Source organism: Pseudophryne corroboree, chromosome 2 (assembly GCF_028390025.1).
Source record: "Pseudophryne corroboree isolate aPseCor3 chromosome 2, aPseCor3.hap2, whole genome shotgun sequence".
Taxonomy (NCBI): domain Eukaryota; kingdom Metazoa; phylum Chordata; class Amphibia; order Anura; family Myobatrachidae; genus Pseudophryne; species Pseudophryne corroboree.
Window position 1 is genome coordinate 756789419 of NC_086445.1, and position 72089 is coordinate 756861507.

At 42.9% G+C, this 72089-nt stretch overlaps 1 pseudogene; it reads left to right on the plus strand.

Moving 5' to 3' along the window:
- Window positions 1–32277: 32277 nt before the first annotated feature.
- On the plus strand, window positions 32278–32395 carry LOC135052103 (5S ribosomal RNA; annotated as a pseudogene).
- The last annotated feature ends 39694 nt before the right edge of the window (window positions 32396–72089 follow it).

The following is a 72089-nucleotide window of genomic DNA, read 5'->3' on the forward strand; positions in this document are numbered from 1 at the left end:
AATATAGTCCTCCAAGGATAGCCACAACTCATGCACTAGTGGGCACGCCCACAGACAATGTATAAGGTCAGCATCCGGGGATCTACATTTGTAACAGTTTGCCGTAGGGGCCTCTTCTATAAGAAATTTAAGTTTAGGGGTAAAATAAGCCCTATTTAAAAAATGTTGATGCATTTCTGTATAGGACGCTGAAACAAGGCACTTATTTAGATGGATATATGCTTGCCATATTTTTTCCATAGTAATCTCAGGAAAATCACGTCGCCATTTCAACAATCCCACAGCACCAGTGTCAATGTGAAGGTGTGAGTGACAATGAGCATAAATGTCAGATGTACCTTAACCTAGGCCCTCATTCCGAGTTGTTCGCTCGGTAAATTTCATCGCATCGCAGCGATTTTCCGCTTAGTGCGCATGCGCAATGTCCGCACTGCGACTGCGCCAAGTAAATTTGCTATGAAGATAGGATTTTTACTCACGGCTTTTTCTTCGCTCCGGCGATCGTAGTGTGATTGACAGGAAATGGGTGTTACTGGGCGGAAACACGGCGTTTTATGGGCGTGTGGATAAAAACGCTACCGTTTCCGGAAAAAACGCGGGAGTGGCTGTAGAAACGGAGGAGTGTCTGGGCGAACGCTGGGTGTGTTTGTGACGTAAAACCAGGAACGACAAGCACTGAACTGATCGCAGATGCCGAGTAAGTCTGAAGCTACTCTGAAACTGCTACGAGGTGTGTAATCGCAATATTGCGAATACATCGTTCGCAATTTTAAGAAGCTAAGATTCACTCCCAGTAGGCGGCGGCTTAGCGTGTGCAATACTGCTAAAATCGCCTTGCGAGCGAACAACTCGGAATGAGGGCCCTAGTACGTAACATCTTGTCTGAAACACACCCCTTATCATTGTCACTAAGACCATGTACCAACTCTTGCATGTAACTTATGGCCTGCAGATATACAAATAATGATATTTGAAGACAGGGAAATTTCCTTTGTAAATCTGAATGGGCAAGTGGCATTAAAGAATTATGGGGAAGAAGTTGAGATACACATTGAAGCCCACCCCTATACCATGTTTTGAAAATCAAGGACGTTCTACCGGGCTGAAAAACTGGCTTACCTCAAAATGGGGCAAAAAGAGAAACTGTGCTGGATACTTTTAAACTACAATGGACTATTCTCCAAGCCAAACATGTGGAGCTTAACAGAAAATTGGTCCTCACTGAGTCTGGTAGGGAATGTGGGGCTGTATGTAATATCGAAACTAAGTTTTGCTCCAGTACAAAATCTTGTTCAATATGTCTTACAGTAAATACATCAGCGCCATTTATCCAATCTATTGCTACTCTGTAATTATCTGCAATGGCATAAGTTCTGATAGAGGGTAAATTAACCCCACCTAATTCCTTTTTTTTTGCTGCATCTTGAATAGAGACACTCTAGGGCTTTTGCCAGCCAAAATAAATTTAGTCAATTTCTTATTCAGTTTCATTATATCCTTTTTTAAGGGAAGCATAGGTAACATTTGAAGCACATATAAAAACCTCGGAAACAGATCATCTTATAAAGATGACATCTACTATAATAAGACAAAGGTAAGTGAGTCCATTTTACAAAGTCTAAAAACGTCCTGTAGAATAAAGGGTCAAAATTCAATATATACAATTGAGAAGGATGAGTAGGTATTTTGATTCCTAAATACATGATATAATCAAGGTGGGGGGGGGGGGGGGGGGGCATTTAAAGGGGAAATGAGGCACCCCAGCCAAGTTTCGCTTCTAATAAAAAGGCCAAAGCCTCAGATTTAGTATAATTTATTGTAAACCCAGCTATCCTCTCAAAGACCTCAAAAATTTGAAGCAAGGCCAGGATTGCCATCTTAGGGTTTGCTATGTACAATAACAAGTAATCCGCAAAAGCAGGAAACTTGACTCCTGAATGCGCCATTTGAATTCCTCCCCGGCATGTTTGTCACAGAAAATGCTTAAGGAGTGGGTCTAAAGCTATATTAAATAATAAAGGGAAAAGCGGACAACCCTGCCTGGTGCCATGAGACAGACCAAAAACACGGGTATTATAATTATTGATTGTGAAAAAGGCCATGGGTAAATGATACAAAGTGGTAAATACATTAATATAATCATCGGCAAAACCCTGTAGATGGAACAAATTAAGCAAATGTGACCAAGAAACTCGGTTAAATGCTTTATCAGCATCACAGCTAATCAGAATGGGGTTTTTATTACTGTTTTGGTGTATCTTCATCGTAACTGACAGCAATATCCTAACATTATTTACCTAATGCCTATTTTTAATGAAGCCAGTTTGTGCTGGGTGTAAAAGGGTTGGTAAAACTGTTTGAATTCTTGCCACTAATAGTTTAGTAAAAAAGTGTAAATCCTGGATAAGAAGGGAAATTGGCCTGTAAGATGACACTAAAGTTGGATCCTTACTAGGTTTTGGCAACACTATTATTTTCACTCTTGTAAAATCAGACGGTGCAGCATGACCTAAAAGAATAGAATTATTAAAATTAAAATTATTAGTAAAAGATGTGGGGTCAGTAGTGGCAATAATTCAGGTTTTACCCGAAGGTAATGAATTAATAACCTGATGTAATCTAATTTGGTGACTGGGGAAGTAAGGAAATCCCTATCAGTTAGTGATAACGTCGGCAACCCGGCCTGTCATAAAAAATCAATGGTTTCAGAAGGGGAATCCAGAGGGGCCTGATACAGAGATTCAAAATAAGACAAAAATGCATCAGCAATGTCAGTAGTAGCATTAACAGCCACGTCATTATCAATATTAATCGAAGGAATTAACTTATGGCCCAAATATGATTTAACTAAATTGGCCAACAATTTGCCAGGGCCATTGCCCCATCTAAAAAACGTGTATTTTTGAAACTAAAGAGACAACTGTGCCCATTCAGATTCAATGGTGTCATATGCCATTTTGGCATCTTTATACAATGATCTATTAACCTCTGTGGGATCTTCTAATAATGAGAAATATGCTACAGATACTGCCTGAGCTGCAGGAAGCAGTTTCTGATATCATTATTTCTTCTAAGAGCACGCAAAAGCTATCACATAACCCCATTAGAACTGGTTTGGATGCTTGCCAAAATATATTAATATCTGCAGCATGAACCCCATTGGTTTGTATATTAATATCTACAGCATGAACCTCATATAGTTGTGAAAAGATTGGGATAGGTATTTTTGAAAGTCCTCAGAAGAAGCTAAGTAGTTGTGAAAGAGTCAGTTACAGTAAAGGAGGCGATCCTAGGAGTGTTTAATTTCAGATGTAGTTTTTAGGGGCGTGATCAGAAACCAAGATGTCAGCAATATCAGCGCTTACTATTCTGTGAAGTAGAAAAACCGAGGACAGCCAGTAATCCAACCTAGAAAAAGAGGGAGAAGAACAAATTTTTTCTTGCCACTGGGTGCAAATGTCTCCAGGGATCTATCAATTGGAGAGAATCAACAAGCAGGGGAAGTGTAGATGGCGTACCCCAGGCATACCTCTGTTGCCTAGGACCCCCAGACACATTTAGTGAAGTATCTTACACAAAATTCAAGTCACCACCTAGAAGCTATGAACCCTTAGCCCGGTGTTGTAGTTTATCATAAATGTCAGAAAAATACACAGCATTAGAGCCATTCAGGGCATATAAACAGGTGAATGTAAAAGGTTCATTTTCAATTAACACCTTAAAAAAAGAATCTCCCTTCTGGATCAGCCCAGTCAGCAGTTATTGTATAATTTAACAATTTGTTAAAGAGTATTAAAACCCCCCATATTTCGGTTGAATAAGAAGCACTACGATATTCTTGTATCCTTACATCCCTCAGTGTATTAGGATCAGACTGTCTCCAGTGCATTTCCTGTAAGAAGTCGGGCCGAATTTTTTCTTTGAGGTGACTTAAAACCTTCTTTCTTTTAATAAGAGTGTTCAACCCCTCCACGTTCCATGATATTAGGGTAAGAGTAGATTTCACGGAAGTGAACTGCTGTGTACCTGAACCTGAAGTGGGAGTCAACCTACGCCCGTCTTAAGAGAATTACCCATAAAACAACTAATTCCAGAAGTCCCAAACCCATCCCAGCAAGCAGATGAGAGACAAATAAAAACATCCCACAAAAAAAACATACCTGTCCCATTAAACCTTTGCATCCCAGAGAGATCATACAAACCAACAAATATAAAAAGCAAAAACCTGCCAGAGTTTAAACATTTTAACTGAAACCAGTAAGTCGACCCAACATGTCGGTCTAATATGATTAACAAAATGATAAGAGAGGATAACATAAGAGGAAAGGCTTCCCCTTGTGAAAACCCTCAACTTGGCTGGGTAGAGAAGAGGAAAACAAACATTCCAATCAAAGAGTTCCTTGCAGATCGGCGAGAATTCCTGCCGTTTTGTGGAAACTTCAAAAGAAAAATCTTGAAAGAGCAGGAGATGAGAGCCCTCATAGCAAAGGGAAATGGATTTTCTTTAGGCCTCCAACAATTTCACTTTATCCAAGTAATTTAGTAGCTTGAAAACAACCGGTCTAGGGCATTGATGAGTGTTTTGACGGTCAGGACCAATCCGGTGTGCTCATTCCACTAAGATGGGGGTGGTGGATTTCAGGTTGCTGACTGTCGGGATCCAGGCGCATAGTATACCAGCACCGGAATCCGGACAGCTGGCATACCGACACTTTTTCTCCCTCTTGGGGGTCCACGACCCCCCTGGAGGGAGAATAGATAGAATGGAGGGAGAATAGATAAGGGGCTCATTTGCACTCACCACGCTGTTGGTATGCCGGCGGTCGGGATCCCGGCACCGGTATGCTGGTCGCCGGGAGCCCGGCCGCCGGCATACCATACTACACCCAGATGGGGGTGGCAGAACAAACTCCCAAAGCATCCGGCAGCCACGTAGTGCCAGTGATAAAAGCTCTTTAGGCCGAATTGTTAGGGTCTCCTGCTCTGTGCTGCCACGTCGTCATGGCAACCGGGAGACAAGTGCTAGCGGAGTAACCTGAGCGTAGCTGATACTCCGGTTCGGGTCTTTTGCTGTGCAGTGGTTACAGGCTCTGTGCACGGCAGGGTATCCGGTGCTGGTTTTTGTGCTCACAGTCTGTGAGGTCTGAGTGGGGCGTGGACAGCACCTGCTATATAACCCTCTTCTCAGGTTAGGCAGATGCTGCTGAATCTTTGCTGGTTAGTCAGTTCCTGAAAGCTAGCTAGTACTGTGTAAACTTTGTATTTGTTTGTTGCTTACTGCAAATAGGCCTTGGGATTTGGTATTACACTCTGCCAATCCAGACCTAGCAGTAAGACTGGAGTCAGTCGTTTAACCTGCTGGGGTTCTTTTGCTACTCTGTGAACCTAGCAAGTTTGCAGCTGTATTCTCAGACTTGCCTGCCAAAATCCTTTCTCACTGTGCAAGGTGTTCAGGTGTCAGTTTAGTGGCAGTAAGCTGAACCAGTGCACTGCAAGTGAGGACTAGGATTGTGGAGACTCTCCTTGTGTCTATTATTCCATCTCTGACCAAGGAGTTTACTGCCACACCCGTTGGTAACCCTTTAGGGTTTTGCTGTTGCCCTTAGCAACAGCATTTCGGGTTCTCTACGTATTAAATCACAACATCTCGCTTCTTTCCATCTGAGCATTCCTAATACTAGGGAGACACCCAGTTTCTTAGCCTTTGGGCTTCTCTGTTCACTTTGTGGTTATTTTGTTACCCTATCACCTTCTATGTATGTAATGTCATATTCCCCAGTCTGTCTGTGAGTTCATTTGTTTTGCATCCCTCTCCATTTAGACACCAGTACATTCCTGCTGGCACTGGTGTGCATAACATATTCAGCAGCCTAATACTCCTGTTGAAATTTTGTGGGAATATGGAGCATACCCCTCAAAATACTTTGCAACAGGTGGTCGGTCAGGTGCATGTCCTGACTCGACAATTTAATGATTTGTCCATTAAAATGCACACCTCGCAGGCCGCTGGCGGAGCTCCCGCAGCAGCAGTGCCTTCAGGGGTTAAGGAGCCAAAAGTAAATCTCCCTGATCGTTTTTCTGGAGATCGCTCGCAGTTCTTTTGTTTCAAGGAGAGCTGCAAGCTGTATTTCCAGCTTAGGCCTCAGTCTTCTGGGTCGGAGATTCAGTGGGTGGGCATAGTGATTTCCTTGCTACAAGGAGACCCACAGGTCTGGGCATATGGGTTGCAGCCTGACTGTCCGTCGCTTAAAAGTGTTGATGCTTTTTTTACGGCACTGGGCATGTTGTATGATGACCCTGACAAGACGGCCTCAGCCGAGGCTCAGATTTCGATCCTTAAGCAAGGGCGAAGGCCAGTTGAGGTTTATTGTACAGAGTTTCGGAGGTTGGCCCATGATACCCAGTGGAATGACCCAGCCCTGAGACACCAGTACCGAAGAGGTCTTTCTAACCAGTTAAAAGACCAACTGGTACAATATCCCTTGCCTGATAGCTTGGACCAGCTCATGCAGTTATCCATTCGGGTGGATAGACGGCTGAGAGAGCGCAGGCTTGAAAGGGAGACCGAGGTTTCCTTCTTTCCCAAGGGAACCTCAGACTCTGAGGAATTTTCCGAGGAGCCTATGCAGATTGGGGCTACACGCCTCTCCTCGCTTGAGAAGACGCGGAGGAGACAGCAGGGGTTATGTTTGTACTGTGGGAATAAAGGTCATGTGGTAGTATCATGCCCAGAAAAGCCGGAAAACTTCAGGGCCTGAGGGTGATGGGAAATATCCTGTCAGGCCAGAAGTCACAATTTCCCAAGAAGACTTTTATCATTCCGGTGACCTTGAAGATCCTCGGTCAAACTGTCAAGACTGAGGCCTTTGTGGACAGTGGGGCCGACGGGGTTTTTATGGACCGCCAATTCGCCCTGAGACACTCTGTTCCCTTAGTACCCTTGGCATCGGAAATTGAGATTTGTGGGTTAAACGGGGAACCATTATCCCAGGGTAAAATTACCTCTTGCACTAGCCAGATTTCTTTGTTTATTGGAGCCACACACTCTGAAAAATTGTCCTTTTATGGGACTGTCTGTACTTTTGCCCCATTGGTGTTGGGGTTACCCTGGTTAAGGGCCCACAATCCTCAATTTGACTGGGTCTCTGGGGAGATTCCTAGTTGGGGTACTGATTGTTTCAGGAGTTGCTTGAGCCTTCCAGTCAGGCTTTCGCAGCTAAGTTTGCCAGGATTGCCAGGATGTTATGCAGATTTTGCGGACGTGTTCTCCAAAAGAGTTGCAGAGGTACTACCTCCCCATCGCCCCTATGACTGTGCCATTGATTTGTTGCCGAATGCTAAGCTTCCCAAGAGCAGGTTGTACTCCCTGTCACGTCCTGAGACTCAGGATATGGCAGAGTACATTCAGGAGAACTTGGCTAAGGGATTTATCAGACCTTCACAGTCTCCAGTTGGGTCGGGGTTCTTCTTCGTGGGTAAAAAGGACGGTTCGTTGCGACCCTGCATCGACTTCAGGGAATTGAACCGTATCACGATTAAAAACTCATATCCACTGCCTCTCATTTCGGTCTTGTTTGACCAGCTTCGTACTGCCACCATTTTTTCTAAGATTGACCTACGCGGTGCGTACAATCTAATCCGAATAAGAGAGGGGGATGAATGGAAGACTGCCTTTAATACCCACTCAGGGCATTATGAATATTTGGTGATGCCTTTTGGGCTCTGTAATGCCCCGGCAGTCTTCCAGGACTTCATGAACGATGTGCTCAGGGAATATTTGGATAGATTCTTAGTTGTATACTTAGATGACATCCTAATCTTCTCCCATTCCCTGGAGGAACATCGGAAGCATGTACGCTTAGTCCTCCAGAAACTCAGAGACCACCGGCTTGGGGCGAAGCTGGAGAAGTGCGAATTTGAAGTTCAGCAAATCGCATTTCTAGGATATATTATCTCCCCAGAAGGTTTCCAAATGGAGGGTTCCAAGGTACAGGCAGTCCTGGATTGGGTGCAGCCCACTAGTTTGAAGGCGCTTCAGCGTTTTCTGGGCTTTGCAAATTTTTATAGACGATTTATCGCTGGATTTTCGTCTATAGTGGCGCCCTTGGTGGCACTCACTAAGAAAGGGGCGGATGTTGCTCACTGGTCTTGTGAGGCCAAAGCGGCTTTTGCCCGTCTCAAAAGGGCATTTGTCTCGGCCAAGGTGCTGCGACACCCAGATCCAGAGCGTCCTTTTGTGGTTGAGGTGGATGCCTCTTAGATGGGTATTGGGGCAGTGCTCTCTCAGATGGGGGTGTCTGATAATCGCCTTCATCCCTGTGCTTACTTTTCCCGTAAATTTTCGCCTGCCGAGATGAATTATGACGTGGGTAACCGGGAATTGTTGGCTATTAAGGATGCACTCGAGGAGTGGAGACACTGGCTTGAGGGGGCTAAGTTTGTGGTCTCAATTCTCACCGACCATAAGAATTTGGCATATTTAGAGTCAGCGAAGCGCCTCAATGCCAGGCAGGCACGATGGGCTTTGTTTTTTGCTCGCTTTAATTTTTTTGATAACATATCGCCCTGGGTCAAAAAACATCAAGGCTGATGCACTCTCGCGGAGTTTTGCTCCAATCCAGGAGACCACCGAGGAGCCATTGCCCATTGTATCCCCATCATGTATTAAAGTGGGCAATACCCAGGACCTCTTGTCATTAGTCCTTAGAGCACAGGAGCAGGCTCCTCCAGACCTTCCGGTAGGTCTTTTGTTTGTGCCTCCTAGGTTAAGACAGCGAGTGTTCCTGGAATTCCATGCCAAGAAGTCGGCAGGTCACCCGGGTATTGCCAGAACTCGGGAGTTGCTATCTAGGGCGGTGTGGTGGCCCTCGGTGGCTAGGGATGTGGATCAGTGGATTCGGGCATGTGACATCTGTGCCCGAAATAAGACTCCTAGAGGGGTTCCTGTTGGCCCATTACATCCACTCTCTATTCCATCTAAGCCATGGACCCACATTTCAATGGATTTTGTGGTGGACTTGCCCAAATCCTCGGGGATGACAGCCACCTGGGTTGTCGTTGACAGGTTTTCGAAGATGGCGCACTTCGTTCCATTGGTTGGGCTGCCATCGGCCAGACGCCTGTCTGAATTATTTATGCTGCATGTTGTGCACCTCCACGGGTTGCAACTTGATGTGGTCTCTGACCGCGGATCCCAGTTTGTGGCCAAATTCTGGAGGGCATTTTGTTCCGATCTCCAGATTTCTGTCAGCTTGTCGTCAGGCTACCATCCGCAGTCTAATGGGCAGACTGAAAGGGTGAACCAGTCCTTGGAGCAGTTCCTCAGGTGTTATGTCTCCAAGTGTCAGACTGACTGGGTTGCTCATCTGTCCATGGCGGAGTTTGCCTATAACAACACGGCTCACTCTGCTACAGGGATCTCTCCCTTCCTTTGTGTGTATGAGCATCATCCTAAGGCCAATTCTTTTGACCCCCAGGACTCCACGCCTGGTGGTTCCTCTGTGGTTTCGGTCCTTAGAGGTATTTGGAGGAAAGTGAAGAAAACCCTTGTGTCTGTGTCATTAGTGACCAAAAGGGTTTTTGATAAGCGGAAAAGACCCTGCAGCTTCAAATTAGGAGACTTCGTCTGGTTGTCTACCAAGAATTTGAAGTTGAGACAGCCATCTCATAAGTTAGGCCCCCGGTTCATCGGTCCTTATAAGATCACTAGGGTTATCAATCCGGTGGCATTTCAGTTAGATCTACCCCGTTCTTTGGGTATCAATAAAACATTTCATTGTTCCCTTTTAAAACGGGTGATTAGTAATCCTTCTTCCAGTGGAAGACCTTCCCCTCTTCTGATACGTGGCCAGAGGGAGTTTGTTGTTGAAAGGATTCTTGACTCTAAGATGGTTCGGGGTCGGCTGTCATTTTTGGTGCACTGGAAGGGGTATGGCCCGGAGGAGCGGTCGTGGGTGCGCAGTTGTGATCTTCATGCCCCCAGACTGTTACGCTCTTTCTTCTCGCAGTTCCCCGATAAACCCGGTGGTAGGGGTTCTTTGACCCCTCGTCAGAGGGGGGGTACTGTTAGGGTCTCCTGCTCTGTGCTGCCACGTCGTCATGGCAACCGGGAGACAAGTGCTAGCAGAGTAACCTGAGCATAGCTGATACTCCGGTTCGGGTCTTTTGCTGTGCAGTGGTTACAGGCTCTGTGCACGGCAGGGTATCCGGTGCTGGTTTTTGTGCTCACAGTCTGTGAGGTCTGAGTGGGGCGTGGACAGCACCTGCTATATAAACCCTCTTCTCAGGTTAGGCAGATGCTGCTGAATCTTTGTTGGTTAGTCAGTTCCTGAAAGCTAGCTAGTACTGTGTAAACTTTGTATTTGTTTGTTGCTTACTGCAAATAGGCATTGGGATTTGGTATTACACTCTGCCAATCCAGACCTAGCAGTAAGACTGGAGTCAGTCATTTAACCTGCTGGGGTTCTTTTGCTACTCTGTGAATCTAGCAAGTTTGCAGCTGTATTCTCAGACTTGCCTGCCAAAATCCTTTCTCACTGTGCAAGGTGTTCAGGTGTCAGTTTAGTGGCAGTAAGCTGAACCAGTGCACTGCAAGTGAAGACTAGGATTGTGGAGACTCTCCTTGTGTCTATTATTCTATCTCTGACCAAGGAGTTTACTGCCACACCCATTGGTAACCCTTTAGGGTTTTGCTGTTGCCCTTAGCAACAGCATTTCGGGTTCTCTACGTATTAAATCACAACATCTCGCTTCTTTCCATCTGAGCATTCCTAATACTAGGGAGACACCCAGTTTCTTAGCCTTTGGGCTTCTATGTTCACTTTGTGGTTATTTTGTTACCCTATCACCTTCTATGTATGTAATGTCATATTCCCCAGTCTGTCTGTGAGTTCATTTGTTTTGCATCCCTCTCCGTTCAGACACCAGTACATTCCTGCTGGCACTGGTGTGCATAACACGAACACGCTCCAGTAATCCAATAAGCCTCAAGTTATTTCTTCGATTTTCAAGGTCCTCCTACTTATCGTGGAGTGAAGTAATAATGGCTTTGCATGAGTGTAACAACGATTTGGCTTCATAAAGACAATCTTCTAAAGTAGAAATTCTATCTTAAGCCTCATCCAATCTCTTGGAATGTTGAGATAGTTGAGAGGTTGCATTGGTAATGGCCTCCATCAGAGGGGCCAGTTTAGCGTCTAGTAGCGGAGACAATATGTCAGATATCTCTTTGGCCCTCTGGGCCAAGGAAGCATGGTATTTATCTGAGTCAAGTGAGGCATCCTGTAACTCATGAAGTCCCGGAGAGGCAGGAGAAGATGGCATCTCAGACACAGAGGATCTGTCTTTAGATTTACTATTTTGGGTGTTCCTAAGAGGCCAAGGGGCCTTAGCCAAATACAGGATTTCTCCATCACAGAAGTGGGGTTTGAGGCAGAAAGTGGTGTGTAGTAGAAATTCCAGAACAATAAGGTCAGGGAAGTAATCTAAGTGGTACAAATAATATCAAAGCCAGGTCACGATGAGTAATGAAAAATGCTGTTATAACAAGATAGCTCCAGCAGCTTTGTATACAGGCAACAGACAGTACCAAAGCACCAGAGGAGATTCGCAGGATAAAAAGGGAGAGGGTGGTGCGATTGCAAAGCAGGGTCTGGATAGTCACAATCAAGGGGTGAAGTGTGGTCCCAAGAAGCAGGTGCAGAATTAAAAGCAGGGGGGCAATGTAGAAGGAGAAATAGGTACTGGCACCGGCTGTATCTCAAAACATATAAACATCTGGATCAACAGATAAAATATAAATGGTTAATTTTATTACACATTCATAAAAAAGTGGTCTTCCTATTCCTTATTTATAAAACCAAGCAATTGCTAATATCGCAAGTAAAAATGTAGGAAGACACAGATAACCCTTCCAAGTAAAATGTCCACAATCCCTGGCTAGGACACTAGTCCACAGTTGCTCACAAGTTCAGTTGGTGTAAGAATATTACCAGACTTGTTTCCGGAAAGAGTCCCCTAGGTATCTCATGCAGATAGAAACCAAATGGCAGGTGGGGATAGGTCCGGGTCTGTAGATGACTTGTGTCAGAATTGTATCCAGTGGATACAGGTGTGTCCAAATATCGCCAGGAGGTGGATAGGGGTACTGGTACTTGTAGTCCTACAAGTAAAACCCAACGCGTTTCACTGGACTGATGGGTGCCAGCTTCCTCAGGAGCATAAATTAAGTGTCCAACTGACAAACTATATATACCCTTAAGGCCTGTACACAGTGGTCGATTGTGAACGGCCGATATATCGCGGGACCATCGGCCAGTGTGTATGGCCAATACGTCTGTGAACTCCGTCGTTCACAGATGTATCGCGTCGGCAGCGCAGCACAGCCGATGGCCAATATATCTACCAATATATTGGCACGTCGCTGTGTGTGTACGGCGGTCAGCCGACCGCCCGTACACATGCTGCGGCGGCCGGCGGTGATTGACAGCTGAACTGGGCGGGCGTGTGTACACGCCTGCCCAGTTCATGACGTCAGTCCCCGACGGATCGGGCAGTGTGTATGCACAGCGCACTGCCCGATCCGTCCATAGATATATCTGCAGATATATCTATTAGTGTGTACCCACCTTTAGAATCAAGGGACGATGAGGAGAATCTGTTGATCCTGCTCACACTGATTAATAAACATTTCACAAATCTAATATTAAATAGCTGTAGAAGGCAATCTATCTAGGACTCAAAACCATAATTGTCTATCCTGGCGATATTTGGACACACCTATATCCACTGGAAACAATTCTGACACAAGTGATCTACAGACCCGGACCTATCCCCACCTGCCATTTGGTTTCTATCTGCATGAGATACCTAGGCTCTTTCCGGAAACAAGTCTGGTAATATTCTTAGACCAACTGAACTTGTGAGCAACTGTGGACTAGTGTCCTAGCCAGGGATTGTGGACATTTTACTTGGAAGGGTTATCTGTGTCTTCCTACATTTTTACTTGCGATATTAGCAATTGCTTGGTTTTATCAATAAGGAATAGGAAGACCTCTTTTTTATGAATGTGTAATAAAATTAACCGTTTATATTTTATCCTTTGATCCTGCTATTTATTATGTTTTGAGATACAGCCGGTGCCAGTACCTATTTCTCTTTCTTGTTTATATAATTAAGGGAATTGACCTTCCCTGTACAGGCTGCTGTTGACAGCGCACTCTATTCACACTTTATTTTTGGGCAATGTAGAAGGGTGGGGTGTCCTGCAGGCTAGTATGTAGATGTCACCACAGGGAAGCCTGTTCCAACAACCTGAAGTAGTGCAGCACAATTCCTGCTGCAGCTGCATGCAGAATTAGCTGGATCTAGCCACTCTTAATGCTGCCACCAAGAGAGATTTGCAAGCCTGTGCAGCATCAGTGGATCAGCAGCCGCACTCAGGAGCTGCTGCAGAGACATCTCCCAATCCTCCCAGCAGTCGAGGAAGGAGGAGGTAGTACGGTGAAGCCAGCAGCTGGAGGCATCAAGGCGGTCACAGTTTGTGCTCCTTCAGCTCAGAGCAGATATCCAATGCAGGGAGTGAGTCCGGGAGCTGTTTTTTTCACATAACTTTTGCTGTTGCCTATCCCGGTCTTAGCAGCGTGACTGGTGGGGTGTAGGTGTGATAACTCCACTAAGTTCACTCAGCACAGAGAGCGCAGCACAGGAGCTCTATAAAATACATCCCGCTTCGAAGCATGCCAACCGGATCTCTACTGCTAGAGGTTTAAGACCAGGCAGCATCTCAAGTACCAGTGAAAGCGTTCAGCTCTATGGTATCAGGAGCGACTGTTATTGGCAGAAGAACCTCTCACCAGCTCTAGGGGCCTCACACACACAGTGTTGGATTTCTTAACACACACACACAGTAGTACTTATTATACACAATGCTATACAATATCACTCCTTATACACATTACTCCACAAATTAGTGCTCCTTATACACATGATGCCTTACAGTAGTGCTACTTATATACGTAATGCCACACACAGTAGTACTCATTATACACAAAGCCACAAAGTAGAGAGCCTTATACACATTACATCACACTGTAGTACACCTTATACACCTAACAGACCCACAGTATGTGAGTGAACTATTTTTATAGATAGATAGTTGAATATATATGCACACGTGTGTTATTAGGTCCTGAGGAGCGCTGATTAATATTTACTTTTAGCATTATGTGCTTATAATTTTTTTTTTTAAACATTAGTTTTTATTGAAAATTTTTTACACGTATAAATCGGGGAAACAGAAAGAAGAAGCAGGGGAAACAGTAGGGGGGGGGGGGGGTTAGAATCAGATACCAAAAACTTGATTACATACTTTTGGTCCAGTATACAGTAGTTAACAATGGACTTCTAATGAATTCAGAAAAATAAAAGTAGAATAATATACAAAGTATACGGAGATACAGGAGGATATAAGACATACAACACTGACAAATCAATTAGCGGGGCAGCCACATATGGATGAGCTAGACCGGCATTATACGTGGACCATCTGGACCATTTCGTAAGAATAGAAGATGAAGAAGGTGAATATCTAGCTTCAGCTGTTTTGTAAACAAAATGCCTGTGAACTTTTTGTTGAATAACCGTCAGTGAGGGAACAGTATCTGTCTTCCATAATTGGGCAATAGCGGCTTTAGTAGCTACCAAGATATGTCCCAAGACATACCTGTCGCTTGGGGGGAGATGTTCTGTGTGCAAATGGAACAGCACTAAAGCAGAGTCAGGAGGAATATATGAACACAAGACTGTGTTAATCAGTTGAAAAACTTCATTCCATAAATGGCTGAGTAAAGGGCATTTCCAGAAAACATGAAAGATGTCTCCCGTAAATCCACACTTTCTCCAGCAAAATCTGGATTGTGAGGGCCAGATTCTGTGTTGTTTTTCTGGGGTGAAATAAGCCCTCTGAATAAGCTTAAAAAACATTTCAGAGTGGTTAATACATTTTGAAATCGTAAAGCAAGATCTAAATATATCATCCTATTCCTTATCTAAGAGGGTTTTGTTTAGGTCCCTTTCCCATAGGATCTGAGCTCTCAATTTACTCCATGTGGTATTTTCCAGCTGGAGTTTGTACCACCATGAGATCCCGCCCCTATACATTGGTGACGTCAGATGGAGCTTAATATAAGCTGGAGGGGAGGGTCTAGTGCCGTCAAATGTAGGGAATGAGTGTATCCAACTTTTCACCTGCAGGTATTTGAAAAAATCTTGAGGCCTTATTCCAAATAATTCCTGGAGTCGAGAAAAGGACATCAGGGAACCCGCTGCATATAAATCACTGAGAGAGGAGAGGCCTTTCCTCCTCCAATCGCTCAAATCAATATTAAAGATTATTGAAGAGAGGGAGTCGAGAGACAGAGAGGAGCACGGTAAAGTTATCACGTCTGAAGATGTTACCAGTTTGTGCCACGCTCCTAATGTGGTTTCAACAGATTTACAAGACCTCCCCCTAATTTGCGCAGCAGATAAAGGCATCCATAATAAATCAGGGAGCGCAACTGGTTGCATACAATGAAATTCTACCCTTACCCATGATTTCGGATTCTCAGCTTCAAACCAATCTCTGGCTTAACTTAAGATACAAGCCATGTGATACATCTCTATGTCAGGGAAAGCAACGCCACCAGCATGCTTGGGCAAAACCAGGGTCCTTTTAGCAACTCTTGGTCGTGAGCCCCTCCAAACATACCTGGTCATAATTTGATTGAATTTAATATATAGCAGTTTGGGGAGGGGCCTCGATATGGCACGGAACAAATACATTAGTTTTGGGAGGAGGACCATTTTAGCAGCGGCAATCCTACCTAGCCAAGAAACTTTGTGCATCATTTACTCCCCGGTCAGCACCGCAAAAGCTTTTAATAAAGGGTTAAAATGACAATCAATCAACTCATCCTCCCCAGCCAAATTAATTCCTAGGTACTTCAAGGAATGGGTCTGCCAGGCATATCTGTATAAATCTTTCATTCTAGAGATCATTTCTAAGGGAATATTAAACGGAAGGGCTTCCGTTTTAGAAGTGTTAAGCCTATAATAAGAGACTTCTGAGTAATGTTGGAGAGCCTTATGCAGAGTCAAGAGAGATTCCTCAGGGTTCGTTAAGCATAATAATGCATCATCTGCAAACAAACTTACTTTGTGTGCTACACCTCCGATGACTGGCCCCGTAATCAAATCTTGAGATCTAATCATAGCAGCCAGGGGTTCCACTGCCAGAACAAAGATAAGAGGGGATAGAGGGCACCCCTGTCGTGTGCCATTAGTGATATCAAAGCTCGGGGAGGTGCATCCATTTACAAAATCCCTTGCCGAGGGCAAGAAATATAGTGCTAGGATAGAGTCCATGATCCGTCCGGCAAAGCCAAACTTTTTTAGTGTCAACCTCATAAAATCCCAATGCAATCTGTCGAATGCCTTCTCGGCGTCCAATGAGAGAACTAGAAGAGGTTCTTTTTTTACTGAACATAATTCAATTATATCGATCACCCTCCGCGTGTTGTCCGGGGCTTGTCGGTTCGGCACAAAGCCAACCTGGTCAGGGCTAATAAGGGAAGGGAGAGAAGGGCTAATAGGATTGGCGACCATCTTAGCGTATATTTTAAGATCTGAGTTCAAGAGAGAAATTGGTCTGAAATTTTGTACTGAAGTAGGGGATTTCCCTGGCTTGGGAATGGCTACAATTTGAGCTTCCAACATTTCTTTGGGAAAGCTACCAATCTCTGAAGCTTCATTGAATACTAAGAGCAACACCGGGGCCAGACTGTCCTTGAAGGACTTATAAAAAGCTGAGGGGTATCCATCCGGGCCCGGTGTTTTATCTACAGGTAAAGAATCTATAGCTTCCTCTATCTCATTCAAGGTCCAGGGGGAACTAATAACCCTACACGACTCTGGAGAGAGCGAGGGGAGCTCGAAACTATCAAGAAAATCCCAAATATCACCTTCCGTGGGTTGAAAAGTAGAGCTATCATCCTTTAAGTTATAAAGTTTAGAATAATAATTCGCAAAGACTTTCGCAATCCCGTCAGGATCATGGACTCTTGTTCCGCTGTCCGAGTAGATAGTGTGTATCTTACTCCTAGCTTTCCTACCCCGTAGTTTGCTTGCCAGTATCCTGCTGGCTCGATTTCCATATACATAGAACTTTTGGTTTAACCTGTGTATATTACGGTGGACCTCTACTAAATAAAAATAATTTACCTCATCTTTAGCATCATGTAACGCTTTCAGAAGAGTTTTATTATGCGGGTCCCTCTTATGGGAGACCTCCAAAGAGGAAACCTTAAGTTCAGCGAAGACAATTTTTTTTTTGGTACTCCCTTTGGAGTTTCGCTGCTATTTGTATTGCAGTACCACGAACTACTGCTTTGAGGGCACACCAAGAATTAAACACTGACGTGTCCTGGGGAGAATTCTCAGAGAGGTAGTGGGTAATAGTAGATTGAATAGCTTGCTTAGTTTCTGGGTTTAGAAGACTCTGTTTAGCCAAACGCCAGGGACCCGGAGAGACTATCCTATTTGCTATATCCCACTTAATAAGTAATGGGGAATGATCGGACCATGATATGGGAAGGATAGATATCGCATTGATGGATTGAGAGGTCCATTTATCCGCTAAAGCAAAATCTATTCTTGAGTAGGTGGAGTGTACATGTGAATAATAAGTGTAATCCCTAACCATTGGATGTTTAACACGCCTGACGTCCAACAAGTCATATTCCGCCAGTAATTGGCGGAATCCCTGAGCGTTCCTACGGAGCTGGCCGGGGAGCGGGGTCTGTCTACGAGAGTTATCGACCTCTGGGTCCGCAGTGAGATTAAAATCGCCTAGCAGAAGCAACGTGCCTTTGGTCAGTTGTTGTACTTTAGCGCAGAGTTTCCTACAAAATGCCAGCTGTTTGGTGTTGGGGGCATAACAGGATACTAAAGTCACCTCCCTATTTTCTAGTGTACCTAGTACAATTAAAAACCTCCCCTCAGGATCACTGTATTGCGAGGTAAAAGAGAACGAACAGTGTTGAGAAATCAGTATTGCAACACCAGCCTTCTTTGCTGGTCCATTCGCAAGATAACAATGTGGGAATCCCTTATTGAAGAACTGCGGGGGCGCAGAATTAATAAAATGTGTCTCCTGAAGAGCAACTATGTGCACTTAAAGTTTGTGGAAGTAATTGAGAGCCAACCTCCTTTTATGTGTGGAGTTGAGCCCCTTCACATTCATAGATATAATATTAACCATTGCAGTGTAACATAGAAAGAGCTAAAGATTAATGTAACCAGGCCAAACAATACATATTTAACATTCTGATTCGGGAACCCAGAGGGACTATCTATCAGAGGGGAAGGGCAGAAAAGAAGAAAAGGAAGGCAAAACAGAAGAAAGAAAAAATTTGCCCCGCTCGGGGGCACATTTGGACGCCTAACCATGGCGACTTTAAACTAGACTAAGGGGGGTAGTGGCCTAACTGCCAACACCCTGAGAAAAGTAATCTAGAACGTAGCTCTACGGTACTCCACTCCCGCCCCCCCAGACGCCCCCCCCCCCAAGCTAAGAAACGCTCAGTGGGAGTAACAGGTTAATACATAAGGATAGGATTGAGGGCAACTGGAGCGGGCGGGAAAGGCACCCAGAATTCACCATGAAAACCGCAAAGCCTCCTGAACGATGTTATAACATAATCATAAAACGAAAGGATATCCCACGTTTAACATACCCAACTCCATAGAGCTACTAATAAGATTGTTACGATCCTGATGCTCAGGACAGGGGAGATCTTATGTAGTGAGTCCTGAGCACCAAGACGGAATGCTGGGATTGGGAAATGGGAAGGAAATAGCCCCTAGCACCCTACCTCCGTTGTCTTACCCGTGTTATCAATTCACGCCTGAACGACTATGGTTTCTTGGGCTCATGGCAACCGCGTTTGAAGGGCGGATTAGGTCTGCCCAACTCCGATGCCCCCTCAGGTCTTAAAGAGAGACAAGGCGTGAACTGAGACAGGGTAATAACAAGGGGACCTCTTACTGAAACAACCACGCTAGGGGCTATAAACTACCTAAAAACTAAACGTATGTGCGGCACGCCGCCAAAGGAAAAGAACTACAAAGAAACCACTGTCCACTCCCCTACACGGCACCGCCGAGTTCCGGGGAGGACAGTGAAAGCGGAAACCTCCGCAAATGCACCAATTCACAGTAAAGTAAACACTAAGCGGCATAGGCCGCAACACGCGGCAGAAGCCGCTACTTACGAAACCGGGCGAGAACCCCAGATGACAAACAGGTTCGCAAGGACTAGAAGGATTCCCAGGACCGGCTTCGGACCTCCAAAGTACCAAAGGACAGGGAGCAAGATCCACCAAACACGGCTGACAGGAACAGAGTTCTGCAAGGCAGGAACAGCATACAAGAAGCTATCACCGGCGGGGCTGCAGTGTGCTGGCTCACATAAAAAGGCCCTGCTGGCCAATAACAGGAGGGCCAGCAGGACTAGCCCCCAGACCCTAATTACTAGTTGCCGTGCAGCTGCCCTGCTGCACGAGCAACCTAATTAACTATTCTTAGCAACGGGGAACGCGGTCCACCTGTGGCGTCCCCGTTGCTATGCACCCGGCGGCCCTGCACGCACGGCGTCCTGCATTGCCAGGGACCCGGCGGCTATCGTGCACACGGCATCCTGGCGTTGCTAGGCGCCATGCGGGGGACAGGGAAGGAGAGAGGCGCGGCGGCCGTGACTGCTGCTCAGTCAGGGCACGGCCGAAGACCGCCGCGCCTAACAGTACCCCCCCCTTGAGGAGGGGTTAAAGAACCCGTAGAGCCAGGTTTCTGAGGAAACTCCTGAAAGAAAATCCTCTTCAGCTTGGGAGCATGTAAATCTTTATCCAACACCCAAGATCTTTCTTCAGGGCCATAACCTTTCCAGTGGACCAAAAAATAGAGCTGACCCCGAGAAAGCTTAGAATCTAAAACCTTCTCCACCAAAAACTCTTGTTGCCCCTGAACATCCACCGGAGATCTACCCTGGGAAGTCCTCCGAGGAAATCTCCTGGAAGAAAAATACTGTTTCAAAAGAGAACAGTGAAAAGTATTGCCAATTTTGAGAGATCTCGGCAAGCGTAGCCGAAAAGCAACTGGGTTGACCTTCTTAATGATAAGGAATGGTCCAATAAATTTGGGTCCCAGTCTAGCCGAAGGTTGTCGGAGCTTGATGTTGCGAGTTGACAACCATACCTTATCTCTCACCTTAAAAGTGCAAGGACGTCGGAGCCTATCAGAAAATTTCTTTTCTCGGAAGGCAGCTTTTCTCAAGGCAAGGTGCACCTTTCTCCAAATTGTTCTGAGATGGGAGGTTAAGGTCAACGAGGGGACTGGAGAATGAGGAAAAAAAGAGTTGGCTCTAGGATGAAAGCCAAAGACTGAAAAGAATGGGGACTCCTTGGTGGAAGAATGACAAGAGTAATTATAAGCAAATTCGGCTAACGGAAGAAATTCAGACCAATCATTCTGGAGTTTGGCCGAATACAACCGTAAATACTGTTTTAATGACTGGTTAACTCGTTCGGTTTGTCCGTTAGATTGTGGATGGTACCCAGATGTTAAAGAGAGTTTCATATTTAATGAGGCACAAAAACGTTTCCAGAAACGAGCAATGAATTGCGGACCCCGATCAGAGACAATATCGCTGGGCAACCCATGGAGCCTGAACACATGACGGAGAAACAAGACTGCCAACCCTTGAGCAGAGGGTAATCGGGGAAGAGCAATGAAATGAGCCATCTTACTAAAACGATCTACTACCACCCAAATGACTCGAAATCCGGCTGAAAGAGGAAGGTCCACCACGAAATCCATGGATATATGTGACCATGGCCTGAGAGGAACGGCTAAAGGTACGAGTTGCCCGATCGGCAATGAACGAGGAACCTTATGCCATGCACAAACCTGACAGGAATGGACTAATTCCCTTACATCTTTAGAAAGACTAGGCCACCACACCGAACGATACACTAACTCCAAGGTCTTAGTGATACCTGGATGACCAGAGACTTTGTTGTCATGAAACTCAGCTAAAACAGTGCCTCTCAGAAATTCAGGGACAAAGAGACGATCAGCAGGAGTCGGTTTAGGAGCCTGCTGTTGAAGCTGGACTAACTGAGTAAATAAATCCTGTGTGAGGCCTGCCCGGATGACAGATGATGGAACTATGGGGGTAGTAGCAGGAAGGTTATTGTGAACCGGAAGAAAACAACGTGACAGGGCATCAGCTTTAGTATTTTTGGAACCGGGCCTGAAAGTGATAATAAACCTGAAATGAGTAAAAAACAATGCCCAACGTGCCTGCCGAGCATTAAGCCGTTTAGCTGACTCAATATATTGCAGGTTCTTATGGTCAGTAAACACTGTAATAGTATGCCTAGCTCCCTCCAGCCAATGCCTCCACTCCTCGAAAGCCCATTTAACTGCCAGCAATTCTCAATTACCAACGTCATAGTTGGATTCTGCGGAGGAGAATTTCCTGGACATGAAGGCACAAGGGTGTAATTCCTGAGACTCCGGATTTCCTGAGATAGGATAGCCCCCACTCCAACCTCTGAGGCATCTACCTCGACTACAAAGGGGAGCTCCGGGTTAGGGTGCCTGAGAACAGGAGCCGAGACAAAGGCCTGCTTTAAGGCCCGAAAGGCAGACTCGGCTGCAGGCGACCAATTGGAAGGGTCCGCTCCTTTTTTAGTCAATGCTACTATAGGAGCGACCAAATCAGAAAAGGTATGAATGAACCGCCTATAATAGTTTGCAGACCATAAAAAGCGCTGAATTGCTTTTAAATTTGTGGGTTGCGCCCAATTAAGGATGGCCTGGAGTTTTTTCGGTTCCATGAAAAATCCCTGGGGAGAAATAATATACCCCAAGAAGGACACTTCCGTGATGTGAAAATCACATTTCTGTAGTTTTGCGTATAAATGATTCTCCCGTAGTTTTTGAAGAACCAGACGCACATGGGTAATATGTTGTTCCATAGACTCAGAATAAATCAATATGCCGTCTAAATAAATGACAACGAACTTTCCAAGAAAGTCACGAAGAACATCATTGATGAGGTCTTGAAATACCGCAGGAGCATTTGACAGCCCAAAGGGCATCACCAGGTATTCATAATGACCCGACTGTGTGCTGAAAGCCGTCTTCCACTCATCCCCAGATCTTATTCGGATGAGATTGTAAGCTCCTCTAAGATCGATTTTTGACAAGATAACGGCAGAGCGTAACTAATCAAAAAGTACTGAAATCAAAGGCAAAGGGTAGGTGTTTTTAACAGAAATTTTATTCAGAGCCCGAAAATCAATACATGGTCTGAGCGACCCATCTTTTTTCTCAACAAAAAAGAATCCTGCACTCAAAGGAGATTTCGAAGGCCTAATGAAGCCTTTTTTCAGGCTTTCCTGGATATAATTATCCATAGCCGTGGTTTCTGGCCCGGAGAGGGCATATAATCTCCCTTTAGGTAAAGTGGCCCCGGGAACTAAATCTATAGCGCAGTCATAGGACCGATGGGGAGGCAGAACGTCCGCATTTCCCTTGGAGAACACATCAGCAAAATCCTGATATTCCAGAGGAATAAGTTCTGTGGTAAGTGCCGCAACCCGGACAGGATGGGAAAAACACTCCTTAACACAAAAAGGACCCCATTGGGAAATCTCCCCAGACCGCCAATCTATGATGGGATTATGAAAGGCAAGCCAGGGGTGACCCAAAACTACTGGAACTGCGGACAATGTGTAAGGTAAAATTTTATTTCTTCTGCATGTAGGGCCCCCACTGTCAGCAATACTGGAGGTGTGCGGTGAGTAATAACCCCATTGGAAAGCGGACCCCCATCCAAGCCGTGCATGGTGATACGACTATCTAAGGGTATCAGTGGAACGCCTAAAGCCTTAGCCCAAGCTAAATCCATAAAATTTCCTGCTGCTCCACTGTCGACGAAGGCCGACACCAACGAACTGAGGCTGCCAAAGGAAATCTTTACCGGAACTAATAGAGAATTATTAGAGGAGATTAACTGCAGACCCAAGTGAACCCCCTCACAATTCACTTGGTCAGAGCGTTTCCCGGCTTGTTCGGGCAGTTACGTGCGATATGTCCCTTACCACCACAATACAAGCAAAGACCAGAACTTAACCTTCTGGTTCTTTCCTCTGGGGACAGCCGGGAGAGACCCATTTGCATGGGCTCCTCGACGTCCTCAGGAAAAGTATATACACATGGATTAGGCCTAAAAGTTGTTCCTCTTTCAGCCCTCCGCTCTCGGAGACGACGATCAATTTTAATAGCGAGCTCCATGAGTTTGTCTAGAGTCTCAGGAGCGGGGTACTGAAGGAGACTGTCTTTAATCACTTCCGACAGACCGAGGCGAAACTGATTGCGCAGGGCCGGGTCATTCCAGCCACAGTCGTTCGACCAACGGCGAAATTCGGTACAATACACCTCTGCTGGATTTTTGCCTTGCTTAAGGGCACGTAGGTGACTCTCAGCTGATGCTTCTCTATCTGGGTCGTCATATAAGAGGCCTAAGGATTTAAAAAAGGCGTCTACTGATAACAAAGCAGCATCATCCGCTCTTAGCCCAAACGCCCAGGTCTGTGGATCACCCTGAAGTAGAGATATCACAATCCCGACCCGCTGAGACTCAGTACCAGAGGAACGGGGCCTTAAACGAAAATAGAGTTTACAAGCTTCCTTAAAATTAAAAAAATATTTTCGGTGACCCGAAAAACGGTCAGGTAAATGCATCTTTGGTTCTGGAACCATACTCGGGGAGGCTCGCAAAAGATCTTCCTGCGATCTCACCCAAGAGTAAGGTCCTGAACCATCTGAGTTAATTCCTGTATTTGGTTAACCAAAAGCTGACTGGGGTTTGGCCCTAAACCTGACGGATTCATGAGGCCGAATTTCTAGGCCCACCAATACAACGGAAAAAATTAAACCCCCTTTTTTTTTTTTTTTTTGTGGGCCGGTGATAATGTTACGATCCTGATGCTCAGGACAGGGGAGATCTTATGTAGTGAGTCCTGAGCATCAAGATGGAATGCTGGGATTGGGAAATGGGAAGGAAATAGCCCCTAGCACCCTACCTCCGTTGTCTTACCCATGTTATCAATTCACGCCTGAACGACTATGGTTTCTTGGGCCCATGGCAGCCGCGTTTGAAGGGCGGATTAGGTCTACCCAACTCCGATGCCCCCTCAGGTCTTAAAGAGAGACAAGGCGTCAACTGAGACAGGGTAATAACAAGGGGACCTCTTACTGAAACAACCACGCTAGGGGCTATAAACTACCTAAAAACTAAACGTATGTGCGGCACGCCGCCAAAGGAAAAGAACTACATAGAAACCACTGTCCACTCCCCTACACGGCACCGCCGTGTTCCGGGGAGGACAGTGAAAGCGGAAACCTCCGCAAATGCACCAATTCACAGTAAAGTAAACACTAAGCGGCATAGGCCACAACACGCGGCAAAAGCCGCTACTCACGAAACCGGGCGAGAACCCCAGATGACAAACAGGTTCGCAAGGACTAGAAGGATTCCCAGGACCGGCTTCGGACCTCCAAAGTACCAAAGGGCAGGGAGCAAGATCCACCAAACACGGCTGACAGGAACAGAGTTCTGCAAGGCAGGAACAGCATACAAGAAGCTATCACCGGCGGGGCTGCAGTGTGCTGGCTCACATAAAAAGGCCCTGTTGGCCAATAACAGGAGGGCCAGCAGGACCAGCCCCCAGACCCTAATTATTAGTTGCCGTGCAGCTGCCCTGCTGCACGAGCAACCTAATTAACTATTCTTAGCAACGGGGAACGCGGTCCACCTGTGTCGTCCCCGTTGCTATGCACCCGGCGGCCCTGCACGCACGGCGGCCTGCGTTGCCAGGGACCCGGCGGCTATCGTGCGCACGGCGTCCTGGCGTTGCTAGGCGCCGTGCGGGGGACAGAGAAGGAGAGAGGCGCGGCGGCCGTGACCGCTGCTCAGTCAGGGCACGGCCAAAGACCGCCGCGCCTAACAAAGATATGACTAAATCAAACATGAACGAGAACAGTGCAAACATGAGATGGAAAGTATACTCAGATAATCGCCACTGACTAGGCCCAGTCCCGCTGAAGACCATGGTCAGGAGCTGCTTGTGGGGAAAAGCTTGCAATATTCCATTCCGCGAGGACCTTCTTACCGTCCTCGACATTCATAATTGCCACGGTGGAACCCTCTCGAGCAATCAGCAATTTTGTAGGGAAGCCCCATCTATATAGAATGTTCTCCTTACGCAAAATGGAGGTGATGGGGTGTAGAGAACGTCTCTTAGCCAAAGTATCTCGGGACAGGTCACCAAAAAACTGAAGTGAACCGAGGGTCACTGAAGACTCTTCCGAGGGCCTGGCAGCCTTTAGGAGGGCCTCCTTCACGTGAAAGTAGTGCATCCTCATGAGTACATCACGGGGAACTCCATCCGGAGTATTCCTGGCTTTGGGGAGCCTATGAATACGATCGATAAGGAAGTCCGCCTGTTTGTAGGAAGTAAGAAGCTTGCCGAAGAGTGACACCGCAAAATCGTTCAAAGCACTGTTAGAGACATTTTCCGGAACTCCACGTAGTTTCAAGTTATTACGTCTCGATCTGTCTTCCAATTTGTAAATTTTATCCCTAAGGGCCGCAACTTCGGTCTGTAACAACTCGTGCGAGGAAATAAGGTCGTTATGGGAGGCTACCACCTCACCCATTTTTGTTTCCAGATTGTCAGTGCGGCCCCCAATCTCATCTATAGACTTCTGGCAGTCTCTCATGGTAGCTCTAAATTCCGCAGCCACTTCATCTTTAAACTGCGCCAATAAACTTTTCATCGAGCCCACTGTAAGTGAATCAGTGTCCTCAAGGGAGCTAGCAGGTCTGCCAGCTACAGTAGGGGGGGGGCGTTTTTGAGGATGGTGAGGTCATTTGGCTGGGTTCCTTAGGGACCTTATTTTTCTCTTCCTTAGATTTAGTAGCGAGAGGGGACGGTCTAAAAAACACCACTTGGGTTACCGCCTTGTCGCCTTTATTGCGTTTGGGAGGCATGGCGGAGAGTATTTAGAGTAGAGATTATATATACAAATGGAGTTACGAAATGTATCAATCAGAGAGAGTTCCACGTGGAAGGCAACATATCATATCATGTCATAGAAACAGCGGGTGAGGCAGGAATGCAGTATGGAAATCACATAGTTATCTTGCACAGGCGTGTAGAGGAGAAAAAAGAAAAGAAAAGGGGGACGAGCTCACTTTAAACACACAGCTGCTTTATCAGGGAGGGACAGCAGCCAGGTCCTATTTTATTATTCCCAAAGGGTTAAATAATGGTGATCCCTCTATAAGCTGCTGCAAGGAGTGATGGATATAAGTAAAGTCAGAGGCAGCAGGAGGGAGAGTGTGCACTATTGAGAGTGTGTCTGTTATTGTGACAGAGTACACAGGCTGCAGCGTCTTGTGAGCTGCAGGAGCTCTCCAAGATGGCCGCCGGGCACTTTCCAGACCCTACGGGCTGCAGGCTTCTCTGACCGGCTCCCGCCTAGCAAGAGAGCCGAGCCAGCCACGGAGAGAGCAGTGGGCGGTCCGGCGGCTGCCGAGACGCAGGGGTGCAGAAGGAGCGGCTATCAGCCACGTGTAGGCTGCGCATGGTGCGCGTCGGCTCGGGCGCGAAATCGAGGTCCTGGCTCCAGAGGTCCAGACAGGCTGCAGTCTGTGGGAGCTCGGAAAGGGTGCTCCCCGTCTCCGCAGCCGGTGTCCGGTCCCCCAAGGAGGTGCAGCGGGGCCTGAGGCAGCAAGAGAGGCAGGTGAGGGGTCAGATGGGAAGAGGCAGCTGTAATTATTGGCCCGGGATAGCAGGAGCTCCAGCTAAATGTGGCCGGTCTCCTCAGTAGCCAGTCCACACCCCCATGTGCTTATAATTTTACTATACTGGATAAGAGGTAAATAAGTATTTCCCAAAAACGAATTATCTCTGAGGTACACCGAGTGAAGATGGTATACAGCAAAATTGAATAAAACATATTACTTATAAAATGTAACACACATAAAATAATTACAATCCATTTAAAATATTCACATTGAATCATAATCATGGTAAATCCTTTTCATGGATTTGAACCTTTTAATAGCCCCTTTCTGGGGAATTCAGTTAAACTTGAGTCACTCCAATAAGGATTAATGATAGTTTTGTCAATCACGACTTCTTTAGGGGTTTCCTAAACAAATAATACTGTATATACATAAACTATACTAACTGTTCTACCCGTTCTTTGCGCAGGAGTATCTGATTTTCCCGTTTGTGCCTATAAATGAGTGTTAAAAAATTGAGTAACTATATGGAGATGTAAATTTGAGATGTCTTAATGTAAGTAAATATTAATCCATGGTTCTTGGCTTTATCGGAGGAGCACCTATAGCAGATACGGCAAAAAGAGACAGCATCATTTTTGTAGTTTTTTCAATTATACACACTGGAGGTGCAATCCAAATTTTTATCCAATTGTCCATTTGGGCATTATTGTTCACGCAACCCAAGCCACACATCGGTAATGACATCATTATGTCAACCCCCTTTTCATACCCTTAAGGGAGGTTTATTCAAATTCTGAATACATAGTTTTCCTACTTCCCACCTGAAGAATGCTTTTGTTAAATTTCAGCTTCCTAACATATCAGAAAGTAAGAGCATTAGTGATGAGTCAGTCAGTCAGTCAGTGAGTAAGGGAATCCAATTATTTCTTTTAAAACATTTTTTCCGATGTTTCACCAAATTTTTTTACAGGCTATCCAGACGGATCGCCTGTAAAAAAAAACAACCCTTTCTCCTGAAAACACACAGGTTCAGTGAAATCTGTGTGTTTTCATGTGAAACACCCCCCGGTTTTGGACAAAAACGGGGCTGTTTCCAGGGATTCTGCTTCGCCTGCCGGAGGAAGGTGAAACAAAATCCCTGATAAACCGTGGCAAGCACCGGCTTATCGGGGCTTATTAGATAGTCCCCGGCGGGACAATTAGCCCCGGTAAAACACCGGGGGTTAATTGAATATCCACCTTACTGAGAGATACAGTAAAATGTGACATGACCACTTTTGAAGTTTATGAAATTCTACACACTGGAGGTGCAATCCAAATTTTGATCCAATTGTCTGTTTGGGCGTAATCATTCATGCAATGCAAGCCTCGCATTGATAATGACGTAATTATGTCAACCCCTTTTCATCTCCTATGGGGATGTCTATTAAAATGCTAATTACTAAGTTTTCCTATTTCCCACCTGAAGTGAAAGAATTAGTGATGAGTCAGTGAGTGAGTGAGTGAGGGTTTTCATATTTATATATACAGTATATATAGATAAGGTATCGTAATATGGCTAGTTGAGACACACGATCTGAACTAAAACACATGTACAGTATTACATAGAGAGCTTATTTCATAAAGGATAATTGAATATATATAAAAATACTATGCATCCTGTAATAGATTGATGTCTATACACTGATATGTCCATATGGTCATTATACACCCACATATCAATAATAAGTGGTCAACTGTATCACCCTTTAGTTGCTTAAAGTACTTTAGATCAAATTGTAGATGAAGGTGTATTTCTATTGCTAATGAGAATTCTCCTGTAGATACTGCAGTTAACTCTAGATTTGTTATTAAGTTCTCTATTTAAGATGCTTAATAGTAGATTTAAATGGCCTGGATGTTGATATGGACCAATCAAATAAATTAGTCTTTCAAATGTAAATTTATATATGTAGAATTTCATTAATTTGGGAGCTTTAATACTTAATACTTACAAAGATCACTTTGTCAGTATTCACCCTTTACTGGTGTACAGACTCCACTCCAGTATAATAGCTGATAGGTATAACCTATTCGAATAAATCAATATATGGTGACATTAAATGGAATTTTGCTCCTTTAAGAACTTAATACTTACAAAACCACCTTGTTGGTGTTCATACAATCAGCTAGTGCATAAACTTCCCTCCAGTGTTGGTCCTATTGGATTTAGATCCTATTAATTTGAATTATAGTTAGTTCAATATATCATATTATAAACGTGACTTCACAAGTGCCTAAAATAGTGATATCAATAACAGATGTTCTTGAGGATCTATCTGAATAACAATCATAACTTGGTGTTTTAATCCTACTTACATAAGTCCTTATGGTCAAAGTGTGAAGCTGTAAATTAACTGGGGGGCCTTGATTTACCCTAAATACCTGACGACCATTACATCACTTCCTGTGTGGCCAATCAACATTCATTTAAATGTTCTCCCTTTTCATAACACCTATGTGATTTTGTATAAAGGAAGATATAGTATATTCTGATTAATTTGCCCCATATCTAGCTGTATTTTATATATATATATATATATATATATATTAGTAAAATCCATCTGCTCAATTAATCTAATTGTGTTCCACTTAAAGATTGTTCATTTCCTTAGTGAGTTCCACCCCTCTCTTTGGTTTACCGTGTTTCTTTCTTACTACCAATGAGAAGCTGTCCTTGTTACTATGGTGACAGTGTGCTCCTTAACATAAGACCATGCTGATCTCTCATATAAACAGCATGTTTTTCCTGTCTGTGGAACGCACCTTACTTCCTGGTGCATTCCTCACATTGGGAGATCAGTTCCCCATTATAGTCCTGTGAAAATCACCCTACTCAGTTGTGCATTCCACTTGTGCCCAGTAGCTGGTTTGACCCATGATGGGCACATGCAGACTGCTCCGGTCCCTCCATGTGTCCTCTGTTGTGCAATGCATTGTGCTTCACCGCCCATGTCACCAGTGCTCTACTGAGCATGTGTGCTCTCCCACCGCTCAACACCCATACCACTCGTACTAAGTACTTACGGACAGGCATACATGAGCAGCGGGTACTGGATGCGCACACACCCACCATGTTGTCATGACAACCTGAACAATCTTTTACAATTTAGATTATTTAGGGTTCTACAGATGACCATTATTGTACAAAGTAATCACATATTTTCACATATATTTCATATATATTTAAGTGCATAGTTTACAATAGAATTTGAACAGCGGGAGGCTCTCAAAAAAAAGAAGGAAAGAGGACAACAGACACGAACAGTCAACCTCTCAAAGAAACAGTTATGAGGACCACAGATCAAGATATTAAACAAGGGACTAAAATTTTTACCAGATTCAAAGGTAAATACATGTAACTTATTTATAGACTTTAACAAATATATCTGAACACTTACACTTCAAAGACTTTGAAAAAAAATAAACCTGTACCTAAATTAGCCTATGAACAAAAAGAAAAAACAATTGTATCTCTCCTTTCTAAAGGGGGGTACACACGGAGAGATCCGTGTTTAAAATCTAAGCAATCTGACTAGATTGCTTAGATTTTAAGTACGGATCTGTTGTGTGTATGCCCGCCAGCGATAGCGATATCGCCGATGGTAGATTGAGCCTGCATGCAGGCTGAATCTAGTGGGTCGCTCACTTCAGTGCTCTGTGAAGTGAGCGGTCCCCCATCGTCATCGTCCCCCCTCGCTCAGCACATCACGCTGTGCTGAGCGGAGGGAAAGATGTGTGCTGAGCGGTCTGGGTTAAGATCGCTCAGCGCACATCTCTCCCGTCAGTACAGCCATTAAGTATTACCCAGTAGAGTCACAAGGAAGCTATTTAGACATTTTTTATGATCTAGTTAAGGAGGACCTTAGAAAAATAGAAGCTTAAAAAGACAAAAGAAAAGGTTCTAATTTAGATCCCATGGAATGACAGGCAGTTAAATAATAAAAGTCTAACACTGACATAGTGATTAAACAGGCTGACAAAGGGTGTGCATTGGTGATTCCAAAAAGATTGACATATATAAATGAAGCACATGAAATAATTGATGAAAACTCTTCTGATATAAAACTAGAAGGGGATCCTACAGTAGATTACCAAATGGAATCATACTGCTAAATAAAGCAAAGAATGATCAGGTCATCTAATTTGAATATTTATATGTTACAACCCTTTCAGTATGCCCATTTTTTATCATATACCCAAAATACATTAGAATAAGGAGTGTCCCCCTGGAAGGCCCATCATATCAGGCAAAGAATCTCTGACTGCAAATTTATCACATTTTGTCAATCTGAAATTACAAAAATATGTAAAATCTCTGAAATTGTATTTAAAGGATTCTACAGCAATTCTTAGAGAACTACAGGACACATATTGGGATCCAAGTTTCCTCTGGTTGATGATTGATGTACAAGTGAGATTGTAGAAGCACATACTTTATCACAGCGCAATAGACAGGAAAGCTCTGATGCTGCCTTTGTGTACACATTTTTGTTGATAATCTATCTATAGTCCGAGAGCAAGTGCAAACCAGCACAACATTCATATAGCTGCATTGAAGCTGTATGTATAGTGGTATTTGTAGATTACTGTATCCTCTGAGAGGGACTAGACACATAGCTTAAGGTTAAGAGAAGGGGGACACTCACATGCACAAACCCATACACCTTTGAATTTACCAAAGGTAAGGTATAAACTTATGTGATAAAATTGTGTGTGTACTGTGTATTAATGCCAATGTTCAGAATACTTACTATATCCTAGACACCATGTTAAATATTTATACTTGAAAATCCACTACATGCTGAACTTCTGACTGTGCATTTGACCCCTACTCTTATGACTGTGTATAAGGGAAGGGATATAACCAAACCTTTTTTGTGCATGCATAGATCTGTCTCTCTGTGCATCATAGGGATCATAGGGATCAAGCATTTATAATATTTTATACTATGAATTCTGTCTCCGTTATCATTTTTTTTGAGTTTTCATGTCAGTACGTCTATTGTAAGCACAATGCCTTATCTGTGTCGTTCTTATTCATGTCTTTTAATTAATAGACTCTCATCAGTGATCCAGAGGAGGTCCAAAAATTCTAGGGGCGGTGAATACATTTCTACTTAACATTGAAAGCAGATCGGACTTTTTCTTTAATTATCTCTAGCTAATCTGTTCTATCTTCTCAGTCCTTTCCTTTTCTATGCCTATGTGTCCCCCACACATATAATCCATCTCCACTATTCTCTTTCAAACATTTCACTTTTCTCATTTCATGAACTCTCATCAATGATTCCAATAGAGGGATATGATATAAGTTTTCCTACAACCATACCACACTGAATTTGCCCAATCTCATCTGATCTTGGAAATGATAAAGTGTTGGGCCAGGTAAGTACCTTATGGAAGACAACATGGGAATACCAGGTGTTGTAGGTTGTCTTACCCCGGATATTCCTAGAGTCTAACATTGAATGCAGATTCACAATCTATATTATCCTTCCCCTTTTTTCACAAGACCAACATTGGAACCCATATGACCCAGTCTTGTATTTAAGCTATTTTACTAGACTATTCTACATTGATACATAGATTTGGAATCAGACATTACATGCAATAACTTTAACACAAACAATTTGTCTAAATATACCCATATAAACATATATCATGTAGGGTAAGACATATCCTGAATTTTTATTCTCGATTGAAATAGACCTTCTATAGGCAGAATCAACGGAGCTGGAGATCTGCTTCTCATTGGACCTTAAACTCCCCTATGCAACAATTAGGGTGACAACATTATTTTTTGAGAGTCTGTAATGATTGATTTGTCCTGAATATTCTCACCTGGTCAGTCGGTACAAACTTATATCTACTTCCATGCCTGTACAATACAGGCTGGTTTGGCAAGCAATTAATATCCTTTTAACTTCCCATTTTAATTCTATAATGGATTTTAGATTCAACATTAACAGCTATACTTTATTGTATTACATTTCTTTTGATGTTTTCATTATCATATTTTTGTATGTAGAACATCATTATCTAGTATCATGATTGGATGAAATTTCCTTGTAAAATTTAATCCATAACTAAGAGAACTCCTGGAAGAGTAATTTTGTCTGTCTTTCTTCTGAAAGATGTATTGGGAATAATCTCAATTATTGGTGAAAAGATTTTTGGAAAGAGGCTCTAGAAGAGAAAATATTGAGAAAGCACTAATTAAAGGTTTTGGAAGGGAGAGAAAGAAATTATTGAAAGAAAAACCATGCCTGAAAGAAGAAACAAATAGAAACAGACCATTCATAACACAATTTAATATGGATAATAGAACCATTAAAAGAATTCCGGGAAAACATTGGGGTATCCTACAGAAAGATCTGATTCTTGGTCCCCACCTCCCAGAGAGACCAACCGTTACTTATAGAAAAGCATTAAACTTTAAAAGTATTTGACACCTAGTGAATTACAGAGCACAAATAAAATCTCACAATCCGTAAGATCAGACCTATTTCATAGGAAAATAAGTAGCCAGCCATGTAACAAGTGTATTTTCTATAGACACATGGAAAAAGTCTCCGGTTATGTGAGATGAAGAAAATAAAATATATAGATTCAAAGATTTGCATACTTGTAATTCCAATTACGTAATCTATCATATAACTTGTGGTTGCAACCTTTATTATGTGGGTAAGACAAAAAGAACCCTTAAACTATGGCTATAAGAACACCTCAGGAAAAGAAAAAAAATTAAATGTTGACACATAGTCTACCAATACATTTTTGGAGCACCACAATATATGCAGTCTACAGTTTACTATCGTAGAACATATAAAGGAAAACAAAAGGGGCGGAAGTTGTGATGTTCAGCTTTCCAAAAGAGAATTATTCTGGATATATAATTTAAATACATTAACACCTAAAGGTTTAAATATAACTTCTTTTCTGTAATCACTTGGGTAGAAGTTCTTTAGATTGTTTATTAAAAGAATTGTATGTTGGTTAATATGAGGTCACAAACAATAATAATAAGCTATATACTGTATGTGATCACCATGTATAAAAAGTATGTTACATCTAAAATGAGGGTTGTATAACACTTATTAAGTTTCTACCTTAGTAACAATAATAATAATAATAATAATAATAATAAAAGCAATTTGTGTATCTGGAGGTTACAATGGTTAATACTCATATGTGTATGTATATTGCTAATTGTATAGTACTGTAGTATTAGCAAAAGTTTTTACGCATATATGTAAGCTCTGTACATAGTTCCACTGGGATGCAGTCAATTTGCCGGCGGTCGGGATCCCGGCGTTAAGGATATTGACGCCGAAATCCCGACAGCTGACAATGCCGCCAGCCTCAATCCCACTACACCAGGGCTACTCCAACTCGTGGGTGTCCGCAACACCCATAGAGTGGGAATAGATCGTGGCAAGCGTCGCACGCTCCCTCAAGCACCTCTCTGTGCCAGGAATCCTTGCCTGCGATGCGTTCAAGTCTGGCAAGGCTGCAAGTAGACATATCTGTAGGTGTTATGAAAAGGGAGACAATTTAAATTAATGTTGATTGACCACACAGGATGTGATGTAACGGTGATCAAGTCTATAGGGAAAATCAAGGCCCACCAGTTTGTTCACAGCTTCACGCTGAGACCACAAGGAATGGAGGATACACTTTAGGATTATGGAAGTAGGATTAAAACACCAAGTTATAATTTTTATTCAGATAGGTCATTAAGACCATCTGTTAATGTTATTCACTATTTTAGGCATTTGTAAAGTCACAGTTTATATAACATATCTAACTAAATAAAATATAAATTAATAGGACCTAAATCCATTAGGACTAATACTAGAGGTGTAGTTTATGCACTAGCTTAGAGTTTGGACACCGACAAGGTGGTTCTATAAGTACCAAGTTGATTTATTTGAATTGGTTATATCTATCCGCTATTATACTGGAGAGGAGTCTGTACACCAGTAAAGGGTGAATACTGACAAAGTGATATTTGTAAATATTAAAGCTCCCAAAATAATTAACTTCTGAATATATAATAAAATTACATTTGTAATACCAATTTATTTGATTAGGCCATATCAACATCTAAGTCGTTTAAATCTACTATTAATTATATTAAACAGAGATCTTAATAACAAATCTAGAATTAACTGCAGTATATACAGGAGAAGAATTCTCCTTATTAGAAGAAATACTCCTTCATTTGCCATATACAATTCTATCTAAAGTAAGTAACTAAAGGGTGATACAGTTGACCACTTATTATTGATATGTGGGTGTATAATAAATATATGGACATATGAGTGTATAGACACCAATCTATTACAGGATGCATAGTACTTTATATACACACACATATATATATATATATATATATATATATATATATATGTATATTTGATTATCCTGTATGCAATAAGCTCCCTATGTAATAAATGTTTTTAGCTCAGATCTTGGGGTTTAACTAGCCATAGATACCTTATCTATCTATCTATCTATCTATCTATCTATCTATCTATCTTTTATATATATGGCGAACCACAGAAGTTCTATCCACAAAGCCATCTTGTCTGGCCATACAGATAAACCGGTCGCACAACACTTTCTGACATCGGGGCATCAGGTGTCAGCACTCAGGTACAGAATAATTGATTGGGTACCAGACCCGGTGAGGGGGGGTGACCGAACTATGATTTTGAAGAAACTTGAAGCCAGATGGATCTTCAGGTTGGGGACATTGGTCCCGGATGGACTTAATGAGAATAACCCTTTGGGGATTTTTTTAAGATAGGTAGTTTTTTAGGACCAATACACTCCTTTAGTAGCCTCTTTAGTAACTTTGATAGTATATTTTTGTTTGTATTAAGTAAGATATATTTGTAATTTTATATGTGTTGGGGGTGGTATATTTAGTTATCATCTAAGGCTCACCGGCCCCTAGATTCCCCCTTTAGTGATAGGAGTTAGAACTCCTATATTCATTTCGGTTTAGAAATACTTTAATGGTCCACTGTTAGTGACGTGGGGTATTTAGCTTTTTGCTATTGGGTAAAGGCTCCATATGGTCACCTTTATCCTTGGATGTGAATTCATATTGAGTTTATGGTGAAATATCCTGCTTTAAGGGTAGGGTCCTCCACTGATGGCTTAGATGTTATTGATTTAGCGTATCCTGTGCCCCGGCGGTGTGGAGGGTTGCTTAGCGACCGCGCCGCAACGTCACTTCCAGGATCACGAGATGCGGTTCATTGGACTCAGGAAGTGGCCATTACAGCGTCCGGGAGCACGCAGCTTGGCTGCGGGCGGCGGCGGTCATACACTACAACTGTGTTAGATGTCTTTGGGGGCAAGTTACCTCTGTGAGTATATTCAGATGAGCTATGATTGCATTGTAATGCACACAGTAATTGTTTAACTTTAGCTAATCTGGTGATGGATTTCCCAAGCCCCGCCCATTGTATGACGTCACTATGAGGCCGTTTTGGCAGCTTTTTTGTATGAAGGGGTATTTAAGGAGCCGGTGAGGAATGGTCAGCTTTATGGCTGATGGTTTGGAATATGGATAAGACAGCTTGTGCTATAAATCTGTTGGAATCTCCTGATAATCGTCTGTATGTGACCGAAAACGTTTGAGGAAAACTTTCTGGCTGCAACATGCAATTGACATTATGCTGTCCATAGAATAAACTGATATAAATTTAAGGATAAAGACTGGTGAGTGCTCCATTTTTCTGGTTTCTATAAGTGGATGCCCATAGCATTTGTGGATGACACCCCAGCGGATGATTTTCGTTATACGTGAGTGCGACCTAATCTCCTAAATATATATATATATTTATATATATATGCAGAGAAAGGGGTGGTGTCTAAGGGAGCTAAACACATAGATATCATCCAGAATTTGACCACAAATCACTTTAAAAGAATCTTGTAATATATTTATATAAAAGTATTCGACAATAACAGTGAATAAAAAATGGCTGACATGATCAAAATGCAGACATCAGATATGGACACCATATAATGCGGATAATTGGTAAGTCCAATGTGGTTTTCTTAATTAGTACATATCCGATGTTCTTATATCCGGACCAGAAAACCGACGCGTTTCGTCCAACTGGACTTCATCAGGGGCTCAATATCTAAACAATAAATAGATCAATGATATATGATAATATGCACAATAGCAAGGTCAGGCCATAGTGGTCAAAAGGATAGTTACAAATAATTGGATGGCAATATATACATATATGAGCATGCATATACATACCAAAAAAGTCAGAAGAACATAAAAGAATAGATGACCAATTAGTGATCGTATTAGTCCCACATCTGAAAAAACCATAAAATATATATATAATATTTCCAAACCCTATCGGGTGAATTAATCTAAAACATTTCTAAAATGAAATGATGAGGTAAATAAAAGGAGAAAATGAGTCCATTGGATATGTTTCAATAATTAATTTCAACATCATTCGGTAGTGTCTATTATAACATTGTATGAGAGAATCCAAGATGGAGGGGGTGAAGCATGAGGAGGAAATTGAACATACATAGCAATAGAAATACAGAGTATCAAATGACAAATGTTGTACATACCAGTAAAACAGGATTTGCAATAACAGATGTAATAAAAAGTGCGCTGATTCCACAGCAAGATTTGAATAGAATATGCCTATGGTAAAAATATTGTCTTAGTATAAAATAAATATATGTAATCAAAAAATCCTTCAGCCAGTAAGAATGTTAATACATACCAACTCAGTAAGGCAAACAATAATACAATAATGCTGAGTTCGGTATAAGCCACAATTTTGTTTTCGTGGATAATCCCTATAATAAAGATAATGGTGTACTCATGACCTATTCATTCTATAAATATGCATCGAATATAAATCTATGTAAATTAATTACCATGACAACTTAATTGATTGCACCCAATTAGTTAATTGCCATGACAGCTCAATCAATTGGGCCTAATTGGCTAGGAGATATGAAACCACTGTGCTCATATAATGGAAATAATAACAAAACCTCTAACAGCGTGATGTTAATAGTTAATCTCTATTATAGATGTCTAAATCAAATGATTACTGATTTAATTGATTAATGATATAGTTAATCTCTATTATAGATATCTAAATCAAATGATTACTGATATCATTACCATCCACAGCCTAATTAGCTAGGAGGTGTGAAACCCATCTGTTGATATAATAATGATATGAACATAATGTGAAAAACCTTTAGCCTTTAGCATGGTGTCATTAGTAAATTTCTACTGTGGATGTCAAATCAGGTGATTACTGATATCATTACCATCCACAGTGGTTAGCTAGCTCCAGTATTTAAAAGTAGCAATGGCTTTTACCATAAAAATTAGACACATTTCATTACTAGAGCCAGTTAAAAACCATTCAAGCTTTCAGAATAATAACATAGTTACAGAAGTATTTCTAGGTGTAAGGAAACATCTGTGAGTCAGCCCAGCCTTTAAAGAAACAAAAAGTAGTAACATTGTAACTTACTCAGCAGGAAGAGTGGCCTCTCCTAGTCAGCAGTGAAAACACTGTGCTGATCCAGGGGTTTATATACCACACCTTCAATTACCTCATATCCTGTGAGAACCTGGGGGAAAACAAAAAAAAACAACCCTATTTAAAATCACCCATGAGCCTGATAACATTCAGTATATAAGGGGATCAACTACTATATTATAAAGGCTTAATCAAAAAAGTTTATTCATTTATATAAGAAGTACTATGTGGAAGCAGTGATAATAAATATATTTCAATAGCTCGGCGTGCATTCCGCCGACGTCACTTCCGGTCCTGGTTGGCGTGAGTGAGGTTTATTGCCAACCACTACATTTTATAACAGTAACAGCAATATCTATGGGTCCTGTCTGAAACCAGCAAAGTAGGGACTTAGATCTGAACCTAATCCAGCAGTTATATATATATTCCTGATAATGATGGAGCTCTAAAAACGGCGTTTCTTAGCACCGACGTTACTTCCGGTCCCGGTTGGCGGAAATGACGCCAGCGCATCGAAAAGGGTCTAAACAAGTGGGTTCTCTCTGACCCACTGCCATACGGAACCCGGCCACCCTGTCCTGTATATAAAAGAGGGGGAATCCCCTTCGTAAACTGTGTGAATTCAGCACACATCTATTTGCGCCGACGTCACTTCCGGTCCCGGTTGGCGGAAATGACGTAGTGGACAACAGCAGTCTATTGCCGCTGGATGGCAGAAGTAGCCAAGACTGCAATACTCTAACTCTTGCTTGCGTTTTTAATAAAGCAGCAGATGTAAAAATGACATATATAGTGAATGTGCAGGGAAATATAATACATAGGAACAACGATAAGTGAAATGATGCATAACTGATATTAGTAGATACTAAGTGACATGTATAATAGGAGTGCAGGGAATATAAAAAGTAATATATAAAGATATTAAACATAGGTGGAACAATAGATAACAGATTATACCAGCACATATGTTACATAAACTGATGAGAATGGTCCCACATGGACTAATCCGGCTGGTCTGACTAACCATGGATATCCTATATAAATAGGGATACTAATTACGTGACCCTTAATATAAGTGACTATAAAATGCTATCTAACCTATAAGGACATATGGTATTAAATAAGTGGTGTTTGCTACTAATATTAGTGAAAGCACTAGTGGATACATCTTTAATGAAGGAACATTATGTCTATGAATGTGGGGCTGTATGAAATGGGACAAAAAACGAGGACAAAGTAACTTATTAATGGGAATGCTGAAGTGCTGAATGATCTGCCCCATTGGTGACCAAAGATAGAATGAACATACGTGCCAAAGCATATATGACCATAGAATAAGAAAAAACATCTAGATAGTAAAAAATAATAATAATAATAATAATAATAATATATATGAAAAAAAAATGTGATAAAAATGGCTGAAAGAACTGTTCAAAAAATAGCATGTATGTTGGCATATGTTTCCACACTTACAGTAAAGGTCATATATTACAATACTATCATTATATGACCTTCTCAGACACATAATCAGTACAGAAAATGTCATAAAAATGATACAATATCACATCCTTCATTGTGACCATTAGGGGTTAAAGAATCTAATGTATAAATCCAGAACGTCTCTTTCTTAGAAAGGGTGAGGTCCCTACTGCTCCCCTTAGGATCTATCGAGATGTGTTCTAATACTGTGAAGAGAAATTATTTTTATCTACCTTAGACTCGTGTTTTTCTTTAAAGTGTCGGGGCAAGCTGTGTGTGAGAATTTTATTTTTAATGTTTCTTATGTGCTCTTGCACTCTAATTTTCAGTTGTCTTTTGGTTTTTCCAATGTAAAATAAACCACAGCTGCAGGCGATTCTGTAAATAACGTACTCCGTGTTACAGTTCACCAAATGGTTAACCCTATAAATCTTCCCCATATCTGTTTTGTGGCTGAATGGTTTTCTCTCCATAAAATGACAACAAATGCATTTCGAACAAGGGAAACAGCCTTTGGATGGAATGAAGGTACCACTATTGAGCTTAGTTGTGGTTCCTTCCTCTACTCTACTTGGAGCTACTATACTTTTAAGGTTTGTTGCCCTACGGAATACGAACTCTGGTCTAACCGATAGTTCTGATCCCAAAATTGGGTCCTTCTTCAAAATGCCCCAGTGTTTCTCCATAATTTTTCTTACATTATAATTCTCACAATTATATTGGGTGATAAAAGGCCGAGCAGTCAAAGTCCTATTGGTCTTGGATTTAACCTTTGGTTCCAACATAGTCTCTCTTTCTTGTGAGGCTGCCCTATTCATAGCTGTGTCTAATGAGTCTTTCTTGTATCCCCGTTCTAAGAACCTATTGGTCAAAATGGAAGACTGTTCCCAGTAATCTTCTAGGGTGCTGCAATTGCGTCTAATCCTCAGATATTGGGCGTATGGTACACTCTGTTTCCATCTAGATAAATGACAGCTGGATTGTGGGATATAGCTGTTGGCGTCCACATCTTTGAAGAATGTTTTGGTTTGAATCGTGCTACCTGAATGTCCAGTCAGTACCAGATCTAAATAATCAATACTGGTGGTATTGGTACGGTGGGTGAACTTCAAATTGAAGTCATTATCATGAATGAATGAAACAAATTCATTAATGCTAGAGATATCACCTCGCCAAATGAATAAAAGATCGCCTATATATCTTTGGTAGAAAAGTATGTTCTCATTATATTTGGACTGATAGATGAAAGTCTCCTCCCACCAACCCATATATAGGTTAGGGTAAGCTGGGGCAAATTTACTCCCCATAGCGGTTCCCTGTAGTTGTAGATAATACTTTTGATTGTATTCAAAAAAATTATGACTAAGAATAAAAGTAATGCTATCCAGCAAAAATTTCTTGACCTTTGCAGTCATTTTCAGGTCACCTAGAAGCATTTTACTTATTGCATCCATACCTTTTTTATGGGGAATGGTAGAATACAACAATTGTACGTCAATTGTCAACCATCGCATATCATCCGTCCATGTGACAGTGCTTAGTTTATAAAGAATACTGGTAGAGTCTTTCAGATGAGACTTCAACTGTAGCACATACGGTTGTAACTTGAGATCCAAGTAATGGGAGAGATTAGAAGATAAGGAATTGATCCCTGCAATGATCGGCCTTCCTGGAGGAGATGTCTTACTCTTGTGTACCTTAGGGATATGGTAAAAAGTGGGAACTGTGGAAAACTTAATATAAAGAAAATCAAACTCTTCTTTACAAATGACCTCATTCTTCAAAGCTTCTGATAGAAGCAGTGATAGTTCTTCTTGATAGATTTTGGTAGGATTGTCTGGTAATTCGACATATGTAATATTGTCATAAAGTATTTTTGTTGCCTCATCTACATAGGCTTTTTTGGTTTGTAAAACCACAGCTCCTCCCTTGTCGGCACTTTTAATTACCAAGTCCTTGTCTTCCTTAAGTGTTTTTATAGCTTTCTTTTCTTGCGGATTGAGGTTTGCCTTGTATTTGTTATCAGAGACCTTGATAGTCTTAAAGTCATTCTTCACTGACTCATAAAAAATTTCTATATGACTGCCTTTAGATTCCACCGGATAAAATTTCGACGGAAGCGAAACAACCGCCTTCCTATCATTACTCTTATTTTGTATATTCGATGGATTTTTGAGGAAATGCCTCTGGATGGTTAAATTACGTCCGTATTTGTTTAAATCTATAAATAAGTCAAACTTATTTATGTGCATGTTCGGAGCGAATTTCAAACCTCTGTTTAATAACGATTTCTCCGCTGTGGATAGTTATCTCTTGGTAATGTTGATAATCCCAGACGTGGTTTCTCCTGGTGGAAAAGTGCCCTTCTTTTTTGGGGCTTTTTCCTGCCACCCCTATTTTCTTGTTGTCTCCAGCGAAACTTCTCTTTAGTCCTCGTGGAGAATCCATACGGGTGTGCAGCATTTCTGTTTGTTGTACCAGGGGAAACCGCGTGCCCCTCTTCTCTTCTAAAAAAACGTCTTTGTGGAAAAAATTCTGGAATAGGAGATCTGAGGGTGTCATACCTTTATCTTCTTGGTGGATATCTATCTCTGGGGTCCTCTTGATACCTACGTGGTCTATAATGATTCTGATACGAAGGTATTCTATTTCTATGTGGTGGCCTATGGTAGTATCCAGGAGATTGGTATGGTCTCCGATTATTATATCTACCTCGATTCGTGTTTTTAACATTAGGATTTACAAATTGTACTTGGTTGTATCTTGAATAATTATCCTGTTGTGTATTTCTATAATATTGGGACTGTAACCTACCCTTATTATCCTATCTGTCCTCTGGGACTGGTATATGATGGACCAGACCCAATATGTAGTCATTTTTGTCTCTAATAAATTTGTTATGCTTTTTGGATATGATCTCATTTTCCACATTATCAAGTTTGTACTGTAGATCAAGTACATCCCTCTTGAACTCTTCCCTTTCATCAAACTTGGCCGCTAAGGCTTTAATGTTTTTGATTTCTGTATCTAATATGTTCAGTTCTCTTTTCCTTTCCGTTATAATTAGAGAAATCAACTTAGATGAACAATCATCCAGTATGGCTTTCCAGTTGCTGATATACTCCTTATTCCCCCCTCCTATAGTAGGTGTTTTCTGGAGGCGTAATCCTCTGGGGATACGACCTACCTCCAGGTATTTTTCTAAAGTGATGATGTCATACCAACTCTTTAACTCTCTAATGGCTAATTTCTCAACAGAGTTGAGGATACCCATAGAAATCCTCAGGGGACTACAAATTCTTCATCTTCAAAAATATTTTTAACCTTAGTAGACCTTTTAGATCTATCTCTGAATAGAGTCATGATCAGCTGCTAGATAGGTCTTCTAACAGAAAGAAATGGATGGAAAGTGGGGTAGACCTAACATTAGCGCTAAATGGAGAGCTCAACCTCAAAACGTTATACGGAATACAATAGTACAAATGCAGAGAAAGGGGTGGTGTCTAAGGGAGCTAAACACATAGATATCATCCAGAATTTGACCACAAATCACTTTAAAATATTTTTTAATATATTTATATAAAAGTATTCGACAATAACAGTGAATAAAAAATGGCTGACATGATCAAAATGCAGACATCAGATATGGACACCATATAATGCGGATAATTGGTAAGTACAATGTGGTTTTCTTATCCCCGTTCTAAGAACCTATTGGTCAAAATGGAAGACTGTTCCCAGTAATCTTCTAGGGTGCTGCAATTGCGTCTAATCCTCAGATATTGGGCGTATGGTACACTCTGTTTCCATCTAGATAAATGACAGCTGGTTTGTGGGATATAGCCGTTGGCATCCACATCTTTGAAGAATGTATGGACATATGAGTGTATAGACACCAATCTATTACAGGATGCATAGTACTTTATATACACACACATATATACACACATATATATATGTATATTTATATACATATACGTATATTTGATTATCCTGTATGCAATAAGCTCTCTATGTAATAAATGTTTTTATCTCAGATCTTGGGGTTTAACTAGCCATAGATACCTTATCTATCTATCTATCTCTCTATCTATCTATCTATCTATCTATCTATCTATCTATCTATCTATCTATCTTATATATATATATATATATTATATATATATAAATAAATGTGAAAGCCCTCACTCACTCACTAACTCACTGACAGACTCATCACTAATTCTCTTACTTCCCGATACGTTAGGAAGCTGAAAATGAACATAAGTATTCTTCAGGTGTGAAATAGGAAAACTGCGTAATTAGAATTTTAATGAATCTCCCCTAAGGAGATGAAAAGAGGGTTGACATAATGACGTCATTACCAATGCGTGGCTTGCATTGCGTGAATGAGTACACCCAAATGGACAATCGGATCAAAATTTGGATTGCACCTTCAGTGTGTAGAATTTAATAAACTACAAAAATGGTCCCGTCACTTTTTACCGTATCTGCTACTTGTGCTCATCGGGTAATGTCAAGAACCATGGATTAATAATTACTTACATTAAGATATCTCAAATTTACTATCACATTCACATCTCTATAGATTTACTAAATATAGTAATATGTATATATTATTTATTTATGAACCTATATTGATGAAACTCATTGGGTGACTATCGTTAATTCTTATTGGAGTGACTCAACTCTAATTAAATTCCCCAGAAAGGGGCTATTAACAGGTTAAAATCCATGAAAAGCATTTACCACTTATGATTCAATGTGAATTTTTTTAAGTGGTTTGTTATTATTTTATGTGTGTTACATTTTATGAATGATATGTTTTAATAAATTCTGCTGTATACCATCTTCACTTGTTGTACCTCGGAGATCATTCGTCTATGGGAAAAACTTATTTACCTCTTTTTCAATACAGTAAAATTCTAAGCACATAATCCTAAAAGTAAATATCAATTAGCGCTCCTCAGGACCTACAGTAATAACACAATTTCTATCTTTGGTCTTTACTGGCAGAGGCCCAGACCCACCGAATTTTAGATGCCCTGCCCCGAAATGCCACGGTGCCACCCCCAACTGCCCTGCAAACAACTCTGCCTGTCAGTCAGTCAGAGGCGTTTGCATCCATGAGATGCAAACGCATCTCCCGGACTGCACACTCGCAGAACGAGTACTGCGCATGTGTACTGCCTCAAAAATCAGCAGTTTGCGATCGCATCTCATCTCATGAATAGGGCCATTAAATAGGTAAGTACTGCATATGTTTTCATTTTTTTAATTCTTAAAATAGAGCATGACCTAGTAGAGCAATGGAGAGAACTAATAATACATATAGGCCACACAGGTTGGAGGAGATTTTAAACTAGGTGTCTGTGGGGAGGGATTAGAAAGAATTAGTGGGACAATTGGAGAGAGCAGAAAGGAGGGATCTATAAAGTATAACGGGGGTGGAGAGGTGGGGAAGGGAAGAATAGTCAGCAGTAGTAAATCAAAAAATAAACAAGTACTGTAACTAGAGAAATAATTCTACAAAAAAAAATACAAACCAGGGAATTACTAAACTAAAGTGTATGCTTGCAAATGCAAGAAGTTTAACAAGTAAAATGGGGGAATTAGAAACTAATGTACTTAATGATCAATATGATATAGTAGGCATTACAGAGACATGGTGGGACAATTCTCACGACAAGGCAACAAACTTGGAAAAATATACTCTCTTCAGGAGAGATAGGACTAATAAAAAGGGAGGGGGTGTATGTATTTATATTAAGCCATTCTTAAAACCGTATTTAATGGAGGTTATTTACGAAGGGACTAGGGACAACATGGAGTCATTATGGGTTGAGTTTTCGAATGAGGGGAAAGATACAAAAAAGCTATTAATAGGGACATGCTACAAACAGCCAGATATTAGTGTGACTGATGAATTGCAACTCTTGCAGCAAATTGAAAAATCTGCTGGACTTGGTGAGGTCCTAATCATTGGGGAATTTAATTATCAGGGACATAAATTGGAACACTGGAACAGTAAATATAGCTAGGGGTAACAGTTTCTTAAACTTACTAAAAGACCACTACTTGTTCCAGGTAATCGAGAAACCAATTAGACTTAGGACTATACTGGACATAGGGCCTAATTCTGAGTTGATCACAGCAGCAAATTTGTTAGCAATTGGGCAAAACCATATGCACTGCTGGGGGGACAGATATAACATGTGCAGATAGAGTTAGATTTGAGTGGGGTGTGTTCAAACTGAAATCTAAATTGCAGTGTAAAAATAAAGCCGCCAGTATTTACCCTGCACAGAAACGAAATAACCCTCCCAAATCTAACTCCCTCTGCAAATGTTATATCTGCCCCCCCTGCAGTGCACATGGTTTTGCCCAATTGCTAACAAACTTGCTGCTGCGATCAACTCAGAATTACCCCCATAGTACTAACTAATAATGTGGAGATAATATCAAATACTAAAGTAGGGGAGACTTTGGGAAATAGCGATCATAATATGGTCACATTCAGTATCAGTTTTCAAAAACAACACTATAAGGGCCCAACTAAGACTTTTAACTTTAGAAAAGCTAATTTCAACATGCTGAAACAAGCAATAAAGGACATTAATTGGGAACTTCTGTTTCATGGTAAGAATACCACTGAAATGTGGGATGGTTTTACAATTGTGCATGACAGGTGCACTCATATGTTCATTTCCAAGAGCAGCAAATGCAGGAGTAATAAATTTAAACCGATGTGGCTTAATAATAAGGTTAAGGAATAAATGGATAAAAAGAAGCATGTGTTCAATGCTCTTACTGAGGGAAGGAGGTTTTTGCCCACAATCTCACGATACATGGCCCCATTCATCCTCTCCTTACTACGGATCAGTCGTCCTATCCCCTTTGCAGAAAAGCAGCCCCAAAGCATGATGTTTCCACCCCCATGCTTCACAGTGGGTATAGTGTTTTTGGGGTGCCATTCATCATTCTTCTCCCTCCGAACACGGCGAGTGCAGTTTATACCACAAAGTTTGATTTTGCTCTCATCTGACCACATTACTGTACATTCTCCCAATTCTCCTCTGGATCATCCAGATGGTCACTGGAAAACTTTAGACAGGCCTGGACATATGCTGGCTTAAGCAGGGGGACCTTTCGGGCGCTGCTGGATTTCAATCCATGACGACGTAGTGTGTTAATAATGGTAACCTTTGGGAATGAGGTCCCAGCTCTCTTGAGGTCATTGACCAGGTTCCCGCGTGTAGTTCTGGGCTGATTCCTCACCGTTCTCAAGATCATTGATACCCCACGAGGTGATATCTTGCATGGAGCCCCAGGTCAAGGGAGATTGTCAGTGATCTTGTATTTCTTTTACATTTTTTAATAATTGCGCCAACAGTTGATCTCTTCTCACCAAGCTGCTTGCCTATTGTCGAGTAGCTCATCCCAGCCTTGTGCAGCTCTACAATATTGTCCCTGGTGTCCTTAGACAGCTCTCTGGTCTTGGCCATGGTGGAGAGGTAGCAGTCTGACTGTTTGAGGGTGTGGACAGGTGTCTTTTATACAGATAACCAGTTCAAACAGGTGCCATTAATACAGGTAACGAGTGGAGGATAGAAGAGCTTCTTAAAGAAATAACAGGTCTGTGAGAGCCAGAAATCTTGCTGCTTGGTAGGGTGTCCAAATATTTATTTTCCACAAGAATATACAAGTAAATTGTTTAAAAGTCATACAATGTGATTTCCTGTTTAATTTTTTTCAGATTCTGTCTTTCACAGTGGAAGTGTACCTATGATGGAAATTACAGACCTCTCTCCTCTTTTTAAGTGGGTCAACTTGCACAATCGGTGGCTCTCCAAATACTTTTTTGCCCCACTGTTTGTATGTGTATATATATATATATATATATATATATATATATATATATTTTGTTTTTTTGTTTTTTTGTTTTAGCTGTACCCCAGTTTACTATACAATTTTTATTTTATTTTCATAAGTACTGTGACACTGCCGGTCAGACCGCAGTATATTATTTCCTACTCATAGATGTATTTGTGCGATGCTGTCGGTGAAGTCAAGCGCAGTGTGTATTTATTTATTATATATATTTGTGACTAATTTGGTGACTGTCGGTGAAGGTCATCCCCACTTTGTGTTGATAGAAATGTAGGCTACTACTGGTGCTGCAATAAATGAATAATGTTATAGCTTTAAAAGTGTGGCTGCAATGCGAAAAACAGGCTGCTTCCGGGAAGAGAGATATATTTAAACTCATCTCCACAGCAATATTCCTGACCGCATGGCAAACTTAGGAGAAGAACAATTAAACCAATTAAAGGAATAAGGGGATTTAAGAAGAATTCAAAAAGAGGACACCGGTCATAATAATAAACCGATGTCTCATACCGCCGGTCATAAAGTTCTATGCAACACAAAACACATAGAAGGAGGGGCATAATTCTTTGGAGATGGATACTCAAAATTAGATTAGTGATGTGTAACCTAACTTTGAAAGATATAACATTATTCATTTATTGCAGTGACTTTATTAGGGACCTGTGTCTGTTATCAAGTTTCATTACTATTATGAGCTTATTCTGGTGTATTAGAAGTTTATTAAGAGCTACAGTATATGGCTCGTATAGTATAATGTATCAGTTCTTTGTTCCATTCACCATTAAAACATGTAACATGTAGCAAGTTTTATATTATTTGTTTTATCCTTCAGGGTATATAAAGGGTGCTAATTCAGTTTGAAAGTCCAGTGAATATTTCGGACAAGCTTTCTTTTATATGTTATTTTACCTTATTTATCCATATTTTATAAACCTATATGTTTCTGCTGTATGGTTACTTAGTGTGTTTTTAATTAAAGTGATACAGATTAATGACAGCTGGATAATTGATCCCAGCGGGTTCACATTAGTTAATAATTCACAGTCTATAAAACTGAGCAAGGCTTGGTGTCTTTCAGATTGCTCCTTCCTCTGATTAAACGACCGGAGTATATGGTCGAGAAACGCGTTAGTTGTACAGGAGTTTTTTTTCTGGTTCCTTGACATCCAGAATATTGTCCCCACATTGTACTCCAGAAGCTGTTTGTGGAGTAGGGTCCGATACCTGTCAGTGGCAAGCGAGATGCTCTGGCATCGCTACAAGAGCCTGATCAGCAATAGTGTGTGCTTTCTTGTCAGGGAAGCACCCAGGTATTATCGTACAGCCTTGCAGCTGCAGCGGGATTTTGTTTAAAAGCTTCCAGTGACTTTCCAGACGAATTCACTCTACACAGGCAGGCCAGATGATTTTTCATCAGTCAAACTAATCCTTGAACTACTAAAAGGTTTTTTCTAAGAAACTTAATGTCACGATCCGGGTACTGAGACACTGTCTCCCTTCTGGTTGTACGCCCTCCGCGGCCTCCGCCGCCGTTCCTGTGTTTCCAGTATACGGACTTACCAGTGTAACGTCTCATGTCTGCCGCGGCCTCCGCTGTCATCCATGCGGTTCCAGTATACAAGTTGCCAGTGTGGCGTCTCCTGCCCTCCGTGGCCTTCGCCGCCATTGCTGCTGAATCTCCACATGGTTTTCCAAACTAACTTTCCCTCCAAGTGCTAACATGGGCGCAGCCATCTTGGTTTCAGTCACATGCCTCAGTTTCCACCAATCCGCTGCCTCTGGAATCTGCATAATTGCCCAGCCAATGCCTGCCTTGCTGCAGGTATAAGTATCCTGTGCCTGAACCATGAAATCGTCAGTGCTTTCATTGTCATCTGTGATTCCAGCCTACAAGCTTCACTACAGACTTTCTCCTGCAATTCCATTCTGCAGAGCAGCCTGACTTCCCTGGTGATTACACTCTGCAGTGTAACCCGACTCTCCAGTGTTAACCCTCTACAATCTACTTTGGATTCCTGTGTTTGAACTTTTGCTTTTCAGTAATCATCCTTCATTCCTCAGTTCCAGCGCACTCTGGCTTCTTTTCTCATCTTCCAACGAACCCCAGCTTCTTTACTCATCTTCCAACGAACCCCAGCTTCTTTACTCATCTTCCAGCGAACCCCAGCTTCATTTATTGTTTACAGAACTTTCCTCCATATTCCAGGTTACTGGTCTTTACCAATTGTGCACCTAATTATCACGTGTGACTTTCTATTATTCTTTTGCACGTTATTTGACTTTTTATTTAATAAAAGCACTTAAGGCATTTCCAGTTGTCGTGGTCACGCCCTCGGGCATTCATTGCTACTGTCATTACGCATGTCCAGGAGTCACATAGCTCCTCCTAAGTTCAAATACCCGTCAGCCCCTACAACTGAGGCTCCCAGTCACGGTCTCCAGCCCTCAGTTGTGACAGTAAGCACTGACCATATGGATCCAGCCGGAGACCAGGCCCAAGCGCTTAGGCTGATACAAGAACTGGCAACCCACCTTGAACGTCAGGAGGCTGCTGTAGGCCATGTTGGTCGCTGTCTCCAGGACCTCTCCTCCCGGCTGGATGAAATTCAAGCGGCCCTCCGTGGATAAGGGGCGTCCAGTGTGTTGACTCCAGCACCTCCGGTGGTGTCCCCACCCACCATACCTGTTCCTGCTCCCTATCTTCACTTGCCGACTCCTGCTAAATATGATGGATCCCCTAAAGCCTGCAGGGGTTTCCTAAACCAGTGCGAGATCCAATTTGAATTGCAACCCAGCAGTTTCCCTACTGAACGCATTAAGGTGGCATACCTTATTTCTCTACTCACTGGTGCCGCTCTAGACTGGGCTTCACCTATATGGGAAAGGTCTGATGCTCTGTTGTCATCCTATGCTAACTTCGTGGCAACGTTCAGACGAATTTTCGATGAGCCAGGTCGAGTGACATCAGCTTCTTCAGAGATCCTTCGACTGCGTCAGGGGACGCGAACTGTCGGTCAGTATTTGGTGCAATTCCAGACCTTGGCATCTGAAGTCTCCTGGAATGATGACGCTCTTTATGCAGCCTTCTGGGGAGGGCTATCCGAGCGTATCAAAGATGAGCTCGCTGCTAGAGACTTGCTTTTAACATTAAACGAGCTCATTTCCCTCTGCACTAAGGTCGATTTACGGTTCCGTGAATGGGCTGTTGAACGAGGAAGATCCACATTTCCCAAGATTCCTACTGTTTCCATTCCTCGTCAGCCATCTCCATCTAGGGAGGAACCTATGCAGATAGGTCGCTCTCGTTTATCTCAGGCAGAGCGTAGTAGACATCTTGCTGAGCATCTCTGTTTGTATTGTGCCGAATCTTCTCACGTTATCAAGTCCTGTCCCAAGCGTCCGGGACAACCTCAAGTCCTAGCCCACCAAGGAGAAGACCAGCTAGGAGTGACGAATTTCTCTCCATTTCCAAGTAACTGCAATCTCTCCGTTTCTCTGCAGGTGGCTCAGCGTACTAAGAATCTCACTGCCTTATTGGATTCTGGAGCAGCCGGAAACTTTATTACAGAGAGGTTCGTTAAGCAGTGGTCTCTACCCACTGAGAGACTGTCATCACCGATATCTCTAACTGCCGTGGACGACAGTAGGATTCCTGATGCGGTGATTACCTCCAAGATCCTACCTATCCATCTGAAGGTAGGGGATCAGCATACAGAGTTGATTTCTTTCCAGGTTATCCCCAGGGCCACCCATCCTGTGGTCCTAGGCCTTCCATGGCTACGTCTGCATAATCCTCAAGTTGATTGGAAGTCGACCCGTATCCTGGCATGGGGTCCTTCCTGCTCTGAGATCTGTCTCCAAAAAAAGCTTCCAGTTTGCATATCCTCCGACAAGTCTTCTGATGTCCCATCTCCTCCGTGCCAAGACTCCAAACTACAGTTTTGTCCAGGGTCACCGAATCACAAGGCTGATGCCCTTTCCCGCTCTCGGGAGCAAGAAAATGAGTCTGAGTCTACTGACAAGCATTGTATTGTTGATGCAGTGACGTTCTCCGCAGTAAGGATGGACTCTATGCCCCCGCCAGGGAAAAATTTTGTGAAGCCGGCTTTCAGGAGGAAGCTCTTGCATCGGGCACATTCCTCTCGCTTTGCCGGACACGCGGGCATACGCAAGACCTTAAAATTAGTTTCCAGGTCAAATTGGTGGCCGACCCCAAAGAAGGACATTGCTGAATTTGTGGCCTCCTGCCCGAAATGTGCTCAGCACAAAGTATCCCGCCAGTTATCCACTAGGCAACTGGTTTCCTTGTCTGATACTCATCATCCGTGGGCTCATCCCTCGATGGATTCTGTCATGGATTCCCCACTTCCAAGTTGGCACAAGTCTTCATCCAGAAGTTCCATTCCAGATGGCCAGGTAAACTCAAGAAGTGTCCTGGGGCCATTCCTAAAAGGGGGGGTACTGTCACGATCCGGGTACTGAGACACTATCTCCCTTCTGGTTGTACGCCCTCCGCGGCCTCCGCCGCCGTTCCTGTGTTTCCAGTATACGGACTTACCAGTGTAACGTCTCATGTCTGCCGCGGCCTCCGCTGTCATCCATGCGGTTCCAGTATACAAGTTGCCAGTGTGGCGTCTCCTGCCCTCCGTGGCCTTCGCCGCCATTGCTGCTGAATCTCCACATGGTTTTCCAAACTAACTTTCCCTCCAAGTGCTAACATGGGCGCAGCCATCTTGGTTTCAGTCACATGCCTCAGTTTCCACCAATCCGCTGCCTCTGGAATCTGCATAATTGCCCAGCCAATGCCTGCCTTGCTGCAGGTATAAGTATCCTGTGCCTGAACCATGAAATCGTCAGTGCTTTCATTGTCATCTGTGATTCCAGCCTACAAGCTTCACTACAGACTTTCTCCTGCAATTCCATTCTGCAGAGCAGCCTGACTTCCCTGGTGATTACACTCTGCAGTGTAACCCGACTCTCCAGTGTTAACCCTCTACAATCTACTTTGGATTCCTGTGTTTGAACTTTTGCTTTTCAGTAATCATCATTCATTCCTCAGTTCCAGCGCACTCCGGCTTCTTTTCTCATCTTCCAACGAACCCCAGCTTCTTTACTCATCTTCCAACGAACCCCAGCTTCATTTATTGTTTACAGAACTTTCCTCCATATTCCAGGTTACTGGTCTTTACCAATTGTGCACCTAATTATCACGTGTGACTTTCTATTATTATTTTGCACGTTATTTGACTTTTTATTTAATAAAAGCACTTAAGGCATTTCCAGTTGTCGTGGTCACGCCCTCGGGCATTCATTGCTACTGTCATTACGCATGTCCAGGAGTCACATAGCTCCTCCTAAGTTCAAATACCCGTCAGCCCCTACAACTGAGGCTCCCAGTCACGGTCTCCAGCCCTCAGTTGTGACACTTAATATATAATAAGACTGTCAATTTCCCATCACACTAGGATCTGAAGCATATATTAATACTTAATTAGGTGGTGGGATTTTTCCATTATTAAGTGCTGTAATGATCCAAGCTGCAAATGACTATGAAATTTGTTCTTTTTAAGTAAAGACATTTTTACAAATTTGTTTTTTTTGGAATGTCTCAAGTGGTACATACCAGTGATATGCTAATGCTCAATTCTATATAATTTATATTTATGTCAATTATATGTAATTTTATCTGATTCATTAAATTTATTTAGTTACTCTTGTGCCCTCTCTCTTTTTGTGGTTGGTTCTATTTTACATTTAGAGGTTGGCAATCTCCCCCTTTTTAGTGAGAGTTAAATAAGTAATTAATTCTCCAGATCCATAGGTCAGGAGGCGCTTTCTTTGTTGTTAGCATGGTTAGAAGGTTGGATGAGCTTTTAAACTTGTTGAAGGGTGGGAGGGTTTAGCTAGAAGCTACGGGTCAAACAATGAGATATACCAAGATATTCCCAATTTATTACCTAATGATGATTATGTCTCAAGAATACGGTATATAGAAAATGATGTCCATAGCATAAGAGAAGAAACTAACATGGGGGGGTTGGGTTTGAAAGTCTTAATGGGTCAAATAGAGATAGATGTTAGGAAGGCTGTATTAAATATGATGGGGGTGGAAAGGGAGGGAGGAGAATAACAGGGTTATTTTAGAAAGGCACAGGTAAATATAGATAAGATACCATTAAAACAAATGGCTAAGGGAAATACTAAGCTAAAATGTATGCTTGCGAATGCAAGAAGCCTATCAGGTAAAATGGGGGAATTGGAATGGGTTGTATCAAAGTCTCAGTATGATATTACAGGTATTACTGAAACATGGTGGAACGACTCTCACGACTGGGTTGCAAATTTGGAGGGATATTCTCTTTTCAGGAGGGACAGGGCTACCAAAAGGGGAGTAGGGGTATGTCACTTTGTTAAACCATCTCTAAAACCAAACTTAATAGATGTTATTTACGAGGGGATTGGAGATAATGAGGAGTCGCTATGGGTTGAGATCACTAGTGGGGGCACTGAAGCAAAGAAACTAGTCATTAGCACATACTACAAGCAACCGTATATTAGAATACATGAGGAGGAGCAACTCTTACAGCAAATTGAAAAAGCTGCGGTAATGGGAGACATCCTAGTGTTAGGGGATTTTAACTATCCTGATATAAATTGGAGTAACAATTCATGTGTAAAAGCTAGGAGCAGGAGGTTCTTAAATACGTTAAAGGATCAATTCTTAACTCTATTAGCCAAGGACCCAACTAGAGGTAAAACTATTCTGGACCTAGTTATTACCAATAATGTTGACATTATAGCAAACACTAAAGTTAGGGAGGCCTTGGGAAACAGTGATCACTATATGATCACATTTGACATCAGTTTCAAGAAACATACTGTAGCTATAAGGGATCAACCAAAATATTTAACTTTAGAAAAACTAACTTCAATATGGTGAGACGGGCACTAAATGACATTGACTGGGAAGTTTTCTTTCATGGTAAAGACACAACGGATATGTGGGATGCTTTAAAAGGGTTGCTTGATAGCGATATTCACAAATTCATTCCCATGAGCAGTAAACGCAGGAGTACTAAACACAAACCAATGTGGCTTAATAAGGAGGTCAAAGAAGCAATGGCTAAAATGAGGCATGCTTTCAAAACATTTAAAGCTAATGGAGGGGAGGAGTTATTCCAGTATTATAAGGAATGCAATAAAAGATGCAAAAAAGTAATAAGAGCATCTAAAGTTGTAAATGAAAAGCTAATCGCTATAGAGTAAAACCAATCCTAAAAAGTTTTATAAATATATAAACAGTAAAAGGTTAAAGAAGGAGAATGTAGGACCATTAAAAGATGAATTGGGAGCTTTGATAAACAATGACAAAATAAAAGCGGAAATATTGAACTTTTTCCCCCCTCAGTATTCACCAGGGAGAATCAGATGGTGAAAGTAGTGCATAATGATAGTGAAGGTAATGACTCTTGGCTTGATGCTTGTTTAAGTGAGGAAGTAGTCCTGGAGAGACTAAGCAACACAAAGATTAATAAATCACCAGGCCCATATGGCTTTCATCCGAGGGTTAATATGGAGCTTAGGTCACAGCTAGCAAAACCTCTATACTTGATTTTCCATAGTTCAATTAGATTAGGCATGGTACAAAAAGGTTGGCACATAGCTGAAGTAGTGCCTTTATTTAAAAAGGGAACTAAAAATGATCCTGGTAACTATAGATCAGTTAGTTTAACCTCTATGGTGGGTAAAATATTGGAAGGCATTTTGAGGGATAGCATAGAGGATTATCTGCAGGTTAATAAGATTATTAGCAAAGTCAGCATGGGTATGTAAGGGACAGATCATGTACAACTAATTTAATTAGCTTCTACGAGGAAGTGAACGAGAATCTTGACCAGGGAAAAGCAGTGGATGTGGTGTATTCAGATTTTGTAAAAGCCTTTGATACAGTGCCTTACAGGAGACTGATCATCAAATTAAGTGAACTTGGACTAGGATATACAATTTGTACATGGATAAGTAATTGGCTGCATAACAGAGTACAATGAGTAGTAGTCAATGGGATGTTCTCCAGCTGGGCACCAGTAGTCAGCGGAATACCGCAAGGGTTCGTACTTGGCCTGCTACTGTTCAATATATCTATCAATGAATAGGCCTGGAAAGCACAGTGTCAATATTTGCAGATGATACTAAACTGTGTAAGGTAATTAATTCAGAAATAGATGTGGAGTCTCTACAGAATGACTTATTTAAACTTGAAAACTGAGTGTCTAAATGGAGAATGAGGTTCCATGTAGAAAAATGCAAAGTTATGCATTTTGGGACAAAAAACACACTTGCATCCTATACTCTAAATGGGAAAAATATAGGGGTAACTGTGGTGGAAAAATATTTAGGGGTGCCCATAGATAATAGGCTTAATAACAGTACACAATGTCAAAATGCAGCAAAGAAGGCAAGTAAAGTGCTTGCGTGCATAAAACAGGGCATTGAAACAAAGGACGATGATGTAATCCTGCCGCTGTACATTCATTGGTACGTCCGCTCCCGGAGTGTTCAATTTTGGGCACCATATTATAAAAAAGATATTGGGGAACTAGAAAGAGTTCAAAGGCGAGCTACTAAATTAATTAAAAGGTTAGAGACACTGGAGTATGAGGAAAGGCTTACTACAGTAGGTTAAATATGTATACACTAGAAAAGAGGCATACTGTATAAGAGGAGACATTATTAATATCTTCAAATATGTAAAGGGTCATTACAAGGAGTTAGCAGGGGATTTGTTTATTAAAATAACTCTGAATAGGACACATGGGCACTCGCTGAGGCTAGAGGAGAGAAAATTCCATACACAACATAGAATTGGGTTCTTAATGGTAAGGGCAATAAAGATTTGGAACTCCCTGCTGGAGAAAGTAATAACGGCAGGCTCTGTAAATGCATTTAAAAATGGATTGGACAAATTTCTAACTGGAAAAAGTATCCAGGGTTATAGCATTTAACATATTGACATTAAATATCTGGGAGTGGTAAGAATCATAGTTGTCATTTGATACTAAAACCATTACTTCTGCAGGTACATTATAATATGAACAGCTTAACACAGAATACAGGTTGAACCCGATGGGCATTTAGCCTCTTTTCAACCTCACTAACTATGTAACTATGTAATACAAGTTGAGGATTCGTGTGTGGAAGTGTGACAGGATGAGGGGGACATATGTGTACTATCTTACAGTAAGGATGTTGATGATGATGATGATGTTGTTTGTGTAAGTCAGCCACCGGTCGCTGCAGTTGTTGACCATGATAAAAAGAAAGCCATTGCGATGCCTGGGCATAAGACCAAAAAAGCCACCTCTTGGGTGTGGGATTATTATTACCCCAATCCTGACAATGTTTATGAAAGCTTCTGCTCCATTTGTGAGGTAAAATTTAGAAAAGGTACTGTAGGAATGTTAGCCATCTAGGCACCTCCTCCATGTTATGTCATTTGCGGCGAAAACATGACAATTATTGTACAAGATTATAATGTAATTAACACCTCATCATCAACTTCCTCAGAGTAATTCTTAACGGAGGAAGTTCTTCTAAAAATTTGTTTTGTGATGGCCTAAACAAAACAATCATTTCAGCCACAACTTAAGTGATGGTCCCTGTCACTGAAATGATTGGTTTGTTAAACTGTGCATGTCCTGTTTAATATATACAACATAAGAGTGGGTGGGAGGGCCAAAAGACAATTCCATCTAGCCACTTATTTATTTGCATTATGTTCTCTTTGGAGCATTTTTGGGCATAGTTTCTAAAATTGCCATCCTGTCTGCCACTGCAGTGCCAGTCCTAGATGTGCCACATGTTTGTGCCACCTACTTCTGTCACTTAGCTTAGTCATCCAGCTACCTCGGTGCAACCTTTTGGCCTAAACTAGATAAAAACAATATTGTGAGATGTGTGGTGTTCAAAATAGACTGCAAATGAGTGGAAATGAATGTTATTGAGGTTAATAATACTGTAGAAACCAAAACACCCCCGACTTCTGTGATTTTAGCTGTTTTTATGATTTAAAAAAAATAAATTAGAACCAAAACCAAAACACAAAAACAAAACACGAAAAATGTCCAGGCGCACATCTCTAGACATACAGTAAGCGAGACTGTAAAAAATAAAACTTCTGTAAGGTTAGGTAAAAACTTTACATTTCAGGGTTTGTCTTTCTTCTAAAGACTTAAAAAACATTTGTTTTTCCGTTCTGTATTTGTGTTTGGAACTGTATTTCTGTTCTGGGTTTCACCAATCCTTTATTATGTTCATGTATTTCTGTCTTCTTCACTAGATCGCATCTACCTCATTGTTTTTTACACCATTGTCCTGCAAACTTATATACTGATCTTTACTGTCTATTAAATCATTGGTTGTTCCAGCTTTATTCTACTTAACATCACTGTTTCTGATTATTGTTTAGTAATGTATTGAATTTGTTTCAGATTGCTAATCCTGGATCATATGCGATTCACTTTATTTATTTATCTTTGCGAAACCTATCTGGTGTCTGCTCAGCCAGACCCTGTGACTTTTAACTAGGGATGAGCGGGTTCGGTTCCTCGGAATCCGAACCCGCCCAAACTTCATGTTTTTTTACACGGGTCCGAGCGACTCGGATCTTCCCGCCTTGCTCGGTTAACCCGAGCGCGCCCGAACGTCATCATCCCGCTGTCGGATTCTCGCGAGGCTCGGATTCTATTGCGAGACTCGGATTCTATATAAGGAGCCGCGCGTCGCCGCCATTTTCACACGTGCATTGAGATTCATAGGGAGAGGACGTGGCTGGCGTCCTCTCTGTTTATAGAGAAGAGAGTGAGACAGTAGAGAGAGACACAGTAGTAATTTTGGGGAGCATTAGGAGGAGTACTAGTTACTTGCTGAAGTGATAGATAGTGTGACTGTATATTATCTGACTTGTGGGGGAGACACTGACAGTGGGGAGCAGTTAGAGTCTGAGAGCAGGACTCAGGAGTACATATAACGTACAGTGCACACTTTTGCTGCCAGAGTGCCACACTGCCATTGTGACCACACTGACCACCAGTATAATATATATTGTGATTGTCTGCTTAGGAGTACTACTTGCAAGTTGCTGATAGTGTGACCAGTGACCTGACCACCAGTCACCACCAGTTTAATATATATATATATATAATTGTATATAATATATATATAATATTGTATACCACCTACCCGTGGTTTTTTTTTTTTCTTTCTTCTTTATACATACTACTATAGTAGCTTACTGTAGCAGTCTGCGGTGCTGCTGAGCTGACTGTGTCCAGCAGGTCCGTCATCAGTCATTACATAATAAATATATATACCTGTCCGGCTGCAGTACTAGTGATATTATATATATATATATATTGATTTCATCTCATTATCATCCAGTCTATATTAGCAGCAGACACAGTACGGTAGTCCACGGCTGTAGCTACCTCTGTGTCGGCAGTCGCTCGTCCATCCATAATTGTATACCACCTACCCGTGTTTTTTTTTTTCTTTCTTCTTTATACATACTACTATAGTAGCTTACTGTAGCAGTCTGCGGTGCTGCTGAGCTGACAGTGTCCAGCAGGTCCGTCATCAGTCATTACATAATAAATATATATACCTGTCCGGCTGCAGTACTAGTGATATTATATATATATATATTGATTTCATCTCATTATCATCCAGTCTATATTAGCAGCAGACACAGTACGGTAGTCCACGGCTGTAGCTACCTCTGTGTCGGCAGTCGCTCGTCCATCCATAATTGTATATCACCTACCCGTGTTTTTTTTTTCTTTCTTCTTTATACATACTACTATAGTAGCTTACTGTAGCAGTCTGCGGTGCTGCTGAGCTGACAGTGTCCAGCAGGTCCGTCATCAGTCATTACATAATAAATATATATACCTGTCCGGCTGCAGTACTAGTGATATTATATATATATATATATATTGATTTCATCTCATTATCATCCAGTCTATATTAGCAGCAGACACAGTACGGTAGTCCACGGCTGTAGCTACCTCTGTGTCGGCAGTCGCTCGTCCATCCATAATTGTATACCACCTACCCGTGGTTTTTTTTTTCTTTCTTCTTTATACATACTACTATAGTAGCTTACTGTAGCAGTCTGCGGTGCTGCTGAGCTGACTGTGTCCAGCAGGTCCGTCATCAGTCATTACATAATAAATATATCTACCTGTCCGGCTGCAGTACTAGTGTGATATAATATATATTGATTTCATCTCATTATCATCCAGTCTATATTAGCACCAGACACAGTACGGTAGTCCACGGCTGTAGCTACCTCTGTGTCGGCAGTCGCTCGTCCATCCATAATTGTATACCACCTACCCGTGGTTTTTTTTTTTCTTTCTTCTTTATACATACTACTATAGTAGCTTACTGTAGCAGTCTGCGGTGCTGCTGAGCTGACAGTGTCCAGCAGGTCCGTCATCAGTCATTACATAATAAATATATATACCTGTCCGGCTGCAGTACTAGTGATATTATATATATATATATTGATTTCATCTCATTATCATCCAGTCTATATTAGCAGCAGACACAGTACGGTAGTCCACGGCTGTAGCTACCTCTGTGTCGGCAGTCGCTCGTCCATCCATAATTGTATACCACCTACCCGTGGTTTTTTTTTTCTTTCTTCTTTATACATACTACTATAGTAGTTTACTGTAGCAGTCTGCGGTGCTGCTGAGCTGACTGTGTCCAGCAGGTCCGTCATCAGTCATTACATAATAAATATATCTACCTGTCCGGCTGCAGTACTAGTGTGATATAATATATATTGATTTCATCTCATTATCATCCAGTCTATATTAGCAGCAGACACAGTACGGTAGTCCACGGCTGTAGCTACCTCTGTGTCGGCAGTCGCTCGTCCATCCATAAGTATACTAGTATCCATCCATCTCCATTGTTTACCTGAGGTGCCTTTTAGTTGTGCCTATTAAAATATGGAGAACAAAAATGTTGAGGTTCCAAAATTAGGGAAAGATCAAGATCCACTTCCACCTCGTGCTGAAGCTGCTGCCACTAGTCATGGCCGAGACGATGAAATGCCAGCAACGTCGTCTGCCAAGGCCGATGCCCAATGTCATAGTACAGAGCATGTAAAATCCAAAACACCAAATATCAGTAAAAAAAGGACTCCAAAATCTAAAATAAAATTGTCGGAGGAGAAGCGTAAACTTGCCAATATGCCATTTACCACACGGAGTGGCAAGGAACGGCTGAGGCCCTGGCCTATGTTCATGGCTAGTGGTTCAGCTTCACATGAGGATGGAAGCACTCAGCCTCTCGCTAGAAAAATGAAAAGACTCAAGCGGGCAAAAGCACCGCAAAGAACTGTGCGTTCTTCGAAATCCCAAATCCACAAGGAGAGTCCAATTGTGTCGGTTGCGATGCCTGACCTTCCCAACACTGGACGTGAAGAGCATGCGCCTTCCACCATTTGCACGCCCCCTGCAAGTGCTGGAAGGAGCACCCGCAGTCCAGTTCCTGATAGTCAGATTGAAGATGTCAGTGTTGAAGTACACCAGGATGAGGAGGATATGGGTGTTGCTGGCGCTGGGGAGGAAATTGACAAGGAGGATTCTGATGGTGAGGTGGTTTGTTTAAGTCAGGCACCCGGGGAGACACCTGTTGTCCGTGGGAGGAATATGGCCGTTGACATGCCTGGTGAAAATACCAAAAAAATCAGCTCTTTGGTGTTGAAGTATTTCAACAGAAATGCGGACAACATTTGTCAAGCCGTGTGTTGCCTTTGTCAAGCTGTAATAAGTAGGGGTAAGGACGTTAACCACCTCGGAACATCCTCCCTTATACGTCACCTGCAGCGCATTCATAATAAGTCAGTGACAAGTTCAAAAACTTTGAGCGACAGCGGAAGCAGTCCACTGACCAGTAAATCCCTTCCTCTTGTAACCAAGCTCACGCAAACCACCCCACCAACTCCCTCAGTGTCAATTTCCTCCTTCCCCAGGAATGCCAATAGTCCTGCAGGCCATGTCACTGGCATTTCTGACGATTCCTCTCCTGCCTGGGATTCCTCAGATGCATCCTTGCGTGTAACGCCTCCTGCTGCTGGCGCTGCTGTTGTTGCTGCTGGGAGTCGATGGTCATCCCAGAGGGGAAATCGTAAGACCACTTTTACTACTTCCACCAAGCAATTGACTGTCCAACAGTCCTTTGCGAGGAAGATGAAATATCACAGCAGTCATCCTACTGCAAAGCGGATAACTGAGGCCTTGGCATCCTGGGTGGTGAGAAACGTGGTTCCGGTATCCATCATTACTGCAGAGCCAACTAGAGACTTGTTGGAGGTACTGTGTCCCCGGTACCAAATACCATCTAGGTTCCATTTCTCCAGGCAGGCGATACCGAAAATGTACACAGACCTCAGAAAAAGAGTCACCAGTGTCCTAAAAAATGCAGCTGTACCCAATGTCCACTTAACCACGGACATGTGGACAAGTGGAGCAGGGCAGGGTCAGGACTATATGACTGTGACAGCCCACTGGGTAGATGTATGGACTCCCGCCGCAAGAACAGCAGCGGCGGCACCAGTAGCAGCATCTCGCAAACGCCAACTCTTTCCTAGGCAGGCTACGCTTTGTATCACCGGTTTCCAGAATACGCACACAGCTGAAAACCTCTTACGGCAACTGAGGAAGATCATCGCGGAATGGCTTACCCCAATTGGACTCTCCTGTGGATTTGTGGCATCGGACAACGCCAGCAATATTGTGTGTGCATTAAATCTGGGCAAATTCCAGCACGTCCCATGTTTTGCACATACCTTGAATTTGGTGGTGCAGAATTTTTTAAAAAAACGACAGGGTGTTAGGCGCCGAGGGTCCGCTCGTCAGTGCGGCCGGCGCCTAGCAACGGGGATGCCACTGTCGGATCGTGTTCCCCGTTGCTGGGTCTAAGTTTATATCATCACTGGTTTCCTGGCTGTGTAGCATGCAGCTGCACGGCATGTTGTAATTATCACTCATCTGTTTCCCTGGCCATGCAGCTTGTCAGCTGCATGGCATTTAATCCAATCAGCCTCCAAACAGCTGATTGGAAGACTCTCTGTTAAAAGCACTCCCAGGACTCCTCACAGACGCCGGTGATAGCTTCCTGTTTGCCTGATTCTGCTGCAGAGAGAGTTCCCAGTCCCGGTCTGTTCGTTTGTTCCTGTTCTCAGTGATCCAGTACTCGGAAGTTACCATCTGTTCCTGGAGTCTGACCGAGCACCTTTAACATCTGGTGGTGTTCGTGAGTCGCGGCGCAGCCGTGTGTTGCGGCTTGTCCGCTACTATTTATTATTGTGTTTATTTTGAGTTCTGGTGCCTTGCGGAGGATTCCGCTTCCACAAGATCCACTCTGGTGTCCAGCGGTGCCGGATAGGAGTGTCGGATCCGTGGATCCTTGGTTGTCCTTTTCCCTGGCGGCTAGTCCGCACATACCTTTTGATTTAGTTAAGTTAGCTTGTAACCCCTGGCTTGGTTGCTTAGTCAGAGGGCCCCTTGTTATCTCCCTGTCTCGGACTTCCCCTTGTCTCCCATTAAGACCTGCGGGGGCATCGGGGTTGGGCAGACATAATCCGCCCTTCGAACGCGGCTGCCATGGGCTCAAGCAACCATAGTCTCGCAGGGGATTTCTGATAACACGGGCGAGACAACGGAGTTAGGGCGCCAGGGGTTACTAGGCTCTCCAGCTCCCACAACCTGTATTTCATTCCTGTACTCAGATCTCTGCCATAAGATCTTCTCCAGTCTGGAGTACAGGAATCGTAACATTATCACCGGCCAGACAAAAGAAAAAATTTCAACAGGAGTTAATTTTTTCACTTATCCAGTAGGTAGAATTTTGTCGGCCTCATGAATCCCACCGGTGTTGGGCCAAATCCTGGCCAGTTTTTGGTTAGTCAGATTCAGGAACTTACCCAGATGGTTCAGGATCTGTCCCTCCGGGTGAGCTCACAGGAAGATCTGTTACGGACTTCCCCGAGGGTCATCCCTGAACCAAAAATGCATCTGCCTGACCGTTTTTCTGGGGATAGAAAACAGTTTTTTAATTTTAAAGAGTCTTGTAAATTGTATTTTTGTTTAAGACCAGTTTCCTCAGGTACGGAGGCTCAGCGGGTTGGAATTATAATTTCTCTGCTTCAGGGGGATCCTCAGACCTGGGCTTTTGGTTTAAAGACAGACGATCCGGCCTTATCGTCTGTAGACGCTTTTTTGAAATCTTTAGGGCTATTGTATGACGACCCTGATAGAGAGGCATCCGCAGAGAGTCAGTTGCGTGCTCTAAGACAGGGTAGGAATCCTGCAGAGAATTATTGTACGGAGTTTCGCCGTTGGTCGAACGACTGTGGCTGGAATGATCCTGCCCTGCGCAGTCAGTTTCGCCTCGGCTTATCTGAATCTATAAAAGACAGCCTCCTTCAGTATCCCGCTCCTGAGAACCTTGATAAACTCATGGAGCTCTCTATTAAAATAGATCGTCGGCTCAGAGAGCGGAGGACTGAGAAAGGGGCATCTGTAGTTTCTTTTCCCTGTGTTTCTTCCGTTCCGATAGACATGGAGGAGCCTATGCAGATTGGTCTCTCCAAATTGTCTCCGGAAGAAAGAACCAGGAGGCAAAATTCTGGTCTGTGTTTGTACTGCGGAGGTAAGGGACATTTTGCCCGTAGTTGCCCAAACAAGTCGGGAAACTTCCTGACCAAGTGAATAGTGAGGGGGTTCACTTTGGTCTACAGCTCATCTCCTCAAATAATTCACTATTGGTTCCTGCTAAAGTTTCTTATGACAGCCTCTGTTCCTCGGTCTCTGCTTTTGTGGACAGTGGAGCTGCAGGAAACTTTATGGACTTAACATGGGCCAAGGCCTTAGGTATTCCTCAGTTAACCTTAAGTAGGTGTATCACCATGCATGGTTTAGATGGGAGTCCCTTATCCAATGGGGTTATTTCTCTATGTACACCTCCTGTTTTGCTCTCGGTGGGAGCTCTACATTCTGAAAAGATTGAGTTTTTTCTTACCCATTGTCCAGCAGTTCCTGTGGTTCTGGGTCACCCTTGGCTGGCCTTTCATAATCCCATCATAGATTGGCAGTCTGGGGAGATTCTACAATGGAGTACCATCTGTGATAAAGAATGTATTACACTTCCTATCCGAGTAGCTGCTGCCAGGCCCGCACATATTCCTGGAGAGTACCAAGATTTTTTGGATGTGTTTTCCAAGGGCAATGCGGATATTTTGCCTCCCCATAGGCCTTATGATTGTACCATTGAGTTAATTCCTGGTGCCACCTTGCCTAAAGGAAGGTTATATGCATTGTCTGGTCCTGAAACTGTGGCCATGAATGAGTATGTGAAAGAAAGTCTTGAGAAAGGGTTTATCAGGCCATCTAAATCCCCTTTAAGTGCAGGTTTTTTCTTCGTAGAGAAGAAGGATGGTTCCCTCAGACCCTGCATTGACTTTCGAGCCCTGAATAAAATCTCAGTAAAGAATACTTACCCTCTGCCTCTGATCTCTGTCCTCTTTGATCAGCTACGTTCGGCTGTTATTTTTTCCAAGATTGACCTGAGAGGAGCATATAATCTCATTAGAATCAGATCGGGGGATGAGTGGAAAACGGCATTCAGTACTCAATCAGGTCACTATGAGTATCTGGTCATGCCTTTCGGCCTATCTAACGCTCCGGCAGTCTTTCAGGATCTCATTAATGATGTGCTCCGTGAGTTTCTGGGAAGATTCGTTGTGGTCTATTTAGACGACATTTTGATTTATTCTGACTCTATAGAACAACATGTTACCCAGGTGCGTCAGGTACTTAAGAAATTACGTGAAAATAACTTGTATGCCAAACCGGAGAAGTGTGAATTTCACGTCACGGAGGTATCCTTTTTAGGGTACATTATTTCCCCTCGGGGATTCCGAATGGAACCTAAGAAGCTCCAAGCCATCCTGAGTTGGGCGCAACCCACCAACTTAAAAGCAATTCAGCGCTTTTTAGGGTTTGCGAACTACTACAGAAGGTTTATTCACTCTTTCTCTGACATAGTTGCTCCCATTGTGGCACTCACTAAGAAGGGAGCAGATCCTACCAATTGGTCATGTGAAGCTAAAGTATCTTTTCAGGCCTTGAAATAAGCCTTTGTCTCAGCCCCTGTCCTTAGACATCCCAACCCAGAATTGCCTTTCATCGTTGAGGTAAATGCCTCGGAGGTTGGTGTAGGGGCTATCCTTTCTCAGAAGGATCCAGATTCCCTTGAGTTACATCCTTGTGCCTTTATGTCCAGGAAATTCTCATCTGCTGAATCCAACTACGATGTTGGTAATCGGGAGTTGCTGGCTATTAAATGGGCTTTTGAGGAGTGGAGACATTGGCTTGAAGGAGCGACCCATACCATTTCTGTTTTGACAGATCACAAAAATCTTCAATACATTGAATCAGCTAAGCGACTGAATGCCCGACAGGCTCGTTGGGCTTTATTTTTCACTCGTTTCAAATTCATTATCACCTTCAGACCTGGTTCCAAGAATACCAAGGCAGATGCCCTCTCACGCAGTTTTCTTCCCGCTCAAGACAACAGTCCTGTTACTCTCATACTTCCGCCTTCAGTCATTCAGGCAGGTCTCACACAGGATGTTTTTTCTCAATTGAAGCTGCTTCAACATCAAGCTCCGGGAAATACTCCTGCTGGTCGTCTTTTTGTTCCTGCGTTTTTGAGAGCAACTGTTTTGGAGGAATTTCATGATAGCAAAGTTGCAGGGCATCTGGGAGTCGCTAAAACTTTTGAATTGGTATCCCGCGCAGTGTGGTGGCCTGGTCTTTCTAAAGACATTAAAGAGTTTGTTTTTTCGTGTCAGGTCTGTGCACAGCATAAAGTTCCCCGTTCTTTGCCTATTGGTCAACTTATGCCATTGAATGTTCCTCTTAGACCATGGTCGCATATCTCCATGGATTTTGTGGTGGATCTCCCTCTGTCAGCTGGATGCACAGTCATATGGGTGGTAGTGGACCGTTTTAGTAAGATGGCTCATTTTATTGGTCTTCCCCGATTGCCATCTGCCCAGGGATTGGCAGTCTTGTTCCTCCGTCATGTTTTCAGACTCCATGGGTTACCCACTGATATTGTTTCTGACAGGGGTCCACAATTCATTGCACAGTTTTGGAAGTCTTTTTGTGCTTCGTTAAAAATGAAATTATCATTAACCTCCGGTTATCATCCACAATCAAATGGACAGACTGAGCGAGTGAACCAATCCTTAAAACAATATTTGCGTTTGTACTCGGCCAAACTCCAAAATGACTGGTCTGAGTTTCTTCCATTGGCAGAGTTTGCTTATAATAATGCCTGTCATTCCTCTACCAATGTGTCTCCATTTTTTGCAGTTTTTGGTTTCCACCCCAGAGCTAATTCATTTTTCCAACATTCCTCTGTCTCCTCTCTGGCCCTGACCTCTCATCTTAAACTTATTTGGAAAAAAAGTGCACATAGCTCTCAAAAAAGCAGCTTTCAAGGAAAAAGATTTTTCGGACAGGTTCCGGCGGCCGTGCACTTTTAGAGTAGGAGACAGGGTGTGGCTGTCGACTCGCAATATCAAACTTCGACAAACCTCAGCCAGATTGGGTCCTAGATTTATTGGACCATTTCTCATTATCAAAAAAGTCAATCCAGTTGCTTTCCGGTTACAGCTACCAAAAACGTTACGAATCGGAAATACCTTCCATTGCTCTTTGCTCAAACCATATGTTTCATCTAGCAGATTTCCTCGTAAAAAACCTCAGGGGAGATCACCAGTTAATGTACAGGGTCAGCAGGAGTTCGTGGTTGAGAAGGTTCTCGATTCCAAGCTGTCCCGGGGTCGGCTTTATTTTTTGGTGCATTGGAGAGGTTATGGTCCTGAGGAAAGGTCGTGGGTCCTAGATGAGGACCTTCATGCCCCAAGGCTCAAAAGGGCATTTTTTCAAGAATTTCCTCAGAAACCCGGATTTAGGGGTTCCTTGACCCCTCCTCAAGGGGGGGGTACTGTTAGGCGCCGAGGGTCCGCTCGTCAGTGCGGCCGGCGCCTAGCAACGGGGACGCCACTGTCGGATCGTGTTCCCCGTTGCTGGGTCTAAGTTTATATCATCACTGGTTTCCTGGCTGTGTAGCATGCAGCTGCACGGCATGTTGTAATTATCACTCATCTGTTTCCCTGGCCATGCAGCTTGTCAGCTGCATGGCATTTAATCCAATCAGCCTCCAAACAGCTGATTGGAAGACTCTCTGTTAAAAGCACTCCCAGGACTCCTCACAGACGCCGGTGATAGCTTCCTGTTTGCCTGATTCTGCTGCAGAGAGAGTTCCCAGTCCCGGTCTGTTCGTTTGTTCCTGTTCTCAGTGATCCAGTACTCGGAAGTTACCATCTGTTCCTGGAGTCTGACCGAGCACCTTTAACATCTGGTGGTGTTCGTGAGTCGCGGCGCAGCCGTGTGTTGCGGCTTGTCCGCTACTATTTATTATTGTGTTTATTTTGAGTTCTGGTGCCTTGCGGAGGATTCCGCTTCCACAAGATCCACTCTGGTGTCCAGCGGTGCCGGATAGGAGTGTCGGATCCGTGGATCCTTGGTTGTCCTTTTCCCTGGCGGCTAGTCCGCACATACCTTTTGATTTAGTTAAGTTAGCTTGTAACCCCTGGCTTGGTTGCTTAGTCAGAGGGCCCCTTGTTATCTCCCTGTCTCGGACTTCCCCTTGTCTCCCATTAAGACCTGCGGGGGCATCGGGGTTGGGCAGACATAATCCGCCCTTCGAACGCGGCTGCCATGGGCTCAAGCAACCATAGTCTCGCAGGGGATTTCTGATAACACGGGCGAGACAACGGAGTTAGGGCGCCAGGGGTTACTAGGCTCTCCAGCTCCCACAACCTGTATTTCATTCCTGTACTCAGATCTCTGCCATAAGATCTTCTCCAGTCTGGAGTACAGGAATCGTAACACAGGGGCGTGCAAGAGATGCTGTCGGTGGCCAGAAGAATTGCGGGACCCTTTCGGCGTACAGGCACCACGTACAGAAGACTGGAGCAACACCAAAAACGCCTGAACCTGCCCTGCCATCATCTGAAGCAAGAAGTGGTAACGAGGTGGAATTCAACCCTATATATGCTTCAGAGGTTGGAGGAGCAGCAAAAGGCCATTCAAGCCTATACAATTCAGCACGATATAGGAGGTGGAATGCACCTGTCTCAAGCGCAGTGGAGAATGATTTCAACGTTGTGCAAGGTTCTGCTGCCCTTTGAACTTGCCACACGTGAAGTCAGTTCAGACACTGCCAGCCTGAGTCAGGTCATTCCCCTCATCAGGCTTTTGCAGAAGAAGCTGGAGACATTGAAGGAGGAGCTAACACGGAGCGATTCCGCTAGGCATGTGGGACTTGTGGATGGAGCCCTTAATTCGCTTAACAAGGATTCACGGGTGGTCAATCTGTTGAAATCAGAGCACTACATTTTGGCCACCGTGCTCGATCCTAGATTTAAAACCTACCTTGGATCTCTCTTTCCGGCAGACACAAGTCTGCTGGGGTTCAAAGACCTGCTGGTGAGAAAATTGTCAAGTCAAGCGGAACGCGACCTGTCAACATCTCCTCCTTCACATTCTCCCGCAACTGGGGGTGCGAGGAAAAGGCTCAGAATTCCGAGCCCACCCGCTGGCGGTGATGCAGGGCAGTCTGGAGCGACTGCTGATGCTGACATCTGGTCCGGACTGAAGGACCTGACAACGATTACGGACATGTCGTCTACTGTCACTGCATATGATTCTCTCCCCATTGAAAGAATGGTGGAGGATTATATGAGTGACCGCATCCAAGTAGGCACGTCACACAGTCCGTACTTATACTGGCAGGAAAAAGAGGCAATTTGGAGGCCCTTGCACAAACTGGCTTTATTCTACCTAAGTTGCCCTCCCACAAGTGTGTACTCCGAAAGAGTGTTTAGTGCCGCCGCTCACCTTGTCAGCAATCGGCGTACGAGGTTACTTCCAGAAAATGTGGAGAAGATGATGTTCATTAAAATGAATTATAATCAATTCCTCCGTGGAGACATTGACCAGCAGCAATTGCCTCCACAAAGTACACAGGGAGCTGAGATGGTGGATTCCAGTGGGGACGAATTGATAATCTGTGAGGAGGGGGATGTACACGGTGATATATCGGAGGATGATGATGAGGTGGACATCTTGCCTCTGTAGAGCCAGTTTGTGCAAGGAGAGATTAATTGCTTCTTTTTCGGTGGGGGTCCAAACCAACCCGTCATTTCAGTCACAGTCGTGTGGCAGACCCTGTCACTGAAATGATGGGTTGGTTAAAGTGTCCATGTCCTGTTTATACAACATAAGGGTGGGTGGGAGGGCCCAAGGACAATTCCATCTTGCACCTCTTTTTTCTTTAATTTTTCTTTGCGTCATGTGCTGTTTGGGGAGTGTTTTTTGGAAGGGCCATCCTGCGTGACACTGCAGTGCCACTCCTAGATGGGCCAGGTGTTTGTGTCGGCCACTAGGGTCGCTTATCTTACTCACACAGCTACCTCATTGGGCCTCTTTTTTTCTTTGCGTCATGTGCTGTTTGGGGAGTGTTTTTTGGAAGGGCCATCCTGCGTAACACTGCAGTGCCACTCCTAGATGGGCCCGGTGTTTGTGTCGGCCACTAGGGTCGCTTATCTTACTCACACAGCTACCTCGGTGCAAATTTTAGGACTAAAAATAATATTGTGAGGTGTGAGGTATTCAGAATAGACTGAAAATGAGTGGAAATTATGGTTTTTGAGGTTAATAATACTTTGGGATCAAAATGACCCCCAAATTCTATGATTTAAGCTGTTTTTTAGGGTTTTTTGGAAAAAACACCCGAATCCAAAACACACCCGAATCCGACAAAAAAAATTCGGTGAGGTTTTGCCAAAACGCGGTCGAACCCAAAACACGGCCGCGGAACCGAACCCAAAACCAAAACACAAAACCCGAAAAATTTCAAGTGCACATCTCTACTTTTAACATGATTTCAATATTTTCAGAATATATAATCAGAATAATGTTATAATTTGTACTCTTATACTGCCAGCATAATTTATTATGTGAAGAGATCTGTTGCCTCTGTAAATTCTACATTATTTCTGCATTATAGCTATCTCCAGAGGCATAACTACCATAGGTGCAGGGCATACTTGCCTACCTTGCTGCCCCCTCCTCCGGGAGGAGGCAGCATTGTAGGCACATGGGGGCGTGGCCGGCAGCATGATGGGCCATCCGAGGAGCGTGACGATGGGGAAGTGGGCAGTCTGGGGGCGTGACATCATTATTGCATCATCGTGGCTCCACCCCATGCTGTATAGTGCTGAGAAACTAGGCACTGTATAGTGGGGGCGGAGCTACAATGATGCGATTAAGCGCGAATCACGTCATCAGATCCCTTTGGCCGCCCACTTGTTCTCTGCTGTGGGTGGCCAAGGGGGGGGGGGGAGTGGAGGGCCTGACAGGGGGCCTGGAGGGCCACATGATTTTCAGGAGCCTCCCGGCCATTCCAGGAGGGTAGGAAAGTGGGATGCGGCTGCTATGGGGCCTGGGCTATCTCAGGGGCTCTGAGTCCGCTGGTTCCCCTACACCAAGTCAGTCACGCAGCAGCACTACAGTGCTCCTGCTCCTGTCCCTCTGCCTGAATGTGTATAGCAGAGCGCTGTGAGCAGGAGGAGCTGCTGCAGTACCAGCAGTCATGGGAGGGGCCACAATGACACCAGAGCCACTGCAGCAGATGGAGTGGGTTGTATGAATGCCAAATTGATTTCTCACAAATATTTAAAATGCCCGCTCTAATATATATTGTAAATGCCTGCATCTCTTATTACCATTTCCCATGAATGTGCGCTATACATCGCAAAACACTGCATCTCATAAGAGAAAACAATACACCCACACATTATCTGAGTTCCAAAGCTCATTGATGTATATATTTGTTATTAAAAGGATATGGATTCAATATATATTACAAAGTACAGTATACCTATAGTTACATGGTTACACTCACACAGTAAGCAGTTAAAACATACAGTTACATACAGTTACATACAGTTACAGGCCAGTGATACAATACCATTCCCTCAATGC